Consider the following 72,089-nt stretch of genomic DNA (forward strand, 5'->3'; position numbering starts at 1 on the left):
ACGAATCGACAGCGGAGGCCGACGGCGGCACGGAAATTTACGCGCGCCCCACCGTCCCGCACCTCACCCAGTGACACGTTTGAGCGTTTCCGGGCGGGTTCCGTTCGTCCGGTTCGCTACTCATAACGTTAATTATCATTATTATTATTATTTAATCTCGTATTATCACGTCCGTTATTGGAACAGTGCACTTACCGCTTATGACGTGCAGGAACAGCACTTCTCCAGTCGGGTGGGAGGGGGTGGTGAGATCCGGATCGATCGACAACGACTGTGCTTCACGCCGTTTGTCCGTGAAAAGTGTTGCGCGGCGCTGGTGAATAATTCTCGTTGGAGATATTATGTCGTCGTAATTTGTCGGTTCGGTCAGGAGGACATAATATTATTATTCGCGTTCGTGCCGGTGGCGGCGCGGATAAAACGACCGGAATAAAAAACGCAACGCCAAAGACAAGTGTGCGGTTCCGCGGGGGGAAGGACAACGATTTACTACTGCGGCGGCGGCACACTGACGTCGGACTGTCGGAGGCGGCGTCGACTGGCCGTACGCGCAACACACTCACACACACACAGACGCACACTACGTACACTCTCAAACGGTCGCGCGCACGCACTGACACGCACACACACGCGGGCAGACAGACTCCGCAACGGTAAAGTACACCAACACACGGACGCGGACACGGACACTCGCGCACTCGCACGAGCCGACGACCGAGTTAATGACTCCAAAACACGAACCGCAAAAACAAATGGAATCCGCCACCGCCGCCGCCCGTTCGTTCGACCGGAGATACGCCCGCGCGTGCGCGCGAGTGTTTCGTTGTGTGCCGCTTGCGTGCGTGCGTGCGTGCGTGATAGTCGGCGGCGGAGAGAGTTGCGATCGTCGTCAGCCCGTCGGCGGCCGGGCGGCGGTTCCGTTCATTCGGGCGTGTGTAAGCGAGGTGGCGTCGGCGCGTCACAGCGGATCGTGGCCAGCGCGAGTTTTTACGCGTGTGGCAACACTGCGACACCCGCCGACGGCGGACGGGCGGACCGCCGCCGCGGAAATAATATCGTTATTGTAACGCTCTTGTCCACAGCTCCATTATTATCGTACGTCCGCCGCCGGAGTGGCCGGCCGTCGACACCGCACTTGTGTGTGGACTGTGGATACACAATATTATATTATTATGGTACCTACATATATGTATGTAACGGCACGTCTGCGACCACCTTACAACTTTTGTATCGTAACTCATAAAATATTATGCATGCGAAACGCGATTCGGCGATTCCCATTTCCGTTTCCGAGACGTTTTCTCCTCATCTCATTATTACATAGAATTTTATGGCTATCGCGCGTTGGTTGAGTGGGTGAGGGTGATCAATAAGCATTAAGTACCCACCTACCTAATCATACGCTTGTCGCCATATCGTAGCTACCTGTTCGGTTTTCGACAGTGTGTTTCCGAATGCTGATCTCTGCCGGCTTCCGATACATATTAAATCTTACAGGAAAGTGGAAAGAAAACAATATTAGATAAGTTTGTCGATCAGCGACCAGCGTCCCTATAGACCTCAACCACTAACCAGCATCTACCCATATGCACCTATTGTAATTTGTATTACACCATCATGAATGTAGTTATCTACTTGTAAAGTAGTAACTAATAGAACAGTGCCAGTTAGTCTTATCAAACCATTAAATTAATCAAATTTTTTATACGACTTGCCATTAGTGTATTGGTATTTCAGTCAATACGCCCAATACGGTCTGAAGTAAGTTTATTACGAGTAGATAGCGATTTCAGATGATAAAAGTTTTATTTTCATGATATCAAGATTAAAAAACCGTATTTTTAATATTATTAAGATCTAAAAAGTATATGTACTTATGCAGTGTATAAAATCGAAACTCTATACCCCATTGCCACCAGTAGTATACACACAAGGGAAGGTGATGTTATGGTATGTTTTGCTTATAGTTATAGATGTTTGCTTAATAGATGTTTAAACTAAATAAAATTTAAAAATCATAAACACATAGGTACTAATAATTTTTTCATGCAACTCATATCATTGAAAATATCTATATATGTCACAGATAACCACGTGAAGCCGCAATATAGTTAGATATAAGATGTCAGAATGATATAATATTATGATTAATTATGACTACTTATTGCAGATTCCTCTTGCAAATTATTATATACCTACGAACCTACGACATACCACTAATATGAATCATATTTTTAATTATTTTACTACCTTGTCGAATTCACTATTTATAAGTTTTGGACAACTTAATACGACTATATACTTACGTCTAAAGTAATTCCAATACCCTAAACATGTCCCTCTATAGACTTGACTCAAGTCTAGTAGTGAAATATAATTATTAATTATTCAAATTCATATATTATTATAATATTACTATTAGGTATATTTTATATAATCCTTACAGCGACCACCTTCCTCACTAACAAAATCATTACGTATTTACAGCTCTATAAAATTATAGAAATGAACTATACAAGAAATATAATATTTATTTTTTGTATCAATTTAAATTTTATGATGATTAATAATAGCGAACATTAAAAATTGTATATCATCTTGTAAAATTATTATATGACACACTTTTAGTGTCCATTTACTCTAATAGGTAAAAAATATGATAATAGGTATTTGATTTAATATTTTCTTACCAACAATTTTCTAGGAAACTGTTAGAAATTCTAAAAATATCCTTTTTAAAGGAGAGTATCTATGTCTATGTGTAATTCATTTATAATTTATAATATATATATTATATATATGTGAAATTGAATATTTGTTCTAATCAGAAAAAAAATAGGTTGGTACCTAACACTTTAACTATCCACATTAAAAAAAAAAAAAAAAACAATAATTTGTGATTCCCTCTGCAAAAAGTTCAGAAATTACTCTGTTAGTAATTTAATTCAGAACCTAAGTTATTCTATGCACTACGCAGGTATTATAAATATAAAATCGAAACTTCGTGTTATATACGTACTATAGAAATCCTAATACTTACTAATTTACTTAAAATAAAAGTTCATTATTACAATATAAAAATTAAATAATATATGATTTAAGACTACGTATTACTAGGTTTTACGGTTTAATGTGTTGTCACTAGGTATAGTCGGTTTAGGTAATATTATATGTCCATTTTTAAGACATGACATAAATGCTTTTTAGCCAGACTAGCAAGTGTTTAGTATATTTTACTAATACCTTAAAACGAATTTTGGTCATCATTCTCCTATATAGGTACACTGCAGTGACAGTATGTTATTGTATCCATACCCAGAACGTATGCTTCCCCTTATTTACACTATACATATAAAAATAGCATAACATCGTATATTGTAGTTATACTATGTGTTTGTACCGAGACATAATATTGTTCATCATTTCCGGAGTATAGAATTACATTAGGCACTAGACTCCTAGAGTGAACCCATAATGATGTCTAAGTATATATCTACTATAATCAATACATATTTAAGGAAATCCTTTCATCTGTGAATATTTGTTGACAATATTTGGTTACCTATCAATGGGTGCATATATATTAAATATATATGTGTGTGTGTGTGTGTGTGTGTGTGTGTGTGTGTGTGTGTGTGTGTGTGTGTGTGTGTGTGTGTGTGTGTGTGTGTGTGTGTGTGTGTGTGTGTGTGTGTGTGTGTGTGTGTGTGTGTGTGTGTGTGTGTGTGTGTGTGTATGCGTGTATCGTGTATAATATCTTCTTCTTTTCCTTCGCCTTCTCTCCCAACTATATTTGGTCGGCCACCCTGGTCCTAAATTTCCACATACTACAATCCTTAGCATCCCCCTCACAAACACTAGCCATTCTTATATCGCACTATATAACTTCAAACCATCTCTTTTTCGATCTTTCTCTTCCTTTTTTCTATCCACGCACATGTTCTTTGTCACTAAAACTGCCTCAGTTTTTTCTCTTCTTAAAACATGTCCTAGCCATCCAACCTATTGTCATGCAATTTGTCAACTATTGGAGCCACTCCTATACTACTTCTGAAATACTCATTTCTTATTCTGTCCTCTGCGTCACTCCACTCATCCACCTTAACATTCTCATCTCCGCAACACTCATTTTCCTCTATTTTATCCATAGCCTAACATTCCGATCCATACATCATTGCCGGCCTTACTACTGTCTTATAAAATGTACTTTTAACCTGATTGGGATTCTTCTATCGCATAAAACAACTGATGCTTCTCTCCACTTTTTCCATCCACACTTAATCCAATGCATAATATCTTCGCCAAAACCATTCTTTTGTCATACGGATCCTAAGTACTTGAAACTATCAACTTCGTCCACTACCTCACCCACCATATTCACAACATGGCAACATGCCTATTCTTATTTACTCTTTGGACTCTGTCTCCAAGATGAAAATTAAATTCGATACACACAGTTTTACTTTTACTAATTTTTAAGTATTAAACTTTTATATTATATATGTATATTGTGTAACACTATTTTTAATCATTTTATCATTAAAGACGTGTATAAGTCAAATAGCTAACAATGCTTTATAATAGGTACACTATAATTAATTCAAATCATCATCGGTTTATTACGATCCACGCATAATCCCAGCAAACGCCTAAATCTAAAATGCTTGTTGTGAATGCTGTACTACGCCTATACGTGTATTGCTATAAAACACTGTTATAGTTGTTTAAGCGAAATATTATTTTATAGTTAGTTTTATCTATGTATACTCTACCTACCTATTTTTTTTCAATATGAATATTAAACATTTTAAACTAAGACCGGTTCTTCGTAATCAGTAGATATTCATTCGAAAAATATTTCAATGTTCTATTAATTCATGTTTTTACGGGACAATATATCAATGAAAGCTAGATAAAATAATCGATGATTATTTTATTTTATTATATACAATTATTGTTTAAATCTTATTACATCCAAGATATTGAAAAATATTCAACTGTATAATATCCAACTAAATGGTTCTATATAAACTGCAGACTAGTGAACACTGAATAGAGGTAATATAATAACTGAGAAACTGAATACCTATAGGCTATAATATGTGATGCGTACAGACGTGCAGTTGTATTTGCAGTAGGTGTGCAGAACCTCCAGAACCAATACTATATACAAAGTATATAATATACCTCTATACGTAAATATTTATATATATAGGATTTATTTATACCTTCTAAAATTATAATATGACAGTTGATAAATCAATATATATACATAATATAGAAACTTAATAAATCTTAAACAACATACAATAAAAAATAAAAATTATAAAATAAAAATAGATATTATAACAACGATATTAAAAAATGTTCAATGTAAATAATGTAGGAAGACTAAACATATACCTAAGTATACAACTATAGTGTACTGTGCGTATTCACATTCGCCTCTCCTATTCATTTCAACGATACATTCATAGGATGACATCAGCTCCTCTGGCAACATGCCACTTGTTATTTTTATTACTGTTTAACAACTATGAAGGAAGTGGTAGAAAGTGCACAGTTTATAGATTTAAATGATTTAATATTACATTGTTTTCGTTGAATTAAAACAATATTTACAATTTACCCAAACATTGACCTTGAATTAATGAACTAATGTCAATATAATATGTCGTTTAAGTTCTGTATCACTGCCTAATAAGTATGTCTATGAGACCATGGCACAGCAAAATATTTAAATGCTGATTTTCAATAATAATATATGAAAAAAATTTACTTAATGTCATTCATTATTTCTTCTCGATACGCGTGTTTTGGGACATGATGCCTACTACTTCTACCTGCATTATAATCTTTTATATAAATATAATATTTATATACAAAAGAATTTACAATTTTAATACACGCTAATTTTCAAAATTGCACCGTAAGATGTTATCTATAATTATTAGAATATGAGCTGAAAAAATTAACATTATTTGATCTACATGAAAAATTAAGTTACACTGTTACTAGGTTACATTTTTTAACTTTTGATTGAATTCCAAAAACTAAAATTTAAACATTGGTTTTTTGATGTATTGTTTATAGTTTGTGTCTGTGGTAAAAAGTAGGGGTGTAAAAGAGTACCCGAACATATTTTTTAAAATGTATTATTTTTTTTCATGGAGGTCAGAAAATACTGACTAAAAATAAGATACAAATGTTATTTTAATAACTTTCTATACAAAGACTTACAGAAATTACCGATAGGTTTTATGAGAAATTAATAATAATAATATATATATTTGAACAGTAAAATTTATTACCTATTAAGTCATTCTGAACAATATATTATTATTATACTTATGAATTAAAAGTATTAAACTTTTATATTATATATTTGTGTATACTTAGTGTATATGTATAGGTAAATTAAGACTATTAAGTTATCATAGGTAAGTGCCTAAAAATTAAATCAAGGAAAAATTGATAATTATGATATACAAGTACTAAACGTTAAGTACATATTTTTTAATAAATTTGTATCCTCTTAATTTCTATCGATACACTTTGTAATATGAGGTATGTATATTAGTTTCGATTATTTTTTGTTTTATTATTATTCTTAAGTAAGTAAGAACTAAGCAATATAGGTATGATGTTGTATTTTATATTACAAAAACACTAGATTAAAATGTTCTTTTTAGAATCAATTTGAAGTTATAATGTTGTTTATCTTTAATTTAAAATTAAATAAATAAATGTCTATTGAATAAGTCAGGTAAATGTTTTGCACCAAGGAAATTAAAAAGAAAAGTGACCTATAAATTTTTACTTTAATATTGTAGATTATAATAATAATATGTTTTCATGAAAAATATTTACTTGCATAATTGTATACCGTATTAATAACAATAACGTGCATTTGTAATAATATTTATAATATAATAGTACCACTACTATTATATCCAATAGATTATATTTTAATGAATAATACGATTCTTCGATTATATATTTCTACAATACTACCATAGGTCACGCGTACTTCGAATAATCTTTTTGACCATCATAAACATTAAAGTGTAATTTTAAATAAAATAATACGAACGTATTATACATTTTACAATATTATAACCGTTCACGGTCGTATTACCTTCATTACTCATTATGTGTAGAAGTTATTGTTTCATTACCTTCATTCAAACACTGAGATCGAAATTCGGATGACTCTTGAAAAAGACAACAACATTATAATAATTATGTCAATGAAACAATAATATAACTATAAAATTTAGTATAGGTACGCCATTATAATGTGGTATTATATAGTACCCAATACCAACATTACCAACAATATATAATTATCAGTCGTATATATAATAAAATATTTTAAAAAAACGAAATAACCATAATCATTGTTACAATAATATTCCGTAGAAAATACAATTTAATGTTGTAGCCATTTTCACTATAGTTTAATAATATTATGTATAAATCCTATATACAGGCTGTCAGACTATAATGTTTTGTTTCTGTACAATAATAAAAAAAATTATGTCAGACTTCGTAGTATTTTGTGTTATATTGAATGTTTGATCTACTAATAAATATTGTTCCAAAATAACAAGTTCAAAATTGATTAGTTAATGATATTAATATGTAGGTAAGTGATGGTGATACGACATAAATCATAATAATATACCTATTAATAGTATATTTACGAAATATGATCGCGCTCTAATAGGCACACAACTAGACTAAATGAAGACAGTACCTCTCGATCATGTCCTCTCAATTCCTCATACAAAATTATTTGCATTGTGAATATTATAATAATATAACTATATTTTGAGACATATTATTATGCAAAATTAGGTACATATTATAAAAAAAAAAACATATAGGTACAATTATAATAAATTAATAATAATACGTCTTTGTCGTCGTTGCAGTCACTATAACGAAGTACATATCGGAGACTTATAACCGGGGATTGAGATGAACCCTGTATGGAATACTGTTTGATCGGGCATGGTGTTGGCCGTTAGCATCAGCAGTTTTTCCGCCGCCAGTGGATGCCAAACCCCAAATGTACAAGTCACGTCGACTTTTTCGTGATAGTAATGACACCGATGTGTCATTCTTTCAGATGGTATGAACTCGAACATGTTAACGACCGTACATCGTGGCAACAGCAATGCTAATCCTATAATTGAAATCGAAATGAATTTAATATACATAATATCATATAACATAATAAATTTCATACATAGATAGATAGGTAGCGTATGTCGGTGTAACAATACTGCACCGTGTGCATGGTTGAAATGCTATATTATTATTATTTATTATATTATAATACCTAACCGCTATCGGTAATTGCCGTAACGGTTCGCACGCATTTATTACTATATTATATATTATAATAATATATTGGGTGTAATTGAAGTGTTCGACGATTTTATACTGAAATTACATGTGCTCATACCTACTGCATAAACCTATCATATTTTCTTTATACACCCTGTATACACACAGCGCCTGCAGTGACAGGACTCAGTGATTGTGTTATATAATAAACATACTATAATTTAGTAAGATAGCTGCCTACGCAAACTATCATAAGTTTAAATATATATTTTTATTACTGCATACGTTATATCAGACTATCCGTTAGGTATCCTAGTGGTTTACTGGTATCAGAATTACCTATACATCGATCGGTATTAGGTTTTTCTTCCGACTCCCCCAGATCTGGTACTAATAAGTGTAGGTATATACAATATGTTAGAGTTCTAATCCAAATATCAGCTTGAGTGTTTAGAAATACAAATAGCAGATTTAATTAGTTCATATTTTGTATAATACCAATAATTATACTATATTTTTTACAATATAATTATAATTACAACAATAATTCTGTTGTCAAATTGTTATTATGTTGTCAAGCATAGGTTACTTTTTTTTTGAACGTAGGTGTTTGATAATAATATATTTCGAATACTTTTATTAGTATTGAGACCGTTATATATCTTATAATTATTTACCTATTGCTCGTCGTTAAACACTGTGACCAAAAAATAATAATATATGTATAAGTATACTTATCCATTATATATGTTAGCCACAAGCTAATATACTAAGTGTTATTATCATTATTTGGATGTTTTTTTTATGAATTGTTACAAATATTTGTATGAATTTAAATGAGCCAGATAATTTTAATATAATACGTATTTTAGTGGTATTTAAAATGCCTACTTTACTTTGAGAATATTCATATATAGGTAAATTAATCATAGAAAACATATTTAGAAAATTATTTTTATTTATTTTAAGTATTTGAATACTCGTATTTCGTGATTATCTAACCCAAGTATGTGTATGAAAAATTTACTTATTATTTATTTTAAATATACTATTGACTTGCCTTATTCGGTTAGAATTTTGGTTGGTTTCAAGAAATTATTTCTTTAAAAAAAAAAAAAAATACTTTGAGTAGGTACCTATTTCCTAAAATTATTACACTAACCACAGTGAAATATAAAACATATAACTGTTTAGTGTGTGTATATATACATATTATCATACAAGTACCTACTATAGTTATATACATTATACTTTATTTATATAATATATTAGTTTACATGATTACAATATGGTTTGATTATATCATATTCATACGACCATACTATATATTATATATATATATATATATATATACATATATATCAGTGAATATGACTATAATATAATGTATTATGTAAGTCTTAAATATGAGTTTATAATATTTTACCTAAAAATCCCGATGATGGGGGGTTGCGTCTTATATGAGCTGTAGTATGATCTTGTATGTAATCCCATAAACGCCATAGATACTGTGGATGAACAATATGAAAGTTTGACCTCGGATTAGATTTTCTAAATGATATGTAGTTGTCAATAAAGTTATGATCGGGGCTCGTAATCCACTAAAAGTGAATAAATTTAAATTTAAATTAAAGAAGAAATTGATTAAACGAATTAAACATAATATTATATAGTCGTTAAACTGTGATTGATTATTACTTCGTTAATTGACGATGTATAATTTGATGGATCCCACATCAAAAGTTTGAGCCGCTTGTATAATGGTGATGATACAAATTGAAATTGTGGTTTAGTAACAACTTGTGAGTTTAAAATACGTATTGTTGTCTTTGAGCCCACATCTTTTTCATATCCTTTTGTTGGAGCATTATTGAACCGTAACACCAAGTCATGTTGATCTGAAAAATGAAAATGAAACTTTTATATTCTTATCATGTACGCAACATTAAATTATGCATATATAATATGATATTAATTAAAAAACTATTTTGAAAAATAACAATAATATAATATTGAATACTTATATTATTGTATTATTTTTTTTATAATTTGTCTATTATGTTTTGTTATATGGTATAGGTACTTGGTTATATTTTTCAATATTTTTAAATAATCTCAATATTCGAATACATTTTTAATTAAACTTGATTAAAAAAAAATGGGTAAAATGTAAAAAAATTATCGTATATTTTAAGTTATCTATTTTAATTATTGTATAAGTTTATAATTTCTGTCCATATAGAAACAACTTTAAAAGTATCTTTTCGATACAATAAAATATAAACAATTTTAATCAGGGATTGATTTCACAAAGTCGATTTCAATAATAGGATATCAGGTTTATACATTATTATGGTTATTATCTATATTGGTATTCATTACGCGTAATACACTTGATTATTATTCATTCACGCAGAAGAGTGTGAATATAAATTACTGGTGACGAAACAAATTCAACGATCTATTATATTCAATGTCTATATGTATGGTTCAATAAAAAATGTGTTGAATTTTTCACCTATAAAGTATCCGAGATTTGAATTGCGAAGAGTAGCCGCATTGGATATGATTGCACAAGTGCCGAATACTTCATTATCGTCAAACAGCGGTACATCCGGAATAGTTTTGGTCAATAAATGATCAATGTCATTTTTTTCTAATGTTCTAAATTTCTCCACACTGGAAGCCATATCACACGTCCAGTCACTTTTGACGTTATTCGGTGCTTGCGGTCTATACGGAACATTGTAAGGGTTCTCGTTTTTAACGGATCCATAGTTGCTACTTTCCTTCATTATTACCTGCCTTAGACGGGCAATGATTTTGTTTTTGAAATTAGATAACCTGTAATGATATATACATATTAAGTCAGTAATTTATACGGATATAATAAATGCATACCATGTATTATAATATTATATCATAATAATTCATAGTACAAAAGTACAAGTGTACAACAACGTTTAATTACCCGATACCTACACACGCTATATGTTTGAAAATATATTATAATTTTTATATCGTCTAGACTTGAGTATATTATAGTAATATACACACCTACTTAATCTATATTATAATTTATAGTTACCTATTGTTTGTAGGTAGTCCGAGTTGTTGGACAAATGTAACATCGTATAAATAATGGGTTTAGCTAGGTATTTATTACCTACTTTAATGACAACTATTTACATTAGATTACAATTTAAACAAAAGATAATTATCTAGATAAGAAATACTGTTATATTATCTTATCCAAATAACTATTGTGTCAGTTATTTAATGGTTATAAGGTTATAACTATCTTATCATTTGACTTAAAACTCCATCAGAAAAATATTAATTTCTCATCAACAATATTTTTATTTATATAATTTAATTCTACTATTAGAAGATAATCCACAAATACCTACACATTATATACTAGAGACTAGACAATTATACAGATAAAGTTGATACTTTTAAGACGTGATTTAACGATTAGACTTTTTTCAAATATTATAACATGTTTAAGGACGTCTGGTGTACCAAGTGGAAAAACTAAATGCTGAATAATTAGCTGAAAATGGTAAAATTATGATTTCATCCAGTTTTAGATTTTTTATTTGTTTGTTATCACAATAATAATGATTAATATATAAATAGAAATTTACACCGATTAAATATAATATGTAATATATTTTAGAATTCAGATAATTAATATAAATTTTAGATTTAAAGGTTCTGCTTTTAAAATAGATAGTTTGGTATTTAGTTATTTTAAGACCTAATAATTTAATATTAAGATAGAATTACGTCACTTTAACTATACTCAAATCCTCAACAATTTGTATTGTAAAAGTTCAATACCTACATTTTGCATAATGTTTTGTCTAGAATTAGAGAAGAATTGAGTGTTGATTAATGAGTATTGAGTATTTGATATAAAACCAATTGATTAACCTTGGTAAAAATAAAATATATTTTGAATGTTAATGATGCAGTTGATAGTAAAATTGTTGTTCTTCGTTAAATAGTTTATTCGATAATATTCTGAGGTAACTATCAATACTATACCTATTCGTTAATTGAATATTTCTTATGGTAATAATTACTAGGTACTGTGTCACAGTGGAATGTTATAAAAAATATACGTATTACAATTCAAATGGGAATTTATACTGTTTAAAATAAAAGTCATTAAAAATTCTATTTGGTTAAAGTTTTCAAAATTTTTGTAAAATTACCTATTGCGCTTCACATCTACTACCACATCCTGAAATATTTAAATACTAAAATTTCGTGTGAATAGATGTATATAATTATGTTCATTCAGAATAGTTAATTTTGTAATGCTACTGCTGCACCCTTTTAATTAAAAACTATAATTTAAATTCAAACATTTAAATGTATATTAAATTGAAAACTTATAAAAATTGATTACCATTTACCGTTTTAGTAATTCGTTTAATATATTTCGATTAAATTTCAATATGCACATGTCGCCTACACACACAATTTAATTTTTCAGTAAAATCGATTAACATTAATAGTAAATACATACAATATATATATATATATATATATATGTACCTATAGAGTATAGAAATTATAATAAAACAGCATTTGCTTTATTGTTTTCTCGTACATCATAATTCATAATATGATATATTTTTTGTTATCTACGTCGACCACGTGTATAGTTACTACAGAAACATAATAACATATTATAATATAAATATATTATGTAATATATATATATAGGCGTGTTAATATCATGTCTAAACATTCAAGCCGAGGTCAGTCAGCGAATTCAAATTAACATGTGACGTCTTTTTGGATTTTTTTTATGTAGTGAAGGAACCGATTTTAATATCAGTATATTATATCTCACAAACGTTTTATTATCCTTTAACAGACCTGCGAAATACTTCTAACTTCTAAATACACGTCTATGTATACCATAATATTTCATATATAATTATTAATTTATGTTACCTGCCTGATTCTTTCCGTCTTGTCTAGTAGCGCTTCACTAATCCGCATTAATGGATTTCCGTTTCTCTGATGAGAAGTTGTAAAATCGCCTTCGTCATAATACTCAACATAGGGCTGCTGTTGTGTGTAAGTCAATTCTTGAGTTTGTTGGTTTTTGACACTTATGTGACGCCAATATTGTAGCCAAAGTAGATAAATGTATCCGCACATTCCCAATAGTACGACGTTTAAGAAAAACCATACTGTCAATGCAACCGAGCGCATTTTGATCAAATATTTGTGGTGCGTTTAACTGAAATAGGTATAATTGAAAAATATATATTAAGACTGGTTATAGTGGATAGGGACAGATCCAATGTAAAGATCTGTGGAGGTCGTCATTCATTTATATGTACTCAACACAAAAAATATTTATCTTGTACATTTTTATGTACTAGATAGATGGAATCAAATCTATCATTTTCACTTATTGTTGGATTATCATTTAAAGACGATATAATATACATATAATATATAATATGGATATACAATAAACAACCAAATAAAAAAAAATAAAACGGGGAAAGTAGGTAGGTAACCGCTTTGCTGCGTAAAGCAGGAGTCGAATGTACCTCGTCAGCGAGTAGGTCACTGTAATAGACGAGTTAAATTTGAATTCGATGATAAATTATTGCTCACGAAAAATGACTACCATGAGCGTATAGATGGTAACCTAACGTTAGTTTATTATATTGTAAATATATTGGTATCTATATTATAACTTCATGAATTATAAAATATATGGAATATCATACAGTTAATCTAAATATATTGAAAATGTAATTTTGGATATAAAATGTTAAAATATAGGTAATAATATACATAAAACTGTTAAAGTCTTAAATCTCCACGGTAAGTGTTTTTAAATTAGATACAATTAAATATATAAAACAATTATTCATTATTCTATAATTTTAAACAGATATTAAATTGAGACATTGAGTTGAAAATCTGAATTCGATCTCTATAATAAAGTTATGGTTACAGTAGGTATACAAATCGTATGAGCTACTTATGAGTTATGAAGCTTTGTATAACATTTCCTAGCCTTAACTACAAAAATTGAATATTCTATACATTTTCAAATAAGGACAATATAATTTGCAAATGTTCGTGATTTTTGAAAAATTTGAAAAAATTTGAACTTCAATAATCAATAAAAAACTTATTTAAAAATAAAAATCGGGCTTATAAATCATTATTTTATTTTGTATTGCTATACTTCTATAAATAATTAATTCAAAATTTCACAGATTGAAGTGCAATAAATGCTTGTAGGTATATAGATTTCATTATTTTTACATAGGTACAGTTTAGATTCTGAATGAAGAGATGGAGTAATGGATTAATGGATGTATTGGTTTTACAAATAATATATGTGTTTTTATTTTTATTTTTTGCGTCTCAAAACAGGAGAGGGCATTTTGAAAAGACAAAGAATGGACACTTTGACCTTTCACTTTGAAGAAGGTGTTTGGTAGAAAATTAGATCAAGTATGTTATCTTTGGAGCTCAAAAATAGAAATTCCTTAGTACTTTAATAAATAATTTATATGTGTGGGGGAGGGGGGGAGAAGTTACCAACATTTTTAAAAATGCAAATATTATTATTAAAATAATTGCTTGATATTTATGTATTATGTTTACCAAAACGTTAACTTAACCGTTTCTGCATACAATTTTTTTATCGTATATAATAATTTAAAATTGAATTCAATAATTCAAATTTAACACGCCTGTCGCCTAATACAGATACATACTTAATATGCTCGATACCAATTTTAAAGCATAGCTGATAACCCGTTTTTAAATTAGTTTTACCAATAATTAAAATACTAGATTAAATATTTTAAAAACATGTAGAATTGCTTATGGCGAGTTTAATACTTTAATGTGAACTATGACAGGAGGGGGCATAATAGCCACGATTGCATTGGTCCCTGTTAGACTATTATTATAGTTAATGGTACACTGGTACTAGTACTTTTGTCCTTAGTGTGATCATGAAAATAACAAAGTAGTATTATAGATATTGTATATGGTATTTTGTCTTCATTTTCAATGTATTAATATCTAAATTGGCTTATATATACCGTTGTAATAGTATAATTAGGTAAAATATATAGTTAAATATATAATGAGTTATTGATTATAATATGTTATACAACAAAAATACTTGTATATTATGTCGTAATAGAATAGTTGCACACTTGTACCTTACTTACTACAATTTTTTTTTTGCCACAAAAACTTATTTATAATATTATGTATAGGTAGGCATATTATATTATATTATAAATAAGACTTATGTTTTTTTTTTTATAAAAAAATATAAAATTTTATGCTGAAATCGGTAAAATGAATAAACATATACAGTATATCCTTAGCGTTTAGTTATGATTCGAAAAAACGGACCTTACAAATTGAAAAAAAGTATACAATACGTGTTAAATAGTTAATTGAATTCATATAAACGCTGTTTAGTGATCTTTTATTTATGTATAATAGTTTGAGTGATATGTATAAAATACAATAATGCTTATTGCATACCTATTAATTATTATAATTATCAGTACAGCAGTCAATATGTAGTGATGTCTTGGTGCTGCAATGTCAATTAATTTCTTAATCGATCATATTTGTTATATGGAAATAGTTAAGGAACATTTGGTTAACTCATGACGAAAATAATCTAACAAAAATACAAAATGTATCTACAATCTACATAGAACACATTTTTAACATATCAATATGAATGTAATAATATATTTATTATTGTATATTTATAGCCATACCATTCTAAAAATAATTTTCTTTTAATCTAATCATGCTAAATACTTGATTGCGGTTAACTTATAATAAAATAGACGTGTTTTTAGAGTAATAATAAATTGCATGAATCTTTCTGGGCACTTGGGCACCTGGGCACCTGCAGACTACCAATATTTATCGATGATATAAGGTAAGAAATTTAGTATTTATCTACTATAGAATAGATTGTAAATTCAAGACAGGAAATTAATTATTTGGTATCTATAAGTTGTTATACTTATGGATTGATGGACATTTCAAATGTATGAGTATAAAATTATAGTACAGGAACGGATCCATGTTTTTAAGAAATTTATTTCAGAGGGAATATTCAGATAAAATGTATATTGAGCAGTTTACTCTGAACTACGGTTTTACGTACCTACGTACTTACGGCCACACAAAATAAACGTAGAATTCCAATTAGTTTTTCTAATAATTACATTTATCATACGGCACGTGTACATGGTAATTTTATTGTATTATAATCTCGGAGTTATTAATATTATATAGACAAGACAAGTGTTAATAGTTTGATTACACCTACCTCATGTACCATGCACATTAATGTAGGGGCATATAAATCACACGCGAATTAATTGGCAATTAATCGCTTATGTATATAACGCACGAACGAAGTAACTATAATATTATGATATAGGTATATTGATATTATCGAATCCACACATTTTCATTCGATCTTAAATAATAATTCCACGTCGGTTTATATTGTACGGTACTTAACCACTGCACACGGATGCGGTAGTCGTGCGTATGATAACCCGAAAAACGCTTTCCATCGTGGTAGGGTTGCAGCACAGCATCAGTGTATGCAGGATCAATATAAACCGTACTTGCGCCATCCGAAATGCGCATCTGACTTTACATGCAATAGCGACCTGAACGCACGCGCCAGTACGTAATATTATAGGGGAGAAGAAATAATAATAAATTTATTAGTTATTCATGTCACAGTTACGACGCCATTATATTAATAGTATACATGTGCCTATAATATACTAACACCGGTATAATATACTACTGCAACCACGCTTCGTATTTTAATATTTACATATTAATATTATATAGGCACGGAAATGCTGCACTGAACAAAAGTATGCAGTAGGTATATGGCAGTTGTTAATATACGTTATTAATTATAGGTACTTACGCCAAAATCATTTAAAATCGATTAATGTCAAACAGCAATCATCACAAATGTCATTTCAATCAAAATTACGATATCTTTTATTATTTTTAAAGGCGTTTAAAATTGTTTTCTAGTAAAATAAATCGTTTTAAAAATAATAATTATATTACCCCGCTTATTATTTTTTCTATTATCTTGAATGCATGTTTACCCTAAAATTATAATCGTGATACTCTGATCCTACTAAATTGTTATGATCAAGATATTTTACAACTATTTTGCAATATTTTTTATCGTAGAAAAAGTCAGTGAGATGCACTGAGATTAAACATGAATACTCTTAAAAATTGTTTTTACTTTTGTTATTATTTAAACTAAACTCAGCAAAGTAAAAAGGTTTTATATCAATGTTGTTACCTATAGAGTAAAATTTATTTACCTAACTTAACCTATAGAGTAATTTTGGTTTTTGATGTAATTTTCAAACAAATCACCATAGATACATGAAATTTTCACCGAATCTTTATATAAGTATATTCTATCCAACATGCAATTTTCAAAAATTTTTGACTTAAGTTGAAATATTTATAGACATTTGAAATTTTCGATCATTATTAGTTTTTTTTAAATTAATATTGATAAAAATTTATTTGTTAGGCAGAAAAGCTTGAAAATTTAATACAAGGCTCTTAACATATTTTTACAATAGCAGTTGAAAAATAAAATAAATTCATAGACAAAATTCTTTTTTATAAGCATTCAAAGATTTAATTTTGACAAAATACGTAAAAATCACGAAAATTCACAAATTATTTTAAGATAGAAATTCATAAAAAATTTTCCTTTTATATCTAAGATTTGAAAATTTAATACAAGATTCCTTACAAGTTTTTCAATCTTTATCACAAATAAAAAGTCCACCGGAAATTCAAATTAAATTTTTATGAGCATTTGAAATTTAAAATTTTACAACATTGAATTTTGACTTTTATCGATTTCTTTATTTTGGTGTAACTCTAAAAAAATTGACCGCAGATATTTGAAAATTTCACTGAATGTTTATATAGACATTTTCTATATTTGATAACATTTTCAAAATATTTAGATTTGTTTTGAGCTGTTTACTGACATTTTAATTTTTCAACTTTTTTAGTTTTTTTTTTCTATAAATATCGATAAAAAATTATTTGTTCGGTAGAAAAGCTTGAAAATTTAATACAAGGCTTCTAACACATTATAACAATAGCAGTTAAAAAATATTAAAAATTCGTAGGTACGATTTTTTTTTATAAGCATTTAAATTTCAAATTTTGACTAAATACGTAAAAATTACGGCAATGTTCAAATTATCTTAGATAGAAATTCATAAAAGTTTTTCTTTTTAATTCTAATATTTGAAAATTTAATACAAGGCTTCTAACTCATTTTAACAATAGCAGTTGAAAAATAAAATAAATTCATGGTCACAATTTTTTTTACAAGGGTTCAAAGTTTGAATTTTGACAACATACGTAAAAATCACGAAAATTCATAAATTATTTTATGCTAGAAATTCATAAAAAATGTTCCTTTTATATCTAAGATTTGAAAATTTAATGCATAGCTCCTATCATATTTTTATAATAGCAATTGAAAAATGTTTATTTACAAGCATTCAAAGTTTGAATTTTGACAACATAATATGTTGTAATATTATATTACTATATTACATATTATTTACATATTATGTAAAAATCACGAAAATCACAAAAATTCGCAAATTATTTCAAACTAGAAATTCATAAAAAAATTTCTTTTTAAATCTAAGATTTGAAAATTTTTAATAATTTATAATATATCCTAGACAGATAAACCGTCTTCGATCAGAATTCCATCCATTTCAGTAACCCACTTGTAACCTATACAGTACAGCAGAGCGACATGCACGACTTACCCGCCTTCTTTTTTTTTGTGTCTGTGTACAGCATAACTAGTCGAACTAATGCTTGAATTTCAAACTTTGGGGGTGATTTCCTATGTAAAATTGAATATCCTTGGTGCATTATTATAGTGGTCAAAAGTTAATATTTTCCAACAGTTTTCAAAAAAATCGATTTTTTATATGCTTGTAATTCGAAAACTGATCACTGTAAATACTTGAAATTTTTACCAAATGGTTATGTTAGTATTATCTATATACAGTTTAATTTTTAAAATGTTTTGACTTTTTTTGAGTTATTTATAGACCACTGAAAATTTGCAAATTATTTTTAAGCTAGAAATTCATAATTCATTTTCTCTTTAAATCTCAGATTTGAAAATTTTTAATAATCTATAATATATCCTAGACAGATATACAGTCTCCGTTCAGAATCGTTTTCGTATACAATGATACCTATCATTGCATTCAAATTTGACCTACCCTAGTCAGAGGTCCACCCCACCCCCTAATGTACAGCAGAGCGATACCCACTTACCTGCTTCTTTTTTTTTATGTTATTGATTTTTTTAAATTAATAAATATTTATATTTATAGGTATTGTAAAAATATTATGTTCAATTTTAATTACTATATAATATATATGTAATAATGATTTATATTTGCTATGTAATCAATGCACATTACTCCTGCGTGGCTAATAAATCAATCCATCATAATTATGTAGGTATGAGCTTATACCTACGTATTCAAATCATATATATCTATTCAAATATCTGTATAATTATTTTTTCAGTGGTACTCAGTTTATCGAATGTGACGTTCTATAATATTTCCCTATTTATATTTTAATTAACTTTTTGGAATAAAAAATATCAATGATTTTACATTCAACGGTGTTTACATACACGGCCAAGTTAAACGAATATATTATCTACACTTTATTTGTCCAAGATGGATTGTTAGTAAATTTAAACTAATGATGTTGCGCATATATTGAAACAAGAAATCAAAGTGAATAATTATTATAGAAACAAATAATAAGTAAATCTGTATTAATGGTTCAAATATATAATAGCTGGGCATACATCTGGTTTTAGGAACCATTGATATTGTACAGATTGGAAAGTGATGTGAAATTCATAAATAAATGGGGTCAAAGAAGATATGGATTTTGACAAGCCAATTGGAGCAAAAACAGATGTAGCTCGAAAACAAAATATTAATAATTATTTGCGGTCATTATAATATGAAAATTAATTGGGATTCTCGCGTGAGATAAAACAAAAATAACGCGGAGATGGCAGGACTGACAGGAGTACTAAAAAAAAAACACGAACGAACCTAATATTGCCAATAATATTGATTACCTAGGTATACCTTTTACAATAATGTTATATGTAACGACAAAATATCCTATTTTCCTTCCATTATTACCCACCCACCCATCCACTCATATTAAAAGTGAATATTACATCGAGTAAAGGAGGACCTGAACAAGTTAGGGATATTAAAATGTCCAAAGAGAGAGCGCACGGTAGAAAGGAGTGGAACTTATATAAAAGGCAGTGCCGGCAGGAACTTTTAAATCGTGATTTTAGGAAGTATGAAATGAAGTGGAATATTGTGTATGTATAGGTACACCACCAAATATATCATTATTTATCCCATCTTGTAGTATGGTAAAGTGATACATTTCGATATGTTATTTTTAGTTGGCCATTGTTGCGTAATTGTTTGTTCTTTTGACCACTGGGCACTGACAATACTTGTGTGACATAAGTATGACCATTAACCAAGTTTAAATAATAAAAGTAAAAGGCGGTCTGGCGCTGAACTACTTGTAGTGCGCGACGTGCAACACGCCCCACCAACTATCTAAATTATATTTTAATGAAAAATCAATGATACATTTTAACGTCAGTACTTACCTAATATACCAGATACCTATATGGCTATTTAAAAGTTTTTTTGTTTGAATTCTACACAACAGTATGGTATATGTACATTAATATTTACATCACATTACCACACATTTAATTTATGCACGTGTTTTTTAATCGTATATCATAAAAATATTTTTTATACTTAGATTGTACATAATATATTATACTACTATGTACTTATCTGCAGTTATCAGGTACATACTACATACTACATAAACTATTAGTGTATTTCTATACATCCGACTGTTGTTATAATAAGTGCGATTCATAATTGAACTAAATGCAACACCTATAATTTTTCGAGAGAAAAACGGAAGTTGGTTGAACGGAGCATAAGTACAGGTGGAACAGGTGTATTTAAATTTGGGTTAAATTTCTGTCTGAGCTTGCTTTACTGAAAAATCATTACATTATTATATTTAAATAATGTTATAATGTTAATATTTAATCTGGTTCACGCAATTACCTATATTCATGCCATCATAGTTGTCGTCAAACTCATTGATGCATCGTAATTACCACCTGCACCATGATCTAATTAGATATACAAAGCGTAACTGATAGAACTGACTTTTGGAATAACTTTTGTTCATACTAATATTTTTAATTTTTTTTTTTTTTATTATGTGACCCAATTATGTATAATAATTTTTTTTATGTTTATTTTTAGTATTGAAAATAAAAAAATTAATTTAATATAAATTTTTTGGATAATTTCAAAATAGACTATTTGTAAATCTGATTATAAGAACGATTTCGATGGTAAAAAGATTTATCTAAGTCAAGTAGTTTATTTTTTAGAATTTTTTTAAAACTCAATATTTTTATTGGTTAAATTAATTTGGAACGAAATGACTTTTTAAAAATATGATTTTTGAGAATTTGCTGACATGAGTATATTTCTTAAATTATTTACTTATCATATTATAATATTAACAATTTTGTCATACGTTTAATTAACATATTTTTTCAGGTTTTCTGTTATTTACACCCTATATGCTGAATATTTTTTTCAGTGACATTGTACTTATGTACTTATTAAAATATTTATGAGTATAAGTTAGATGCGATCATTAGGTATACTTATCATTATCATTATATGTATGACAATTTGTATAGGACTATAGGTATATATTTGGAAATAGATACGTTATTGCACGTGATCTACTGGATAAATAAATACAAATGGCATAATTTAATTTGGTCTGACACTTTATTATTATATATATAAAGAAAACACGATTAATATATTTATTTATTATTATAAAACAGTCTTAATCAACAAAATGTTCTGATGCTCAATGGTGGTGTAAATGATGAGCAATAAAATGCATGCATACGCATAATAATATTATTATTAAATAATATAATTTAAATATAATATATTATATAGGTATAAGAAAATATTTATATATAGTGTTATTTATATTATAAACCACGTTTAATAAGTTGCAAAGTCGATTGTTTACTGTAGGTATGTTTCGTCATCAAATGTATATATAATATGATAATATACATGTATCGGTTATTTTAGGTAATATCATTAATAATATTATAATTTAAGGTTGTTCATTTTTGCATATTATGATTTGTTTATTGTTTTGGTTTATTTTTGCGTTCACGTACGAACAAAATCGATTATGATCTAGTTTTATCGGTGGCCCATTTCGATTACGAATTGGTATATATATATATATATATTATATAATTATGTGTATATTATATAGATAAAGCAGCTATATATGCCTAGGTATATGTGATTTCTTTTTATGATTAATATCTTTTTGAATTAGACCACCGAAATGTAAATCTTTGAACTTTAAAGTGTTTTATATTTTAAGGTATTATAACTGTTAACACTGAGGTATGGTCTGTGTTGTATAATATTTATAATGGTGACGTATTGATGAAGTAATTTTGATCTCAATTAAATTATGTTTGCGGAGAAAAAAAAATGAAAAAGCGTAATTTATCAAGCGTTAGTTATAAATCACGAAGCTAATAATGCACGTTATTCTTCTTCCGCTTCGTTTTGATAGGTAATATAACGCACCGATGATTTTTCTCCAGTGACCAATGACTGAAAAATATATAAAATCACATGCAATTAGTAAATCATGTTATATATATTATATTGTGACTGCAGCATGTTAAATGTAAATGTGGTTTTTAAAAATAATATTAGTGCTAACCGAGTGATTATTTTTCTCGCGTTTGTATATTTTTAGTTAAAGTTTAAATATAAATATTTATAATTTATGATATAAATAAGTTTAAAATAAAACAGTACGTATAGTGTTAGTATTTTGGAAAAAACGCTATTTTAATCACTGAGGCTGAAAGTATTAATTATGTCTAAATGTAAATTGCACTTAGTTATCTAAAAAATGCAAATTAATATAGTTTTTATAATATTTTTACTCACAAATTCACTTACAAAAGTTATTAAATAACCGATAGGAGGTTTTATTAGTTTTTGATTATAGAATAACTTAGTTATACTTTTGTTGATTAAAAGCATTTTAAAACTTTAATTTAAAAAATATGTTTTACTGTATCAACATAATAGTAAGTAACCCAAAGAAGCCATCCAAAGAATATTATGCATTGTTAGTAGTTAAAAGCGTTTAAAGGTTTATTACTATTGTTTTTAGTTTTTTTTTAAGTTTTGAAAAAAAATTGTTTGACTTACCCGTGATCATTAGAAAAATATTTAATTATGTATTTCTAGCTACTAAATAAAAATAGTTTAACAAAATATATTTTATTTTTACTCTTATATGAATTATATTACGTATGATACCTAAAATAATACATTTTATATTTTTATCATACATTTTGAAACATATAATCCATATCGATGATGAACTCCTAAATGAAAAATTGTATATTACACATTAAAAAAAATGTCCGAATTACGTATATTTATCCTTGTTTTGCGTAGGAGTGTTATCAAAATAAAAACATTTTATAATCTTAATATTTCCTGAAGACTTCAAATAATGGTCATTTGGTTGGTAAATTATCTTCTATGTTTCCTAGAGTCTGTGTATCTTAACTCTTAGTGTTCAAAGTTCAAATCACTATTTGTACTTACACATGTAGTTAAAAAAGTAATCTTACATAGAGACAAAACAATTTCTTGTATATATCTAATAATTATAAATCTACAATTAATATTCTCGGGAAGTTTTATCTATTAAAAATACATACATGTTATCTTGTAAAGAATCGAACATATAATATTGCGATTAAAGCATAGGTATGTACAATGTACATTTTACATATATAACCATAGTCTATATGTTTTGTTTTTGGCAATTAAAAATTTAATATTATTCGTTCATTTAATTATCTGAAATTTCAAAACACTTTACTTTTTTTTCTTCTTTTGTCGGTGGGCTGCGCAGGAAGTAGAGGAGTGGTGCATACAAGAAATTCAGCATGGCCGTTCCAAATAACATCCATTCAAATCCAATTGTGTTCACCAAAGTTCCACTTAAAGCCGGTCCTAGCGAAAACAGATTGAATTTTCATGAATGAATTTTTCAAATTAAATATTATCAACTAATTTAATAGTAAACACACACAAACATGATGTATTATTCATGTATATTATAATAAAGTGGTTTTTATTAAACACGGCATAGTGTGCTCTTCAAAATATTTCCAAGTCACACTTTGTCTTTTTCAAATTAATTTTTCGTCCCAAATTAAATAAACAAAATATAAAATATGCTTTTAATTTAGATTATATTGTTTAATTGAATGTGTGCTTGATGGGATATATACGTATATATAACAGATATATGACGATTGAACGCATTATATTAATTTTATTAATTTTAATATTACAATTCAATACAACTTAGCACCCAGATTGAAAACCATTGATATAATAGCTATAATATAGTGGCATTTTATTTATTTTTTTTAATCAATATTGCAGATATTTTAAATTTATATATATTTGAGACGGAGGTGTGAAAAAATAGTAGATAAGTAGTTTATATTTTAAAAACACGAAATACGATGCTGTTGTAGTAAATAACCTGCAATGCCGAAAAAATTGATCCAAAAATACTGTAAGAGCTATGGTCAGTGGCCAATGGTATTATTATAATGGAAGGAAAGCATCGAGGTCATAGTTATCGAGAGACAACGCAAGGATTCAAAGGGTGTATTGTGTTTGAAAATTGCAAACATCAACTGAAGAACGACGAACAAGGACAATAGAGAGAAGAAATAAGATATAACAATGAACAATAAGGGTTGGCAACCGATTATGTCCGATTTAATCCTAGTGAATTACGGTATTCTATAAAGACGGAATTTCATATAAAAAAAACTATGAAAACCCGTGTTTGTTGAATGTATATGTTGAAAAATATATAATATTTTATAAAAAGCACTGAAGCTGAGTTTTCTTATTTGTCTTTATTTGATTTCAGAAATTAATACATTTTTTTTCTTTAGATAACTCAAACAGTTAAACAGTCATACATGCCATTAGATAATTTCACCGTATAGGTACTCGCAATATCAGTTTGTGTTGAATAATTTTAAAACTAGTCACTATAATAATGTAGTACCTATTATTGTTTTTAAATAATATATTAATCAGAATAATAGGTAGGTAATTTATTAGTTTTGATTTTTATATAATATCTATTTATTCTTCCACACACTATTCTCTATAAATTATTAAGTAGGCATGAGATATCATTTTTATAACATTTTATACTGTTATGATTACAATATGCTTATTTTATGAGGCGTAGGTACATTCGTGATGAGTTTGTTAATGCGTGTTTATGAAAAAAATTATAAATGATATTGACATTACAATTGTTTTGTAATCTCAAATCATGTAACCTGTTAGACGTATATATCCGTATATTGATTATTGGTTAATTACCAGGAAATGTATAAGAAATAATCGTTGTCTAAATGTTTACTTAAGATGAAGTACCTACAATATCTTATTATGTAATAAAAATAGATAACTTATAAACAAAAAATTGCATTCCAATAGGACATGTTTCGTGTTTATCCTCTTAAAATTTAAATAGGTATGTATAATATTACTATTAATTAAAACTATTATTGTGTCAAAGAAACGTGTTTAATGGGTTTTAATTATTTTTCGGCGATGGATAGGTACCTACCTAAATTTGAACTTAAAATAAAATTAATACCTGAAAACTAATATATCTGATGTAGGTATCTACACTATGAAGTTACAAAAGATAATTTTATCTTAAAAATTGAATAATTCATTGCCATTTTTAATCATTTAGTGTAATATTTCACCTAATGCAAATCTTTACAAACACATACATATACATTGGAACTATGTGTGCAAAGAAGTGCCCTATATAATTAATAATAGACGTATAGTGTGTAAATGTTCGTCGATAATCGTAAGATGATTATGTATATAAATGAAATTTAGGCATGCATTCTTAAAAATATGTATCCCATTTGACTTGAATATTAAATTATTTCGCAATACTTACCAATTGTATAGCCCAGACAAAACGCCACGTCTCCAATCGCATAAACACTACCATATACAGCTGTATGACGTATATCAACCAAATAGCCAAGCTCGGGCATCATTGACGAATCCACCATACCAATAGCAAAACCAAGACCAGCGTTCGGTACAATCAAGTGATTTATGTCTCTCGCCGTTGGTATCTGTTCGGAATAATAATAACGGTACACCGTTTCAGAATAAAATATATAAGTAAAGGTGCAATATATTTTTTATAGATTAGAAAAAATCAAAATTGTATCTTACTATCATCAAACAAATCCCAATAACGATTAATCCAATCATTGCAGCTAACCATCTGTAAATGCAGTCGTTACAGACATCGTCATGGTCAATTTATTGCGATTAAATCGCATCATAACTATAAATACCTTCCCATACGGTGTCCGAGAGGTCCAAACAAATTTGTTCCGATCAAATAAGAAATACTAGCCGGTAAAAAAGTTACTCCTTGTTTCCATCTTCCGGCACCCATAGTATCCATCATCCATATAGGTAAAGAAGGCTCAAGCATTGCGATTCCGGTATTAGCGAAAGTAATAGCGCCTTAGAAAAATAATTTTTTTTTGATGACATTTTTAAAAAAAAATAAATTATAAGTTTTTTATATTACCTGCAGCTATTATTATATAGGGGTCCATGACTAAAGATTTTAAGGAAGGAGGATCGGCATCAGTTGTGACTACTCCTGGTTGTAAAAGCAGTAGTTGTAACACTATAGAATAATTAATCAGACGTTTAAATACATTTATAATCATTATAATATATTATATAAGTTTTCTAAACATTTTTTATTAAAGAATTAAATACAATGTCTAGACGAAATTTAAAAAAAAAAATTAATGAAATAAATTTGTGCAAATATGGAATACAAACCAGTATTATATAAGACCGATAAAGACAATATGTACCTATATTATAAGTTATATTTAGGTACACCAAAATACTAATTAGTAATGGGTTTAATATTTCTGTTATATGTATACTTAATATACCACCAAATAAAACATCTAATATAAATAATAATAAAAGTATTTCTAAGCAACATTTTTCTCAGCGTGATAAGACGACTATCACGTAATTTTCTATTCAATCAAAATTAATTGTATTGATATTTTTTCTTAATTTATGTTTAAAGGTGCTTATTGAAGTAGGTATAAAATTAAATTCTATTTTACATTGAATTATTTCAATTGCTTAGAAACATTGACTTATTTGTAGAAAAATAAAATGTAAATACTCTATATTTTAAGATAAACAGTGTCATAGTGATATTAATTTACAGTTTAACTACTAAAAAAAAGTACCTATCAGGTAGGTATTAAGTTGATTAAGTGCTATTACATAAATTCTATATCTTAAATACCTACACAAACAGTGCAGTGTTAAGCACATCTATTTAAATTGTTTATATAATCCATGACCAAATAATTAAACATTTTGTTTAATTTTTTGTTCATATAAAAAATTAAGTAATGTCAAAATTATATACATGCAATCATAAATTGATAACTATATATATCTTCTATAATACTGCCGACTATAATGTTATATTGAAGCCAATAGTAATAATAATAATAATGATTGGTACCAATTTATATTAATAGCATATGATTATCTTACTTTAATTACATTATTATGAAAAAATTTATAAAGTATTAAGAAGTGTGAACCAACCAAGTAAATCTCGAACAACTTATCTATTACAGTTTTGTTATTTCAAATTTAGGATATTTAGATTTATATTTGTTCTTTGAAAGTCGTATTATAAAGTTTTTTGTATATTATGTAGTTGGTAAGTGGCAAATTTTTAGATTTTGATTACAGTTAATCAATTTAAAACATCAAATTATTTTCACCAGTCTATTTTTATGATAAAAACCAAGCTTTTAATAATTCCCCTGAAAACATAATCATTTGAATTTTTGATGATAGTAAATTTATAATTATTTTACCCCACGAAAATATTAGGTATAATACTGGAAATATAGGGTTCTCGGAATAAGCTCCAATATGCCACCCATCAAACAGCACTCCGTATTATCGTATTATAATTATATGCGTATAGAGACGTTATACAAAAATTATTATCAGAATTCAAATTATTTTTTTTTTCAAATATTCCTTTGAAAATTGTAATTAATGTTTATTCAAAAGAAAGATAAACCAATTATGTTTTCAAAACGCATAGTATAAAGGAATTAAATTTAAATAATTTGATTCTCTTCACTGTTAATTAGATTTTCCAAAAAAAGAAAACATAAAATGCGTTTTAAGATCAATATTAGTTATTAATTATTTTATAATTCCATCGATACTTATTTTTTTAAATAAACGCGCGTTAATCACAAACACAACTTTGTTTTAATTTCCATACAAAATGGGTAGTAGCTAGGTTTACTATCAATTAACTTTATTATATAGGTACTAATAAAATAATGTTCAACAATGTTATCAACAAATTTGTACATTGTTCTTTCACTGGTGTAACATGTAGATATGGTTATATTGACCTAGATGTATAATCTATAGATGATTATGCATACCTACTTTAATTATGTTTGGTTGTGGTCCAGTATTATATATCTACTATAAACAATAGACATAATATAAAGGTGCCCATTTTCATAAATAATTATGAATAAAGTACGTGACCAATTTGTTTTGTTTGAGATTTTTGGCTGGTAAATGTAAGACGTGTTTAAACATAGATATATTGTTAACAGTAGGTATAAAGCATAATATATTTTTCCATTTTCCATTTTCGATATGTTATTATTGTATTACTTATTTTTATCACCTATTGAATGATGCTGTCGATACTGAGTTGTGGAAATAATGTGTTGGAACTTAATGATACGAAAATAGATGGAGCTATTCAGCTTCACTAAATGCGATTAAAATTTAAATGGCAGAAATCACCTAACCGAAGTCTGCATATGGTATATAGAAGTCGTAGGTGGTTGTCCTGAGTAACGCCTGTAATTATATTTTTAAATGCTAATTAAGGACAACAAAAATGTTGTTATAGCTAGGATACCGCAGACACTATATTTTTGGCACTCGTCTCGCTTGATTCACCTCGGTGAAAGTCACAATATTATAATTTTCGATTGTATATCACTATAGCGAATAGTGATAGTATTATATTATTTTACTAAAATAACAATTTTGGATGGAGACCTGTTTGTCAGAAAATCTTGGCTATAACGGCATCAAAAACTCAAATAGAACCGAAATCAAAAATATTTTGTTATACCTACTCGTCCACCTTAAAAATGTTTCATTAAAATAATAAAAATCAATCATGGGCAATTATATAAATAATTTTATACATTCCGATATAATATAATGTAATAGTGTAAAATACTCATCTGGGGTAGTGAGGCCTTCATTTGAGATTCATGTTTGGTGCTATTGGCAAAAGTTATGTTTAAAAAAAAGATGCTTTTACATTAATACATTATTACATTCAACTTTTATCGCAATTTATTGTTTATCGAATTACTGTTTTTAAATATCACTTTTAGCCTGAAGGTATTCACTTTCAAATCGATGTATTATATATTATTGTGTACAACAAATTTAGGCCACTCTTACTATCTCAAAAAATGTCTGAAATACACCATTATTCATAAGACTAAAATAGTTCATCGCTTAGCTCAGAATTAGATATAGAACATCGACTGCAAAATAAAAAAATAAGTATTATACCTAGAATAATCCCAATTCAATCTGAAAATAATAATAAAATTTAAAATTACTTACTCAACACTAATACAGGCTAATTCTGATTAGTTCTGATACAGATTTAGATTTTAGATTTCATAACTACTAAAAAAATAATAAAGTATGAATATTTAAATAAAAAAAAATATATCAGTTTAAGTCGTTAATTTATCGTTTGAATAGGCCACGCGTACTTTAATATAATAATATAAGTACCTACTGGTCATAGATGTATTAGGTACTTGATAACATTCACGTGTTTTAATACGAAACAATAAGTATTAAATCGTTAGATTAGTGAATCATTTTTTATTAAACAATATCGCTTAATAAAATGATAAACTATAGTACCTATACTAAGTATACTGTCTCCAACGGTCTCATACAATGCTCAATCCAACTGTGATTTATATACGACCAAACGTATGCAAAGTGTGTTATTTGGTTTAATTACTTACTCGAATACCTTTATAGTTTAAGATCATAAACCGCAAATCATCACCCTTAGACATGATTTTAATTAAATTTTTTTTTTTAAACTTAGTATTCAATTTTTCGTACATCCATCTCCTAGTGCCAAAGCTGAGAGTATCAAAAATGGAGCAGTTTTCCCCACAAACTCGTACATAATTCCGCCAAACGGTGGACCGATTAATACGCCCAAAGCTAATCCACCCAATGCAATACCCATTGCGTTTCCTCGTTCTTTATCGTCTGGGTACCGTTCAGCTAGCATTCCCATTCCTATAAAAAAAAATGTCCATACAGGTAAATGAGCGTTTGTACAAATTAACAGAGTTAGATAAAGGCTATATAAAAAAAAAAAAAATAATTTGCAAGAATTTTTTTTTATCGTCATGATTAGGTACAATATTAATTTACTATCATATCTTGTCGTTATGTATGTGTAATATGCCAATGTATATTCATTTACCAGAAACAGTCGAACAAGACGATCCGATCCCTTGTAGTGCTCTAGCTAAAAACAGTACCCCATAACTCCGTCCAAAAGCAAATACTAAAAAAAGTAAGCACATAATATAATACATATAATATATAATAAACATAAATACATAATATATGCGTAGGCGCAAATAAGATAGAGAATATTATAGGCACTGAGTATTTACCTAACAAATATATCAAATGTATATGTCTAACGATCAGGCACGCATTTTTAAAAACAAAATTGTAAAAAACAATTTGTTCACAGTTCACATAATTTAAAACATTTACTCTGCTACGTATGAACTATTCATAGTGAATATATCTTGTACGGTGTATAGAAACGAATACTCATTATACAATCATTGTGCGCCATGTCTAATTTAAAACGAAGATTATGTCTACAATAGCGTTGTAAAACCAATTTAATGCTAGTTATTAGGTATACCGGATACCTACTTAATGTTCAAAAATATATAATTATTGAGGTCAGTTTTATTTTCAGTATCTGAAAATTGACAAGAATGTCAATTTAACATAAATTAATCATAAACAACAATCATAATCATTTTCTAGAAAGCTTATTGTAAAACTATAAAATCATTATTCTGAATAAACTGTGAGTGTGTGAGTGGCAAGCTATAGCTATCTACCCACGTAGGATTTCCGTTAAAAAAAATGTATAGGGCTCAAGTTGATTTAATTCGTTATTTGCGCCTATGGGTGCGTGTCAGACACAATCTCAAACACGACCTGACGCTAAATGGGGTATTTACTTATGGTCGATATGAACATGATGATAAATCCAGTGAACATTGGTATGCTATAACCGATTCTGTGGGTGAGAGGTCCGACAATGGGGTTAACCATTAGCTGAACGACCGCTTTGGATGCAAACATCATACCGACTGCAACCGTTTCGTGAACCAGATCGTCATGCCTTTCCTTTTTGAGAGTCGCTTCTCGTTGTTCCCAAGTCGGCACCGTTCCGTTTGCTAAGGTTTGTTTATAAGACAATAGTAATTATTATATACATTATACTACACACGTGTTTTGGCTTTGTATAGATTCCTCAGAACTGCAATTATCGCGAGTATTGTTTATAAGGGAAAAACATTATGTCATGTATTATATAATATATTACAAGATAGGATTCTGCTTTAATGATTGATCTTATATGTTTTACTTCAATACTGTTTAGCTTATCTTAAATAGGTAATATTACATAGGTATTACAAGTAATAATAATTATATGTCTAACAAATAGATACTAAAAAGGTACACAAAAATAACCAAAATATAAACAAAAAGAGCGGCTAAGTAAGTGGTTGTCGCTCTGCTGTACAGTAGGTTAAAAGTGAGTTACTGACTACTGTAATGGATGGAATTCAATTTGAATTCAATAATATAATATCATTGTATACGAAAAACGATTTTGACTGGAGACGGTTTATCAGTCTAGGATATGTTATACAATATTAGTTATATTATTATTAAAAAAAAAAAAAAAATGGAGAAACCTATAAAATAAATTCCAAATTAATCAAATCAGATTCATTATGTACCCAACAACCCAACTCACTCAGTCATTCATAGTTCATAGTAGGTATATACAATTTATTGTAAAATATTAATATAAATCATTAACGACATTATCTATTAATATTAGAATTTAGAATATAAAGTATACTCTAGAAATTTAGGTACCCACAAATAATATTTTTAAATTACAACTATAACTGAAATTGTTATTCTTAATTATTTAATATATAATTTCATCTAAATTTGAACTTAAAATAATTATTAAAAAAACCCGTGTTTTAATAGTTTTTAGATTTTTTTTGCAACAGAATTATCTACTTACGAAGAACCTTTTTTAAATTTTTTATCTTTAACTATAAAATTTAAACGTTTTATAAATTTTTAACAACTAAAGAATTTGTGCATTTTCAATTAAATACATTTTATCAACATTTTAACTTTAAATGGTTATAAAAAAAAAAGTTGTCTAGGTATGTATTTTTAATATTTTTGCTATTTACCTTTATTACATTTTAAAACTTTTAGACCCAACAAATAATATTTATTGTCATTTATTGAATAAATACTAAAAATGAAAATGAAAATGACAATATTTATAAATAACTTTAAGAAGTTGATGTAGTTTGAACATTTTATCAAGTATAGGAATTGATAAAATAAGCATAATATGGTATTAAATTTCAAGTTTCTACAATTATTCGTTTTTTAATAAAAACAAAATAAAAATATGGATACAAAAGAAATCGAGTAAATATCCAATGTTGTAAAAATTTAAAATTTAAATGCTCATAAGAATTGTATTCGACTTTCCGGTAGACCTTTTTATATTTGTTACAATTAGAAAAATTCTTAAAGAATCTTGTATTGAATTTTCAAATCTTAGAAATAAAAAGATACATTTTTATGAATTTCCAACTCAAAATAAATTGCGAATTTTCGTGAATTTCACGTTTTTGTCAAAATTCGAACTTTCTATACTAATCAAAAAACAATTGTGATAATAATGTTTTAATTTTTTTTAACTACCATTGTGACAATATATTAGGAGCCTTGTATCAAATGTTGAAGCTTTTTTACCAAACGAATAAGATTTTACTGTCATTTATAAAAAAAAAACTAAAAAGGTTGAAAATTTCAATGTCTATAAATAACTTAAAAAGATTCGAAAATTTTGAAAATTTTATCATGTATAGAAAATGTCAATATAAACATTTAGTGAAAATTTCATGTGTATACGGTAATTTGTTATAGTGTTACACTAATATATAAAATCGATTTTCTCTAAAATTGATTTTGCGTAAAATGTATCCTTAATTTTTGGGTTTTCCCGGTGCTTTTGAAAACTATTGGCAATTTAAACTTATTGTGTACACTGTACACAGTCACACAACATTGAAAAATCAAAACATTCATCGCTCCATTCGCTCCGCTCAGAATCTAAAATATCTGAATAGGTACATGTATGGATATTATTATATACCTACAAAATGATACATCAATGATAGGTTAGGTAATAATAGATACTCATCACTTAGGTTAGGTCTACCGGAAAACATAATTTATGATAGCACAATAAATTGATAAGCCAATTATAGTTTTTCTTTTTGGTCTGCTGCTGAACTCTCCCAAATTTATTTGCGCCTCATTATTTATGTCATACTATCATAGATCTATGCATACCATTATTTGTACTTCCACCATATTAGTCAAATATAAAGTATGCCACCTGTGTCCTATATCAATATATTGATATATCGTTTAAATTCAATGACATACTACACGTTCTTAGTAGATAAAAATAAAAAGTCTGTTAACACATTATTAAGATGAAACATCATCATTCATCATTATAATATAATTGTAAATACCTATTATCATCACTATATTCGTATCGAGAAAAAAATATTTTTTACTGGCCAATTGTTCGTTGATTAGTGATTTTAAACTATTTTGATGATATAGATCATTAAAAATATAGCTTCTCAAGAGTCTTAAAATTAAATTAATTATTTATATATATATATATATAGGTGTACTACATAGTATATAGTACCTAATATACTTATAGAGAAAAACATGAATCTGTTATGTAACTAATCTAACCTAGATTAATTTAGTATCAAATTTTCAACTCGATAATAATTATTCCTAGTTTTAGATAATGATATTTTGATTGATCATTATTTATACACTTGGTATATGTTTATGCAAACAATTCGCAGAGTGATCCGCGTTCGTTAAATGTTAATTATTTTGCCTCGGCGCGCTAATGGTGTAAACATTATAATACAGTGTTATAATATTTAAGGTTCTCTTGCTTCCATCAATTTAGTGTAGTGAACCTTAGTTGGACACCCTCCATCATAATAATAGAATGACATACGTTACTTACATAAATTGTGTAATAATATAACACGACATGCTACTATATATAAGATATAACTGTATCATTTAGGTTAGGTACCCATTTACTTGCGTTGTACATAATACTACGATTTTCATCCATGTACGATCGCGACACAGCGCTATATGTAGTTATTACGGCAACGATTTATACATTGAATATATGATATAATAATTATACAATTATCAACGTACTTAAATTACCTGTCATGGCTCCATGCGGCACTGGATATTCATTCGGCGGGACTGATGAAATGGTAGCAGTTAGTGGTTGGTCGGGGTGCTGGATGTCGTAAAGGAACTCCGGTATAATTGGGACTAAAAAGATATTTGTTATTGAAATGTAGATTTATAATAGGTCGGGTTACTTATTGTAAACCTACGTTCTACCTATACGGCTATACTAAGTAGTTATATATTTTGGATTAGCAACATGTCCTTATTAGACAGTAGTAATTATATACTAATCACTGATATCGAATTATATTTAAATACAGTTTAATGTAAACAAGTATATTATATAGGATTGATAGGGAAACTGGAAACATGAGTGCAGCTACCTGTGGTTGATCGATACGGAGATACTCGCTTATTAATAGTTAGTTAGTTAAAATAATATGTAATCTATTTTATAGTATACGGTTGAGATTAGAGGAAGTATAACGAGTATGGAATTTAAGGTCAAGAACTGAATAAATATTTATGAATCAGAATATTAATCTAATTTAATATTTTAAGACGTAAAATCCGTAGGTTTTGGCTGATAAATGTACCTATTTTATAGGGTTAATAATTATTAAAATAATGTAGAAATATTATATCATAAAAAAATTTCATTATAGGTTTTTGATTTAGGTGAAGTCAATAAAATATCTATAGGCACTCAATAATTCAGTATCTTATATTATTACTTTACAAATATAATATGACTGTGTATTTAATATTTATCATGAGGATATACACGTATTATTATAAAATTGCTTATGAAAATTTGATCTCTTATCATAGGAAGCCTATTCAATGATACTGGACTGTTACCTACTTTAACATAAACAATTCAATTAAAATATTGCATCAAATACACTTATTTGTTCATATAATATTATGGTTTAGTACGCAGATATATGTATAATGGGTTTTGATAAATACTTAAAAGTTGTTATTAAAATAATAACTGGTAGGTGTCTATAAAAAAAAATAAAGGCGTCTCAGTTACAATGGCTCTGGTACATTCCTGACTATTATAGTATTATAGTATTACTCCAACTAAGCCATTATGAATTTTATTAATTGAATTACTTACCGACGGTAGTAAGAAGCATATTGTCCAGGAGTAAAGCTATAGCTACGATCACCACTACGAGTTGGCGAGATTCGCGACATCGTTTGAGCCATTCTTCAAACATTCCTCTCACAAGGACCATATAGCACCTAAATCTATAAATTGATTAATTTTTATTCATTGATTATAGTTCCAATATATATTATAGTGTTTAATTTATAACATAAAGGACAGTGGCATAGTCAGGAGGGCTAGAGGAGCTCTCCAGTCGTATTTTTTTTATTTTTTTTTTTTTTTAATATTGATTTTATATCAGTAGTTCCATACTCCACGGACAAGTATTATTTATTGCTCTTTCCCTTTTATAAATCTTGGCTACGCCATTGATAAAGGACTTTTGAAAGTCATCTCACACTTCATTATAAATTTATAAAGACGTACTCACCCTCGTGGTATAATAGTTTATATAATAACATCACTCGTCAACTGAAATACAAACTTTTATTATCACAGTATAATTGGCATATTATGTGTTTTAAAACAAGATGAATAATATTATCGATTTAAATAAAATATACTCCCATTGTGTGATTTAAAATATTTAAGTAGGTAAATAAAGTGTTAACATAACACAGTGAGTAAACATATTATATATTATATAAATAGCTATACAAAGGCTCGAAAACCTAACAATACATTTGAAACGATACTGAGCACAATGGATTTAAAAAAGAACGCTTTAGAATCAAAGATGAAAGGTACATTTTTAGACTTGGAACAAACAATTAGAATAAAATACACTCGAATTTGAAGGTATTTACAGAAAGAATATTGCAACAATAGTAAGTATTATTATAAATCACCCATGCATAATTTATATTTAATTTAAGTTAAAATGTGTTGTCATTAGGTGACTGAACTTCTTCATGTATATCAAGTCAAATGTCACATCACATTATGATAGATTGCAGTCTGCACGTATGTTTATTCAAATAATAAATTTACAGATTGCGTAGTACAAACAGAACTAACAAATAAAGAAAAATGATTATATATATATATATATAAAGAAATATTTGTTTTGTTATTCATGTGCTAGAAATTCCGAAATATAATAATCTTTTATATTTTCAAACATGTCACCGGATCTAGTAAATTGCAATACGGTTGGAAATAAATTAAAAGCTTGGTAAATAAAAAGTTTAATATTAATAAATTATAATTTAATTCTGTTCTCAACAATACATGTTTTTAACACCTATTATTTAAAATTATTGTTTTTATAAAAATAGATACTAATTAAAAACTGTCGTCTATAGCAGTCCATATAATTAAATTTACCACTTTATAAATAATAGATTATTAAAAATTGTTTATTTATAAAAATATGTGAAGATACACGATGAATAGTAAGTACTGTCATATTCCAATAATCACTGCTTTCGGGCTTAATAAATATTTAGATATTGTCATCACCTTTTTTTTTTACTCCAAATTATATATTATGATTCATTACACTAAAATAATGTAATTCCTAAGAATAGCATACAGTTAAGATTAAAAATATAAAAGTAAGGTGAGACATTTTTTGTTTTTATACAAGAAAATATAAAAGAATACAAATATTAAAAACTTTTGTCTATCAATCCAGGCTTAAAGAACTTTTTAGATCAAAGAATATCAAAAATTTAGAGCGTCCTTTTCAATTCTCAAACTTTTACCCATCTCACTTCAAAAAAAAAAAAATAATAATGTAACATTACATTATTTTTACATTTGCTTAAAATTGTTTAAATTTACCGTCCTTCAAAATGTAAAGCTTTACGAAGGTACCTATAGTGCCTGCATAAAATATGCCACCGATTATAATACACACCTTTATAAATTATTGAAAGATGTCGCAACTTAATATCGTTGTTAATGATACCTTTGTGTTATTACTTTATTAGTTATAACTTAATATAGGACATATCATTTTTTTTTTAAATGAAATGTGAGGCATAATTGAATTCCAATAATATATTATTATTATTAAACAAACCTAAACTGAAGTTGTCCGGTCTAATAATCCACGTTTTGAAATGATTCTGTTGTCTGCATACTATATATGATTACTTTTATCCAAAAGCATTAAACTAAAACAATAATAAATTGAAAAATTACTAACCATTTGATATCATATTAAAACAATAAATAATTATCTCCAAAAATATTTACAAAATACCTATTGTAATATTATATATGTGTCAAAATTGAATCATAAATATTATGCTTATGGTTAGTTTAACATCATAGATATTATTTACGTATTTTTTACCTTCAATGATGCTGAATGTTATATCAGAACGGTGGATAATTTATCAATACAAAATTGGTTATTATTTTAAATATTTAAATAATGATCAGAATAGATATGATTATAAAAATAATTCGACGTTGTTATTTAATTGTGTATTTCAGATAGGTACATATGGATATCTGCACGGTCACATTTTCTGATGTTAACTAGCTATAAACAGTCGTGAAAAATCAATAGGTTGCAGGAGATTTAATGAAATACCAGTTTTAAAGCTTAGCTAATAACTGCTAAACTGCCTATTATTTTTAGTATTTAGTCGAAGTAATGAGTATCATTGTTCTTGTCACATAATATAATTATAATAAGATACGTCATAATTATCACATCAATGAATAAAAACAATGAAACATTATCTTCAAACAATTATGGAGTATTGTTAGAACTTAAAAGGAGTTGTGCTAATAATCATTATGGGACAATGCGATGACAGGGATTTTCGTAATAAAAGTGATTTTATGGTTTAAAAGAATCCTATGAAAATCATAATATTATTAGGTTTAACTATAAAAATATAGGTATGCTAATAACAGTATACCATAATTTTTTGTTTAGAATATGCCAAATGTATTAAAAGATAAATAAAGTTTTGGGCAACACAATGAAATATAAAATTAAATCTATAAAAAAATATATTAAATACCTATAGTGATGTATATCTACATAATATTTATGGGTTAACACATTTTAATAGAAAGTGTAAGTAGAAACTAAAACCAAAATAAAGAGAGGTGCTAAATGTCCGTTTTAAATAAATAATATTTTGGTTTTTGAAAAATAAATAAATTAAAAATACGAATTGAGAGATGCTTCAAAGTAATAATAAGCATTGACGTCCTTCTAATGAAGACAAAAAACACCCATTACACTCAAAATATTATATTTGCCAATTTTTAAACCACATATAAATAATATTAATTATACATAGATAAAGAATATATAAATTTCAGCCGGGGTCTCTAACATGCGGCCTGTGAACGCTTTCGATGTATCCTACAATAGTTCAAAAATGTTAATACAATTATAGTTTTTTTTTAACATCAATCATTACCAATAGAATAATATTATTTGACATTTGTATAATGTTTTATATTTAAAATGTTATGTACATTTTTTGATTTAATTCAATTTGTGATTCATCATGTAAATACTTTACTAACACAATGGTACTATAGTATATCTTTACTAATATCTATTCTTAGCAGATATAAGGTACACGCTGCAAAGTAAAAGAAAAAAAGATTTTATTGTCTCGATTCACTCTGTGAAAAAAAGAAAAAGCAATAAAAACCATTGCAATTAAAAAATGAGTCTGAATGGAACTCAGTTAAGACCACACTTGCGGCTTAGGTTCATTTCATCGATATTTTTATTACCTAGGTCGAGAATAAAGTATTTTCTTACGCTATTACAATCATTAAATGATTACCTATTTAAAGCTCCAACTAAATAACTATTCTATTTGTAAAGGTGACATGAAATTTGAGAAGGTTTTTATCATACGATCCTAAAAAGGTGTTGCAGGTACACGAAAACAAGTATAGGATTTCAGACGGTTTCACTCTGAACTAAAATTGAATATAATTAATATCAATAAAATTATTTACGGTAGAAATTTGCGTGATTAAATTCCAAGTAGCCAGTAGGTAACTTATACAATACTATATGAATTGCTAACTGCAGAAAGGGAACAAGTCCACTTTTCCTAATTTTTCAGGAATGATGAAAAACTAAACAACTTAATGTAATGTTAATGTAAAAATTTAGAAATTTTTGACTCTATATTTAATTAAACCACTTAAAAATTTCATTTAATTTGTAAAAAAAAAGTTTTATAACTTTTTTTTAATTATTAAATTTAGGTTATGGACATGTCTCCTTTTTGCAGAAAACATTGTTTTCATATCTTATTAATTGATGTAGGGAGAGAAACACTATCAGAATATGCAAAATATTGTTTTTATTCATCAATTTTTTTACCAAAATATATAACTTATGTTATTATTAAATATAAATATAAAATTATTTTTGACGTTTTAAAATTTTTATTTATTTTTTTTTTTTGAACTACAACTTATAATTAAAATACATTGATGATATTATTTTTAATACCTACATTTTTGTCATGATATTTTTAGTCTAATACATTTTCATCAGATTTTGAAGGCCATTCACTTATTGGTTTCTAAAATCCAATATAATTCTCCGAGGTAAATTTCAATATATTTTTGATATCTTTCAACTTAAAATACGACCAGAAAGATTTATAAGAAACTTTGTAATAAGTTTATTTTCCTTAAAACATTTCGTACATTTTTTTGACAGACAATTTTACATCCAAATATTTGATTTCCTTTTCAATGTAGTGAAATAATTTCACTGGAAAAGGTTCTAAATAACCATGAATATCAGTCATAATTTCACCACCCAATGTATTACCACTTACATTTTTTCCTCGCATATCCCGTAGACTTAGATTATTTTTAGATAAAAAAAATTAGACGTTCACAGCATTTTTTTGTTATACCGAAAACACTCAAAAAAGCACTTTTATACATACTGTTTGTTTTTTGTTTGATACGTAATGAAATATTTTATCGAAACCGATTTAGGCTTGGCTTGTTAACACTATATTTAGCGTTTGGGTAGTCGGATTTGACTGCTTTCTACAGTAAACGATGTATTTACCCGCGCTTAACGAAAAATGATAATAAAATCAAAATTGATAAAAATGGTCTTGTCCCGTTTTTGCAGTTAGCGATTCATATATGTTTGTTATTTAGAACGGAAGTTTTAGCGTAAGATATTGCTTAATATTCATTAAAGTTATTATTTATCCTTTTTGATTAATATTCAACAACCAAAGAATGATACTATTTGTATCGTTCATGAAGTAAACAATTTAGTACGGGTAGATCATACCTTAAAAAGCCCAAAAATGGATTTAATAATTTTTTTTTATAATAATCAGTTAACTTTAGTTTAGTACCTATCATGGAAACCCGGAGCAATAATATTATCAATTAATAATAATTCTACGATGATACACACAAATGATGTTTTTGTCACACTGTTCAATCAAATTTAATTTATTGGACTAGACAATGTTTTCGATATTCGCATGATTTTTATACTTATGTAATTATGTAAAGAACAGTTGTATAATAATTATCAAAAACAAACGTACATTAAACACACGTTTTTACCTCCTAAATTTGTTGTAACTTAATTTCGATTTAATGCAATAATATATTAAAATAATACGTCCTCTATATGTAAAATATTTTTTATATAACCTGACAAAATATATTTTCTAAATTATTCATTTTGTAATCTTTGAAATTGAAGAACTTATATATATATATAAATTCTTCTTTCTATATATATATATATACATTATATGCATTACAAAAATCTCGAAAGTCTTTACTAAAAATTATTTTATAAGTAGATACTTTTATACTAGGTACATATAAGTATAACTAAACTTACTGAACAAAAACGGCTTAAACGCAATGGTAAGTTAAGCTCCACTGGGAATAGTTTCTCAAATACGATTATACAGTAGCTTTCAAATTGAATTGAAAACACACGCCCCCGTGCTCCGCCCTAATCAGTGTCTTACCCCGCTACCCCAAACGGCTGCCCGTCAAGACGAAGGATGTACGAGTATATTATTTATGTTTTCTTCATTGAAATCGAGATCTTAAGTTATAACATTGCATTGTTGCCGACTAAGCTAGCAGAATTTAAAACTTCCGTTTATGTATCGAAAGAAGCAATATTAAAATATAGCAGATACCTATAACTGTTATTTATGGCGCAAAAAATATGAAATATCTTACGAAAAAAAAATCTCGCTTAATATAATAATAACTATAATATGTACCTATAACGCAAAGTGTCTTTAGCAGTCTCATAATAAGTACGTCCAAGACATAGAATAAATAATAAACATATATTCTCGTATTATATTAATGGTATATAATAATAATCAGTGTTCGGAACGTTCGCTAAAAAAATTAGTTCGTTCACGTTCACGGTCAGTCCTTAAAAAAGGAATACGTTCATGTTTTTTTCAAACGAACGCATTCGCGTTCTTTGAAAAAATAAACGCACTCATTAGGGCGTTCATCTAATTTTTTGTTTATGAATAGTTTACCAGCGGTTTATTAAAAACCCATAAACATATAGGACTTAACCCACAATGAAAATACAATTTAGACTTTAGAGCATATACATTTTCTAAAGTAGGTATCTAAAATATATACATATGCCTATTTACTAAACATTAAATAAATTGAGCGTCTTAGAAATCACTTAAATTCATTAAAAATATAAACGTCATTCACGTTCACGTTCTATTTGAAAAAAAAAGGGTGACGTTCGCATATCGTTCTCTAACTATAAACGTGCATTCACGAACGACGTTCTTTCCAAATACTGATAATAATAATAATAATAATAATAATAATAATAATAATAATTAGAACATAGGTGTAGGTACGCGAATTTATTATGAAAATATTTTAATGTTCGTTTAAATATCATTATAGTATACATAACGCAGTGTATTCAAAACATGCGAAAATGACTTAATTAATCATCAAAACGTATTATTATTAAAATACCAACCGGCGCAGTATATAGGCAATATTTTAATAGCATCGTGGCATGTCGCCGTGGGTACCGACTTACATGGTCGCCTTACTGATATTTCGTGCACCTGTTTATATTTTAAGGGCAAAGTTTATTCAAAATTTAGTCGTACCAATATATTATTATAATGGCCAATATCATGATACGGTTGTGTTAAAATGAATACAAAACCGAAAAAGTCACTGCTGTATATTAGGTTTTAAGTATAACTTATTATTGAAGTGGTCACCGTAATCGATGTGTTAAATTTGAATTAAATTATAAATCGCTGTTTTTAAATCTCTATTTTAAGGATATTTTATAATTAATTTATATTAGGTACATATATTTAAACTCCCAATAAACATCAAAAAAATAACTAAGATATTTGATAAATCTTATGCTTAGAAAATTTTTAATATAAAATAATTGATTCAATTTTTTTTTGAAATTCCTATAACAAAAACACGACATTGGTTTTGTCAAAGACAAGCTTTTGCGTAAATATTAATCTTCTATTATTTTTTCTTTATCAATTATTTTTGAAAAATGCTGGGAACTTTGCAGGAGCACCTCCAAGGAGGGTCGAAAGGGGTATATTAATGTATAGTAATCTCTCGTTATCCGCAGTTGAGTCTGTAATAACATTTTATCGTTATTATAAAAACTCTGTAGATAATTTATTTTAGAAAATTGAAAATAATTGTTGTTATATCGTTGGGTATAACATATAATTATAGAACTATGTTTATAATATGTACTAAATGCACAGATAAGCATTACATTATGACTTATTTTATTTTCTTATATCATAAATTTGTTCAGTGATTTTTTTGTTATTCATAATGTACAGTGTCGTATTTTTTTTTTTTTTTTTTTTTGGGGGGGGGGGTGTCCTCCATGTCATGACACCCCCCGACATTTAAAAAAAAGTCCTAATATATTGGACATTAGTGTTGTCACTTATTTTATAGTATACTATTTTTATCAAATGTAAAACTTCTTGTCAATTCCTAACATATTAATTTGTTAAAAAATTAATTCAATGTCTTTTTACATTATTAAATAATACTAAAAATTTTGTTTTTGAGGTTCAATAAATGTTGACACCCCCCGAGAAATCAACCAAAATACGCCACTGATAATGTATGTATGATGGATAATTAATAAACCAAATATAATAAAATAATAATTAATAAAATACATAATCGTAAAAAATATTAACCTTATTGTGATTTTAAATTAAATATAATGCAGATTTTTACATTGCTTTATGGTCTCGTTATTCGCGGTTTTGATTTCCACGTAACTTTGCTGGAACGTAACCCCCGTGGATAACAAGGGATTACTATATACAAATTATACCCTTATTGCAATAACATTTTTTTTTTGTTTTGCTTATTTGTAATGTAGTTTCATTATAAAACAAATTTAGTCAGTAAATTGACTTAAGTTTCCCCTGACTTTTGAGAAATATGCCTATTTAGTAATTTTTGATTTAAAAAATAGGTTCATCACCCTTTAAAACTGTTTAGAAATTCCCACTGAATATTATACTTTTGATTTTTGTATCTAAAAAATACAATTTATTACCAAAAACTACCTATTTTTCATGATCATTTTTCGTATTTACTACTCCAAAAGATAGATAATGGTACACACAAAAAAAACCACATACACTTCATTGTAAAATAAATTAAAATGTATTGCTCTGCAAAATCTAAAAATACTTAAATACATTATTGATAGTGGTTTTAATATATACCTACTCCAAAATATCGCACAACAAATAGTGAGGAAATAAAAATGGTTTCTTTTTTTGGAATCCCAAATCACTGAAGTAAGAACGATGGATGCATAAAAGAGAAACGAACGACTGACGGTGACAAATCGTGATGCAAAACCAACAGTTTTTATTCCACGTTACGTCAAACACCAGTAATATATTATAACTCGACATGTAATAAAATAATATTTTGTAATAAAGAGGTATAATAATATTATGTGATACAATTGAACACAATCATAATAATATTATATTATAATATAAAGCCGAAAAATGTACAAATCGAATACGCGTAGGATAAACAGTTAACACCTATTACATTTACACATATATAATTGTGAATAGCTTTAAAATATTAGATAATATATTATTAAAATTTAATATAATTCTTAATCAGAAGTAAGTTTATTTTACGAAACGTGTTATACCTTATATTATACACACAATATAATAATATCATAAAAGGTTTTTGTGAAAGCGCGTGGAAATTCAAAAATATTATTATTATCACACGACCGAGACGCGCAACGGCGCAACAAGTATACATAGTATATGGATACATATATAATAATATTAAACGATACAGAAATAGTATGAAAAGTATCGGTCCACGACGAAGGAAAGAGCGCAACAGGGCAGTAAAAAAAATTCGAGATGACAGATAAAAAAAATAAAATAAAAAATATACTTGATGATAATAAAAAAAAAATTTACACACGACTGAGTACGTATGACAATGTATAATATTATTATTGTATAGGTACATTATACTCACCGTAGTGTAACAGAGACGGCAGGTGGTGGTGGTGGTGGTTGCGGTGGTTGCGGCGGTTGCGGCGGTGGCGACGGCAGCGACGTGCGTCTCTGACGGAGTCGCCCGACGGTGTGCAGTGCGCGTATACTGCTGTAGCTACACAGGGATGTATTATGCCGTCGTAAAAAAAGAAAAAAGGCGGACGATATGGTTTACGTGCGTCGGGTGTGAGCGGACACGTACATGTATATATACAATATTATGATGTATTAGGTCCGCGAGCGCGCGCGCGTGCGCGTGTGTGGGTGTGTGGGTGTGTGGGTGTGTGTGGGTGTGTGGGTGTACAATAAAGTGCGTGTGTTGTGCGCATGGGAGCCGGTGAACGCACAGTGACGCGACTTTGCGGGGGTGTCTCTGCCAGTAGTCGACAGACGGGTGCAGAGCCCGGGGACCGTGCGCGTACGTCTGACTTCGTGCTTAAACGCAGCCAAGCCGGACGATCATTGAGGGCACTGTATAAAGCTGGCACGGTGTACGGCTATACGCTGTAGGTATATATAGCGATTTAATGCCACGCGCACCGAACACTTTGCCCGCCACCCCACCACCCCGACGACCGTGGCGCTCTGCCGAAAACGGCGGCCGCCCATCAACAGTCGGCATATAACAGTCGTATACAGTCCGTATAGTCGTCACCGCCGATCCCATCCCTCATTCATTCCCATCCCTTATCCATTCCCATCCCTCATTCTGTCTCTCTCACACACACACATATATATAATGCATGACGTGAGTACCTAGCTCGACTCTCGGCGCACATCACTTTTCTTCCTTTCAACTTTTTCCGCGTCTTCTTCGTCCACCTTGTCTCACCCCCCCCCCCCCCCCCACTCTTGTGCTCCACCGTCGTCGGTACAGCAGCGGCGCTCTTTGCGTCCATTATAATATATTATTTTCCCTCCAACGCCATAGCCAGTTATCCACGGTGGCATAGTCCATTTTCATCAAGTCCTACCGCCACCACCACCGCTCTCTGTATATATAACTTGTTGAATAGACAATTAATTAAAAACTGCCGTTCAAAAGTCCGTCGGATGTTCGTTTAATATATATATATACACGTACGTACGTATGTCTGTATATAATATGTTATGTATACATAGTGTATATAGGTATATAGTTAGTGTATTCGGTAAATACCTATATATACGTTCAAAGTAAACATCATAGTCCACACAGTGGCGGAGATGAGTCTCATTTCGTCTCCCACACACCACTTGTAGTCCGAACGCACCTTATATTTTATCCCTCCGCGACTCGCCATCTCTTCTATTCGACCATTTCATAAGCCACTTTATACTCCTCCCCCCCATCCATCCTATCAACAATCATCGTCTTCGGTTATTTTCTGGGTATGCCGGAGATGGTGTGACGCGTTTAGACCGTTGGTCGCAGCTATGTAGGTGTAGAGAGGGCTGCTGAATCGAAAGCACTTCGTATTCTCTACCCCCTCCCCCCTCGCCATCCGAAAATGCATATACAAGTATACTACTGTGAAGAGAAAAAAAGCAATTGGCGTACCATGACAGCTAATTTTACGACTTCCTTTCAATTTTTATTTTCCCTTTTTTTAGATTTTTTTTCTTGATTTTTATAGCAAATTTCGAGTGTTTTTTTTTTTTTTACTTTGTTGGATAGTCGAAGAGAAAAAAATTACTTTACTAAATAAATCCTCCTGCAAATGTCGAAGATAGGAATAATATATATATATAATATATGTACCAACTGCAGCGTATAATCAATGGTTGTTCGACCAATTGATTTATTGCGAATAGCGCGAGAGACGAATTCGTATTTCACCGATTCGATATTTCATTCGAGCCTAGAACTCAACGCGCAGACGTCCTCCAAACCATTACGTACATTATATTATTATACATACGATGAACGGCCACGTAAGTTCATTCACACACTCACACGCGTGCGTGCGCCGACATATGAAATGCGTCTTATTATATTTTATAAATAAGAAATGATATATTTTTACATTATGTGTAAAACTGTATAGACTGTCAATGTATATCAACACGAGATAAAATCGTGTAGAACGCTTTGACGATTTTTTTCTCGCCGATTTTCGATTCGTAGATTTTCATTAAAATGTATAGATACAAATAAATGGGATTAGGACTCAGGAGTTTGGAAAGTTTTACGCATTCACGAACAATAGTATGCAGCCTGTGAAATATAAATATGTCAACGATTATTCGAGAAATGTCACGACTAGAAAAGCAGAAAATGGTAACACGCTGTTTCATAAATTGCCGATTGCAAGTATTTTACGAATCACGCACGAATTATTTTAGCAATACGGTGTCTATTCGTCGACTATCAACGCCATTGTCATCTGCAAACTACAGAAAAAAATATGCTACGATCAGATCAACTTGTGTTTTTTTTTTTTTCATAAAAATATTTAAAATTGAATAATCCTATAAAACTAATCAAGTTTGTATAATCGTATTTAAAAAAAAAATAAAAATATTAAAACATAAGATTTTATAAATATTGTAATTTGTATCAAAAACAGTGCACAGAAACATTTTCAGAATAATGATTTTTGAAACAAATAAATTATTTGATACGTGAAAGTGAAACCTAAATCATATTATAATCTCACCTGGGTAACGATACTTAATTTTAGTAAAAAATAAATTCAATACCATCTCCAACTAAAAATTAAAAACATTTTCACCAAGCAAAAAAAAAAAAACAATTAAAAAGCTGACTTTTTTTAAAATTAATTTTACATTATTTCACAATTTTTAATATAATTAAAAAAATAAAATTTGAATAGCTATAGTATTGATTAGGTATATTTAAATACTACTGACAATGTGACAAAAGCATATTATGATAATTATAATACTATACCAAAATATTAAAGCAATGAATATTTCACTATATATTACCTTATTCATATTTTCCTTCTAAAATTAATAAATTGATTAGACCATGTATATTTGTGATTTGAAAAATAAGTTTCGTTCAAATTACAAACATAGTAAAATTTTGATTGAAATATCACACAAGTACCTAATAACTATCTACTTATTATTATAACTAATTATATATTATTATAACTACTTATTATTAATTATTTTAATTTCTATAATACCTAACTTCATAATTTATTATTTATATTTTATGTTTTAGTGATATGAAATAGTATTTAAATATTTCAAGTTTGAATGTTGACACAATTGAATATTTAAGCAAAAACTAAGAATTAAAGAAATTTTATTGTAATTAAAAATAATATTATAAGTAGATGCTCTTGATATTTCTTGTTATCACCTATTATTTAAAATACATAGGTAATTAAATAAGCCAAATATTTAGATTAATTTTAAGCTACTAAACATTTACGAAATGTTTAACACAGAAAAAGGATAAGTATATTAAAGCGGTGAATTAAATTGGCTCAACATCGTACCTGTAATTTTATTCTAATACAATCAGTTTATATATTATAGCGACCCATTTAGCTGAATCAATTTGATTTCAGTTACTAAGGGGATTGCTAGTGCCCATTTGTAAGCACCTCCATTTGAATTACAATATATTAACGGTACCCAGATCGGTATATACATTAACATATAACAATTTAACTAATTCGCCAAATTCGGAGACATTTCACGTATAATATATACTACACACCCATATATAGGACATAAGTTAGTTTAATGAATAATATAATAATACATTTGAGAAAGAGAAAAATGAATAATAGTGACTATAGTGAGTATACTATAGGTACGTAGAGAATTATTAATTCGCAATTTCCATACTACTCTTCCCTCATCAAATGTTTATTTATTTATCCTTACTTAATTGTAATAAACAATTTATATATTATATATCTACCTAACTTAAAAGAATAAAATAATTAAAAATTAGTTATATATAAATTAGGTAAAGTTTAAAGTAATAAAAATGAACTTTTCTGATAGTTTTTAGAAAATAAGCCAGAGCCATAATGTTATACAACAAAGGTTAAATAATTGTTATACATAATTTTATATTGTATTTATAATGATAATTACTATAACAGCAGAAGTGCAATATCTATTACTGAGAATTAGTGTTAACACTAAGTAAGTACATTAGTGAGTAAAATAATTCCACCTACCTGCCTTAGGGAATGACCGCACAAAAGGCATAACAGTTGGGCCGCAGCGGTTGAACCGCCTAACAAATTCTAATTGTTTGATTTTAAATGCAACCGCCTGATACGCGTTCACACTTACGCGGCTAGCCGCAGAAACGGTCGCGGCTGAAAAACCGACCGCTATATGTGTAGACCTACCCTTGCGAACTTGTATTTATTATTATTTTCTCTAAAGAATGTTCTATACATTTCGCAGTTTTTTTTACTTATTAATTATTATGATATTAAGCATCTATCAAGAAATAATTAACGGACATTAAACGACATAATAAAACACGTTTAGCGTTCAGTTAAATTTTTATAAGGTATTAGTTTGTTCGTTAAAAATATTAATTATGACAGGAAAACAGAATAATATCTATGTATTTATATGTATATATATACCTATATAGATAGATAGATAGGTAAAATTGCACAAATTAAATCATAAAATACACGTAAAACAAATAACAAATATCAGTTGTTCATGATTGATAATTATTATTATTACAAGACTGAAGAACGCATTAATAGTAATTGGTTGTCAAACCCCATTCTACTTTAACCGAATGCACACAAATCACGACTTGACAATGGAATAATAAATTAAAGCTTCAGCATTATATAGTGTGATTCACTAATCAATGCGCTCTTCCTTTTTTTATCTTTAAATACAACATTTAATAAAAATTTGATTTTTAAATTCTTACGTATAGTTCTGTTGCGAAACACTCTAAATTTTTCTTAAAATTTTTTATTGTTTATTTTTAAGCAGATAACTTTTGTAAAGCTTGTTGTAGCTTCAACAATAATTTAGATAAATCGAAATTTGTACTAGTAGTTATTTAATTATTTAACACACTTGATGGTTTGTAAGTACTCGTTTTCAAACAACGGGTAATGCTGCAATGTAAGAGAAGACACAATATGTAAAGTGAAATATTTCATAGTGGCTCTTAGTAAGTCCATTTACAGTTTATAATTTTAAGTCGTTATGGAGTCGTTATCACATTTGTTATGTAGATCTGTAGGACACCTGTAAAATTTGAAAGCCATACGATTATACTGGTCTAATGATTGATTTGTATATAAGTAAGTAGGTAGTTGATTTGTTTATAAGTCGAAGTAAATGAGAGTTGAGTTGTTTGCACCGTTTTTGTTTAGTGTGGTTTGAGTGTTTGACCACGTTAACCTTTTATCCAGATTGATAATTACCTACCTGTGGCTACCTATATAGATATTTAGTTGATTGACATACGATCGTTACAAAATTAAATACATTCGCACACATAACGAGTACATTATTAACTCGTATAATATACGTATTTACTCAGAGTTTTTCGCTCGTTATTTTATTACAATGCATATTCCCAAGAAAAAGTCAATTTGTGTGATGTCAATTTGTGTGATGTCAATTTGTGTGATGTCAATTATTAACTACCTACTTAAAGCCAATTTTCGTTATTCATTACGTCGAGCCGTCATTGCAATTGGATACGACTCTATTAATTGTTTTCGAACACTTTAGATATATTTTTTGAAATTGAATAGATCATTTGCGCATACAATTTAAAAAAATGTCAGGAGACGTTTGTGTAAATTAAAAATTGAACAATGGACATTTGGATCAATCACAACGATTTCATTGAAATATTTCAGTTGAATTATTCAAAGAGTTTCAATATTTCAAATAGAAACCTTTATGCAACCAATAAATTGTCTTTGAGCAGCCACGCGCCATGCTGTTTACGTTTACGAATATTTAGCATATTATGTATAGGGTTATGAATATAAAATATTTCACTTGAAACTTTTACCCTTCTTGAAATATTTTCATGAAATATTGAAAAATATATTTTAATTTTGTATTTTTTTATAAATCATCACTCTATGATAGTTTGACTGATTTCATACTTAATTCTTGATCATGATTTAAAGAAGATATGTATATATGAATATAAGATAAATATTTTTAAAGGCATAGAAAAAGTACATAGTATAATATGAAGTGAACATTTTATGAACAAACGGGTTATAAAGTAATAGATGCAATACTGTGATAAGTAAGTTTTCTAACACTGTAAAAAAAATAGAAAGATTAATAAGTTCCCCCTCCCCAAATATGTTTTTTTCTGGCTATGGCATGTCGTTATGTTATGTCAATAATTATATATCATTTGGTTCTTGGTATAACGAAATATTCTGGTCAAAGTGTAGCAGTAGTGCACCAAAGGAGGTGAACTCTAGGTACTAACTGAACAGAAGCCCTTCCTCCAAGAGCGTGTCAAGCATTAAATTAATCAAAACTCGAAATTTTGATTTTTTTAAATTATATTTTTTAAATAGTTGTAAATTTAGTGTAATAGTTTATATTAATTTCTAAAGCGACTATTTAGCTATATGCATTATATTTTAAACTCTATTTGATCAATAATGCGTATAGAATATGGGTAGCTTTTTTTGTTATATTATGATAATAATAGATTTGTAGTCTTTTGTGCTTGGATTCTCCTCCTTTTAATTAGAATTTGCATTCTTACGAACCATTGCCTGACCAGAATAATTAAGTTATTCACCAATAGCTGATGTTTTGAAATATTGTTTTTATGCGTGCAAATGGTTATTATGTTTGTCACGCAGCAATTATTTTAAATCGAGAACAAACGTGCATGACCTTTTTAAAAATGTGTGTGCAAATCGTTTATCAAATTTCAGGTAAAATGTCCAAATTATGTGCAAACTGCAGTTGTCACTTGTCAATTGTAACCTTTCAATGCCGTCGTTGGTCATCAATATAATAATATAAAAACCTAATACACTTTATATGTGTTAATATGGTTTGGAATTATTTCATAAAACGCGATATGAGTACCTATGTACATGATATGTATATGAGTAGCTACCTATATGACACTTACCACGCACACACACATGGATAATATGTACAGAGTGATACTTTTAAGTGGGTACACTAATTATCTCGAAAAGTATTGACTTTTTTAAAATTTTTTTTTTTAACTTTTAAGTTTATGTTTTTTTAAAACCATATAATATTTTGATTTTTTCACGCTTATATTTATTGATGAAACCGCTATCAACTTTTGATTTTCAAATTGTAAAATATAATAAAAAACATCATGAATTAATAAAATAATTTTTTTCATGAAGTTAAGTGTTAAAATTTTTATTTTTCGTTGATTGGTTTGTGATACACAGCTTCTCAAAGTATTGATGGTTTTTACTATTTTTCCGGTAATTGTAAAAACCAAGAGTTAGTGTTAAATTTGATATCGCTGAATCCAATGTAACAAAATAAATCTAAGTAGTCCAATTAGTCGATAAGTTAATAAATGACTATAGTTCAAAGAATACAATAGTAATCATTAATTAATTTTTATTTATATTATCACCTTGGATTCAGTGAGATCGAATTTATCACTATTTCTTGATCTTCTCAATTATTGGAAAAACAGTAAAAACCACCAATACTTTAAGGAGCTGTATCTCACAAACCAATCAACGAAAAATATAAATGTTATCACGTAAATTCATGAAAAAAATGGTTTTATTAATTTATGATATAGTAATTATCTGTTACCATTTGAAAATCAAAAGCTGATAGTAGTTTCACCAATAAATATAAGGGTGAAAAAAAATTAAAACATTATACGGTTTTAGAAAAACATAAACCTAAAAGTTAAAAAAAGCTGATACTTTTCGAGATAATTAGATTACCCACTTAAATGGATCACCCTGTATATGCGTTTATTATTTTACGTCAAAAACAGAATATCGCGTAAACCTTGTCACTCGCGTATAGCGTATAGGTTATTATATAAATATGCATATACATATACATATATATATATATGTCTCCTGGCGGCTGTCGTCTCTCGTCTGTAGGGAGGGCTTACTATATAATATATATATTATATATATCACCGGGGCTCCTGCCCTGGGTTTTCTCCCGTTGACTATCCTCACTGCCTTCCCCTCCACACACTACACACCAACAAAATCCTCACGCCGTTTGTCTGCTTAAAAAACAATATGCCGCCAGCCCGGAGGGAGCCATTTTTGTCGTCCAAAGTCACGTATACAGTGTACGATATACTCGCGGGGTGAACAATATAATATGCCCTCGCAAGTACACCCACACACACACACACACACATGTACGCACACAAATATATATATATATAAATTATGTTTTCGCAATTAATCACTCGCTGTGCTGCGGCGGCGGCGGCGATTGTCGTCGGAAAAGTTCTGCGGACGCCCCATCAATCAACAGAAAAAAACCACCCTCGAAACCCTGTGGTGCGCGACCCTGCAGTAAAGCGAGCATGGATATCATCTATGTTACAAGCTATATTATTATTATTGGTTTGCATGTGACGTTTTAATAATAGTTGTATTGTTGTAATAATAATAATAACAATATGTGATGTCATCAAGACGACTTTCATGCAAGAACCATAGTATTGTGGAAAATTATACAACTGCAGGTATACCTACGTATCTTTAGCAGACACACTACGTTTCTTTAAACTAAGTAGCCGTGATGGTGGCTATAATTAAGTACCAGTGAAATTATATCAAGTAAAAATAAAAATCGAATTGTCATAACAAAATAATTTATGATAAAATGATTTGCTAACTGCTATTAAAATAATAATAATCTTTAGACGAAAAATAATTGGATTTGAAATCAGATGGACAGAATAAGATTTTTCATTAAAAGGTTGATATTTTCTTATCAGTTGTTAAAAACACGATGCATCATATTATAACCGTCTGTTGGTATTATTCAATGATAATGTTATATACCATAAGAATATTAATTGTAGTCTGTCAACATATAGAACTCTTAATACTATATAATATCTATTATATACCTACTTATTATTTTAAGTACGGAACGAACGAACGTGCGTTAAAAAAAATTTGTATAAAATTATTTTTAAATTGCTATTTTTATACATAATATATTAATATGTGCAAATAGTATTTTAGGAAATACCAAATTTTGAAACGACTAAACTCAAATTGGATGGAAACTGCATTATACACTAATATTATACATTATACTGTGGCTATATACTATATATACTATATTCTATAGTTAGTTTATACAGTATAATTGTGTAGTCTTATAGATAACTATCAACTTTATATACCTACGTGTATACTGATTTAGTTTATAATAAACATTGTTAATTTTATTATTGACTGTGTCTGTAAGGTCGGTTCCCTCTCAGTATTCAATTTGAGAATTAAGTTACATATTATTAATATACATATAATATAATATATCTTCTCAATACGCGTAATTGCAAGTGTATAGAACTAAATAATTGAATTGATTAAATTTAAAAATCAATTTGTGCTCGGTGATATATTTTTTTAGGTCACACGTTGGTGTGGGCAATACAAATCGTAGAATTATATCAAAGTTGTGAATGTGAACAACATATTCATATATCTATAACGAGAATGAAATAAAATATAACGAGCAAGTGCAGAAGATCATTATTTTGTTTTTTGAGTTTTGAAGACAATGATCGTCCCCTATTATTATATAGAACAAAAAATAATGCCAATAATACATTATATATAATATTATGTAATATAAATATATCCTCAGTAGTACTCTGTTGGACATGCATTTGTGTAGTTACCATGGTTATACGTTGTTCGTATTATCGACTGTAGAGAAATGATGACAAAAACATGTCAAAATTTAATAAAATCAATTATTTTAAACCATTGTTCTAATAAATTTCTATAACAAAACCACAATTGAAAACTATAGACACAGATACTCGGAAAACTAATGATGAAAAACAGATAGACAATTAAAATTATTGTTTTGAATATATTGTGAATTGTGAATATAAAATTTTGCAACTATGAATAAAATATTATATTAGTGGCTCCATAACTATGATGACGCATGACATTGTTGAAAAATAAATACATTTTTTCATACGTATTCGTATATAACTTGTCAAACTCAAAGTCTAAAACTCTAAAGCTGTATAAGTCTTTAATCTTCATAGTTTGAGATTTATTTTTGTACAAAATTAATTTATTTATCATAATTCAAAAACAGATTTCGGCTAAACCCATATTTTCTTTAATAATAATAAAAATTTAAAATGCCTGTACAATACTTGGATTAAATTAAGAAAAATAATCATAAGATCTACATTATTTACGATTATTACGAAAATCGCATTATAATCAGTTCAAAAGGAATTAATCGATATACATACATATATTTTAACTATATTAACTATTACTATTGTAATGCTTATGTTAACTTACAATCCTAAAGACGGCAATAATATTTAATAATTTTAAAATAAACTAAAAATAAAATCATTTATTCAGAAACGTACAAAAATTAATTTTACTTTTCAGATGAATTAGCAGCAAAAAAAACTGCAATTTATACCGCGGATGTCAATAATTCTCAACACCTGCACGTCATTAAATCAAATCGAAGAAACGAAAACAATTAGATTGAACAACAAAATATGAATAACAAAAATTGTGATCAAGTATAAAATCAATTATATTATAATTATATTTATATTTAAATTAATAAATTAATTAAAATACGTGAAAAAGTTTTGTATTAGAGTATCAATAATGTATACCAAGATTAGCATTTATATTTGTACTTACTTGAGTTTATTTAATAGTAAATAAACCCAACGGCCATTATCCAATAATTATTTACAAACGTTTTTGACATATTATTAAAATTCACGAGCATTAAATTATTATGCTGTTGCTGTGTAAAATGTAATTTGGTAAGTAAATCCTAAACTATAACTTACCCACTGCGATTTACTATTTAAGCATGCCACTTTGTGACTAACTTTGAAAAATACATACAAAGCTACTACAACAATTGAGATAGTTTTCAACTTTAAACTTCCATAACTTTTATAGTAACTAAGCTAATTTAGTGTCAAAAGTTTGGTTTTAATACATTAATTATTGACAATAAGTTTTTAGTATGTGCATTGCGCTAGCCGCACCCATTAAAAAATTTTGGAAAATTTTTATTAATTTTACTCTTGGGTTGGTAATTTTTTTTTTATCCCAAATCGTATGATATTAAAACTTATTATATACTACTTTGAATACCTTACTATTTTTTCCTAACAATGTATTGTACAAATCTATATTAAAATTTACAAGATGGAACAAAAATATAATTAAATATAATAATAAAATAAATATAAAAAAAATAAAATTTTTTTTATAATAAAAAAAGAAAAAAAAGCAATTTTGATGAAAAATTTTAAAAAGCATTTATTAGAAAAATCAACAAAATTAACTTAAATACCTTTTATATAATTTATTAATTTATTTTTCTTTCAATTGCCTCTAAAAAAATAATTTTAATTAGTTACCTAATACCTACCTATACTAACAAAACTACACGAGGCTAGGTAAATTGGGTTCGTAATATTTTGGATACATTTTGAAAGCGGTAAGTTGATTCCCAGATAAAAAAGAGTTGTAGGTAAGTATTGGGTCCCGGCTAAAAAACGCAGAAAAAGTAAACCCAAGGATCGAAACTATACAATATTTAATAGGTTCTATTAAGCTGGTGTAGATGAATTAAGATTATGCCATAAGTCTGAAATATTGTAAAATAAAAATAATGTAGGTGATATTTAAACAATAAAATAGCTAAAACGCGGTGAAATCTGCAGTGGATATAGTAGCTAAACATAACGTAAAATTATTAGACTATGCAAAAAAGTAAGTTAATAGTAAGTTTAAGATGAGGAATTTCATCTTAAGGTCTTTAATTTGCTGAATTTCGTCTTTGACTGTAGTAACCCGGATTGGTTTTATTTCCAATATGGTTATTAATAATTATATGTTTTTCGAAAAATATATAAATTTTCTTTTTAAATTAACTTTTGGAAATAATGGTTTATTATTAAAATAAGATTATCACATAATATTACGAGTACTTACGTACCTATGTAAGCTGTTAAAAATAAATTAAACTATATTAATAATTTTAGTTTCTGAACGGAGTGATGAATGTATTGATTTTACAATGATGTGTGTTTTTTTTTTTGTGTCTGTGTACAGCATAACTAGTCAAAATAATGCTTCAATTTTAAACTTTGGGGGTGGTTTCAGATGGAAAATTGAATATTCTTGGTGCATTATAGAAGTCAAAAGTAAACATTTTCCAACAGTTTTCAAAAAAATCGAGTAAAAAAAAAAAATGTGACAGAAAAACGGGAATTTTTACGCAAAACCAGTTTTGACCGAATCGATTTTTATATGGTTGTATTTCAAAAAATAATCACTGTATATACTTGAAATTTTCACCAAATGCTTATGTTAGTTTTATCTATATACAGTTTAATTTTCAAAATTGTTTGACTTTTTTGAGTTATTTATAAACCACTGAAATTTTCAATTTTTATGAGAATATATTTTTGAAGTTTCGGTAAAATTTAATACAAGTTTTCTTATGAGTTGTTCTTATTAAGCTAAAAAAAATTAAAAATCGTTAATCACAACTTTTTTTTATAGTTTATAGTTCAAATTTTTACGAAATCTATCGAAAACGCGAAAATTTGCAAGTAATTTTGAAGTTGAAAAATCATAAAAATGTTTGGTCGTGGATGTCGCTCTGCTGTACAGTAGGTTACTGTAATGGATGGGATTAAATTTGAATGCAATGATAGGTATCATTGTATACGAAAAACGATTCTGAACGGAGATGATTTGTCAGTCTAGGATATATTATATTTAAATATTGTCATATATTCCATTTAGAAACAAATATTTTATTTTTCAATTAAGACGCATTTTGCATATGGCATGGTTAATCAATTAGTGTAGTTATCATGTAGTTATCATAATTCATAATACCTTACATTATCATAGATATACGAATACCTGGTTTGAGGATAAATCGTTATCATTACTCGATTTCATAAAAATTAAAAACTCAAACGCTCAAAACATTTTTCCTATAATGACGCTTCAAATTTTCTCTATAGCTATTTGAAGCAAAACTTATGGAAGACTTGGTGTTAAATTTTATAACCTTAGATATAAATACAAACAATATTATGAATTTTGAACTACAAAATAATTTGCAAATATTCATAGTTTTGACGAATTTTTGTCAATATTTGAAATTCAAATACTAATAAAAATTTAATTTAAATTTCCGGTGGACATTTTTTTTATGATAAAGATTGAAAAATTTGTAAGGAATCTTGTATTAAATTTTAAAATCTTAGATTTAAAAAGAAAATTTTTTATCAATTTCTAGCTTATAATAATTTGCAAATTTTCGTGATTTTTACGTATGTTGTCAAAATTAAAATTTGAATGCATGTAAAAAAAAATGTGGCTATATATTTCTTTTATTTTTCAACTGCTATTGCAAAACTATATTATGAGCCTTGTATTAAATTCTCAAATCTTAAAATTAAAAAGAAAAACTTTTATGAATTTCGATCTAAGATAATTTGAACATTGCCGTAATTTTTATGTATTTAGTCAAAATTTGAATTGTAAATGTTTATAAAAAAAATGTGTGACTATATATTTCTTTTATTTTTCAAATTCTATTGTAAAAATATTTTAGGGGCCTTGTATTACATTTTCAAATCTTAGGTATAAAAGGGAAAATTTTTCATGAATTTCTAGGATAAAATAATTTACAAATTTTTGTGATTTTTCGTATGTTGTCAAAATTAAAATTTGAATACATGTAAAAAAAAGTTTTGGCTATACATTTATTTTATTTTTCAACTGCTATTGTAAAAATATATTATGAGCCTTGTATTAAATTCTCAAATCTTAGAATTAAAAAGAAAAACTTTTATGAATTTCGATCTAAGATAATTTGAAAATTGCCGTAATTTTTACGTATTAAGTCAATATTTGAACTTAAAATTCTAATTAAAAAAAATCGTGCATATGTATTTTTACAATTTTTTAATCTCTATAAGAATAACTTATGAGGAACTTTGTATTAAAATTTCAAGTATTTTGATAGGGCCATAAAAATTTTATAGACACTTCAAAAAAAATTTTCAGAAAAATTGAAAATTTCAGTTGTTTATAAATACCTAAAAAAAAAGTCAAAATATTTTGAAAATTAAATCATGTAAAGAAAATGCCAATCTAAACAACTGGTAAAATTTTTCAAGTATCTATGACTTATACTTTTTGAATCATAACAAATGTTTAAAATCATTTGAGGATAAGTCGTTATCGTTACGCTATTTCGTAAAAATTTAAAATTCGAACGCACTTAAAATTTTTCCTATTTTAATTAGCTTCGAGTTTTCTCTATAGCTACTTGAAGGAAAACTTATGGAAAACTTAGTTTTGTATTTTTAATCCTTAGTTATAAACGCAAAAAATTTTATGGTTTTTCAACTTCAAAATTACCTACTTGCAAATTTTCGCGTTTTCGACAGATTTCGTAAAATTTTGAACTGTAAACGCTTATTAAAAAAAATTGTGACTTACGATTTTTAATTTTTTTTAACTGCAATAAGAACAACTCATAAGGAACCGTGTATTAAATTTTCAAATTTTTTTGGTTGTCCAACATTTTTTTATCGACACTTAAAAAAAAATTAATTTCAGTGGTCTATAAATAACTCAAAAAAAGTCGAAAATTTTTGAAAATTAAACTGTATATAGATATCACTAACATTAACATTTGGTGAAAATTTCAAGTATTTACAGTGATTAGTTTTTGAATTACAACCATATAAAAATATCGATTTGGTCGAAAACTGGTTTTGCGTAAAAATTCCCGTTTTTCTGTCATTTTTTTTTTGTTTTTCTCTATTTTTTTGAAAACTGTTGGAAAATTTTTACTTTTGTCCGCTACAATGTACCAAGGATCTTCGATTTTACATCAGAAACCACCCCCAAAATTTGAAATCGAAGCATTATTTCGACTAGTTATGCTGTACACAGACACAAAAAAAAAAAAAAAAAACACACATCATTGTAAAATCGATACATTCATCACTTCGTTCAGAATCTAAAATACAACACTAAGTTTTCCATTAGTTTTCCTTCAAGTAGCTAAACTCGAAGCATCATTATTGGAAAAAATTTAAGTGATTTTGAATTTTAAATTTTATGAAATAGCGTAACGATAACGATTTATCCTTAAACGATTTAAATATTTGTTATCATTCAAAAAATACAAGTCGTAGATACTTGAAAATTTCACAAGTTATTTAGATTGGCATTTTATTTTCAAAATATTTGTGATATATTTTTTGAAATATTTATAGACAACTGAAATTTTCAATGTTTTTGAAAATTTTTTTTGAAGTGTTGATTTTTTGGCCCTATCAAAATACTTGAAAATTTCATACAAAGTTCCTCATAAGTTATTCGTATAGTGATTAAAAAATTATAAGAATACATAAGCACAATTTTTTTTTTTATTAGCATTTGAAGTTCAAATATTGACAAAAATTCGTCAAGATCATGAATATTTGCAGCTATTTTGTAGTTAAACATTTATAAAATTGTTTGTATTTATATCTAAAGTTTAAAAATTCAACACTAAGTTTTCCATAAGTTTTGCTTCAAGTAGCTATACAGAAAATTTGAAGTATCATTATAGGAAAAATGTTTTAAGTGTTTGAGTTTTAAATTTTTATGATATCGCGTAACGATAACGATTTATCCTCAAACCAGGTATATGTATATCTATGATAATATAAGGTATTATGAATTATGATAACTACGTGCAATTTTTTGAAAAAATTGATTAACCATGCCTTATGCAAATTACGTCCTAATTGAAAAATAAAATATTTGTTTCAAAATAGAATATATGACAATATTTAAATATAATATATCCTAGACTGACAAATCATCTCAGTTCAGAATCGTTTTTCGTATACAATGATACTTATCATTGCATTCAAATCTAACCTACCCTAGTCAGAGTGACATCCACTTAACCGCTTTTTTTCATTTTATTGGCCAGGTGAAATTGCATATAGTATAACTTAGGTTAATAATATATAGGAAATTATACTTGAATATTTAAAATGTAGAAGGTGTAATGATCTTAAGAATATTATGCAAAATATAATACCGACACTTTTTGATCAAAAACGTTCTTCGGTGACCTAAGACATTTTAAATTATGAGAGCAGTATATATTATATAAGATCGGAATTCCCGTAATTCTATAGACTCGATAACAGCTTCTCAGTTAATGACGTAAGGTGATATAATATTCTATTATATATAACACGTACTTAAACTCTTAGCTATAAATATAAATATGAAAGGGTAGTTTTGATAATCCTCAAGAAAATCCACTGAAAATGTGGGTTAGGGGTAGGTGTCGTTTCTTTCCGACAGAACTATATATAATATATATATATATAGGCATTATATACATTTACGATGGGAAGTGTGAGTATATACGTTTAATGACTGAACTACACACACACACACAAACATACATATATACGGTTTATTAGATTCTCGACATTTCAATGGACGCGCCATGGTTCGGGCTGGCTATGCCACGGCGATGTTATGAAATATTCATCTTTCTCGTCGCATTCCACCCCAGTTTCATTTGGAGGAGTAGATTACGGGCATTCCAGAAATTATACGTGACTTCCGCCGTTTATAAAGGCGCGCGTGCGTTGAAGAGTCTCATCACTGCCCATCCACCATACACCCTCGAGCAACCTCTGCACCCACACACCCTTCAAGAGTTGTTTAATATACGACGGCGATAAAACCACGACGTAGTTCGTACAAATTATATTTTATAAAATTATTCGCAGTGCATTCTTTGGGGTTTTCGGGAGTAAAAAAAAATCTTACAAATATAATATAGCCTGCAGATGCGAATATTCGTCGGTCGGTAATTAAAATTGTTCCCGACGTTATATAATATAAAATATTATAAATATCATACACCTATTATTTGTGAACTGGTATACCTACGACTAGAATAGAAGTCTCTCACGATTCACGAATGGCGTAATAACTTTTCGGCAAAAATTGAATTCTTGCGTATATACTTTAAAAACCTATATATTTATTAAAGTCGTTAATAATACATAACATAAGCAATATTATACCATTTATTGATATATATAGCTTTGATAGGAGCCATATGACGTAATATTGTATACCTATATAGGTACAGCACTACAGCTGCATTTCGAAGCCTCGAAGGTATTGGTAAACGACACGTCTACTACAGGTTGATTATGTTAACTGCAGTAATCACTCGCGATTTAGAAAAGTATGAATGTTTTTTGGAATATTTAAAAAAAAATAATTTTAAGTAATTATAAAAATTCAAAAAAAAAATACATTATTTTTTTAACGACTGGTTAAACGACATTTAATTTAATTTTCCAAAGCAAAATGTTTTAAAATATAGAAATATCAATTTCCAAACAAGTAATTAATTATTTATTTAATAATTTATAAGTATTTAAGTGTCATTTATAGTTCATCATATATTATATAATATAAATGAATAAAGCTAATTCGCTTCGGAATCTCCATATATATATATATATAAATACAAATAGACAATAATAAAGCCCAATGAGCGACGGTCTAGAATTCTGATCACTGTATTACTGTGTATAAGTAAATATCTAATAAAAAATGTCCAAACGCTGGAAAACCATTCAAAGTAGGTACATAGAAAAGCACTTTAATACGTTCAAGAAATTTTACACAAGTGAGGAGGCATGCCTTTCTGTAGTCAGTGAATATTTGCAATTAAATGTATGTATATAAATAGTTGAAAAATACAAAAGTCCCTACTTTTGGTATTATTATTTAAGAAAAATTAAAATCCATATTTAAAAAGCTCTTGGTGTATAGGTACCTACCAAGTAAATTAAAAAAAAAATCTTTTAAACACCAAAAGTCCGCATGCCTTAAAACTGATATACATTTTAAGTACAATAACCATTATATTTATTTTCTTTATACATTCTTTAATTAGTAGTAGCAAATTATTATTATTATTATTATTATTATTTTGAAACCTATTTTATTCCGACAACCTATGCGTCTGTTATAAATGTATTTATTGTTATTATTTTAATACTTATTACTTATAAGGTTCATCTTATATGTTCATTAATGATATATATGTTAGTGATACATAATCTAAATTAGACTGTTTAAGCCGTTTCCAGTATTGCCTACTATTCTAAGATATTATCTTTATTTAACACATCGACGGACAGTTTTCATTTATCTAAATTCCCATAACCTACTTTTAAAACGCACTTATAATTTATACATATTTTATCGTATTTAATATTAATAAATAGCAATAATAACATCTATAACAGATACCTATTATGTGTTATAATATATAAATATCGAGTGCGGAGTTGAGGTGTTAAAAAAAGACCTTGTATGCATAGTTAAGTTGATATATAATACAAAATGGCCAAGATCCGTTAGGTTAGGTTGCACCAAATTTATAATAATGTGTCCAGACGAATGTAAATATTGAATAGGTACTTATCAAACATTGACAATAAAATATATGTACTTTTTTCATGTGCCACTATTTGGGTGTCAGTTAAAATCGCGAAAAAATAATCGCGAAAGTCAAAATCGCGAAAAAAAAACAGCGAAAATAAAAATCGCGAACGGTTTTAACAGCGAAAACAATAATAGCGAAAATTAAAATATTCTTTTAAATATATTTTTCACAAAAACCTTACAATACGTCAAAATACTATAAAAAAATACAATTTAAATTTGATATTTTTCCTAAAATTATAATGTGTAAGTATATGAATTTAAAATATTTGAAAAATTGAATAAATAAATAATAAGAAATACAATAAATAATTATTAAATTTGATACTTTAAATTATAGGCAACACCCCTTAGGTATTCTAGTCTGTCTCTATTGTCGTAGTCATTAACTAATTCTTTAAGTGTATCCCTTTTGCGTTTTCTGGATGGTTCAACAGTACCCGCTATGTTCTGATTTATTTTCATTTCATTTAGGCTTTGTTCCTTTTGAATTGCTTCAATAAATTTCCATATTGTTGGATGACATGAACTCAATAAGTTATTAAAGCCTCTATGCCATCCTTCAACATAATTATTTGTTCTTGGTAAACCAGATATAGTAGACCTAAAGCAGTTCCACAGTGAAATAGGGAATCTGGGATTTCTCCTTCTACGTCTATTTGGACGACCAATCCATGTATCCTCAAAATAGGAAATAAGTGGTTCTAACACGTCTTCATTATTAGTGTAATACGTACTTTCACACAATGTTTCAAATGCGTCAATTACGTCATTTTCCGGAACAAAAGCCAAGGCAGACAAGTAACGGACTTGCAATGAAAACTCTGAGTCTGCTTTATACTTGTCTACCATTCCAGAAATAGTTTGGATTTTTCGCCAAACACATTGTGTTTGATGAAAAAAACAGCCGTTTTGTTCAGTATTTGGAAATTGTATTTTAAATGCGTTTAATGAGCTTTGTTCAAAATCAGTCATTATTGTTTTTGGATTTAAATTAATATTATGTGTTTTGATTGCCGAAAATAACCTTTCATATGAACTTTGCGTTTTATCTGGCATTAAAGCGAAAACTACTGGTATTACCAAATTATGCTTTATAACATGTATTGTGTATACTTGTGTAAATAATGGAGGACAAGACTTAAAAGTTCCATCTGCAAACCAATGATCAGATTTAGACAGTAAATCTAAATTTTCTTTCGTAGCAAACACTAAAATCCGACTTTCAACTGGTTCAATGTCATTAATTAAAAATGTACGACCATCAATAGTTTGGGAATATTTATCGGGTATTGTTATATCTGTGATAGTAAATGGGTTAGACGGAGCAGAACTATTAATTTGTCGTATGCGACACAAAGTGCGTTTAATATAACTTACTGGAGGGAGAGCTCCGTGAACGGCTTGTGAACACAATGTTGAGGCTTCTGAAACGATCTGATGTGGATTATCTTGAGATGACAGAGCTCGAGTTTTCATTTCGTCTATACAAACACGTATTTCAAATTCTAAATTTGAAATAGTATGGTTATGTTCACTAGGTCCTTTTACAATTTCGTCGTTTCTTAAATTAAGGCGCGATTTACATAGTTCTTCAGTACATCTCCAATACACGGTATTTTTATATTTTTTGTCTAACCTATATAAATAACCATTATATTTAAGTAAATTTTTGTTTTTTTGACTTTTTATAAACTCCATTGCGAAATTGTTACGAGTGAATAATACTGTACGAATATGGCAACGGCGAACGGACGAAATGCGGACTGGTGTGACTGATGATTTGTACAAAGTACAAAATGACATTGATTATCTATTGGTATCATTATTATTATTATTTACTATGACAAAGCTTGACAGTTTTTAGGTTTAACTTCGGCATATCTTTATTACGTGATCCAAAACGCAAGATTACAAAATTACATTATTGATTATCTATATTACTATTATTATAAAGGTATACCCACTAACGAAAATAATTTCTTACTTGTCGCTATTATTGTTTTCGCTGTTAAAACCTTTCGCGATTTTTATTTTCGCTGTTTGTTTTTCGCGATTTTGACTTTCGCGATTTTTTTTTCGCGATTTTCACATGGACTCCCACTATTTACCTGTTTATTTGTAGTTTTGTAATTTGTATACGGGATGTCGAGAAACGTCTTCTCATTATTCAAATGTAAAATGTGTTATTATGTGTATCTTACGTTAAATCTATCAGTTTGTGTCTTCAAATATATTATATGGGTATTCGGTAGCTTAAATATAATATTTTAATATTAAAAATTTATACATAAATACCAAATACCACTCACTCATTCACTCACTAATAGTTAAACATCTCAAGACCAACAAAACGTACGAACTTAAAATAATATGTTCTAATGGTTTGTTTAATGATCTGGGTGCGCCATGACAAAGGATTTTCCAATTGTGCAATTTAATTTTAAAGAGATATAGTCCAACAGGGATCTTGAGATTCACGATGGAAATTTTTGAAATTTTTTTTTGTTTATAAAAAGTTGTCGTTGGTTACATTAATAGATAAGGTAAAAGTATGAATTACATTTTCTGATTTCGACAAAAATTTCAGAGATTATTTTTAAAGTTATCAAAAAAGTTTCGAGAGTAATCTGAACCTCATACATCTGACAGCGTTAATAGTTTAGTACTAATTATATACTGCTCGCAAACTAGTCTCATTTCCTACTAATTTCCTGTTTGGCATGGGCTGGGCAGAATTTAGAACAGATGGCCGCCCTAGGACCTTTTAAATATGCCATTTCTTCCCTCGGGATAAAAGTAATATGTTTTACAAATACATTTATTTCATTACAAACAAATTAGGTAATTATAGTAATATTAAGACAAAACGACTAATTAGTAATTATAAATTCTAATAAACAATGAGACATTTTTAATCTTAAGATCAATGTAAAATTTTATATTATCCATAACAATTTATGGAGAACTTTTTTGATGAAAACTGTCGATTATATCATCAGATTTTTACCACAAAGCATTTCAAATTCAGAATCTGTATGTATCTGTAGTATTGATGTCGCATTTAATCTATTTGACTATTTCAACGAAGATGCGATTTTATACTCTTTTTAAAGTTGTAACTGAACTAAATTATTAATCAAACTAACTGCACAAATTATTCACAGCAATCCATGCAGATAGTACCAACATACGCTGTACCAACAAGATTTAGAAAATGTACTGAGTAAGGGACATAAATGACAAACGAAATAACATTAAATATCTTTAAATCTGGTTTGAATGCCAGTGTATGTCCCAGGCATGTTACTGGCATTATTGCAGTGTTTGGAAAGAACGTCATTCATGAACATGCGTTCACACGTTCACGTTCATATAGTTAGTGAACGATACGCGAACGTCGCTCGTTTTTTTTTACAATAGAACGTGAAAGTGAATGACATTTATATTTTTAATTAATTTGAACGATTTTAAAGACGCTCAATTTATTTACTATTTAATAAACACAATATGTATATAATTTAGATTTTTTAGAAAATGTATATGCTCTAAAGTCTAAATTGTTTTTATTTTTGGGTTGACACCTATAATATGTTTATGGATTTTTATACAAACTTCTGGTAAACTATTTATAAACAAAAAATTAGATGAACAACCATATGAACGCGTTCATTTTTTCAAAGAACGTGAACGTGAACGCGTTCGTTTGAAAAAACATGAACGTGAACGAGTTCCTTTTTTAAGGACTGAACGTGAACGTGAACGAATTCGTTTTTTTGTGAACCTTCCGAACACTGCATTATTGTGAGATTGATATCGGAAATTTGTAATATTCAAATTTTTAAGTGTACACAAATTGCATCAGCAAGTTGCAGTTCAGATTTATGCCAAGTATTGACAGTACACTTTAAAACCCGTTTTACAAGAGTCCCATCTCTTGAAAGGTATATATTTTATGAATTATGATAAAGGACAGCTAATCAATATGGGATATGCCAGGCATTAAATCAACACTTATCAAAACATTATTTTTAAACTTTGGCTGTTTTGTAATTTGTGTAAACTATCCGTTTGTCCTGTGAAGACAAATACGACGTGATATCGCTACCAATTTATCGTAATGGCAAGTTACCTCCTATAGAAAGGGATCAAATTCTGCTAAAAGCTCTAATGACATAATAAAATGTCTACTACAATACGACAAAAATTTTTCTTTACTGCCTTTTAGTGGTAACTTACGAATTACTAAAGAACATATATTAGCAACTATTCTTTTTAAAATATTTTTTGAATATTTTGTGTCTTGATCTAATTGCAAAACAATTTTTTTGGATTTTTACACCTGCAGTTATCCCCTTTTCAATTAATCCAACCGTTGATGTTTTATATAGGAGAACTTTCGTGCTCATTTACTGTTCGTACAGCATTTTTCCAATCGTTAAAACCAATAGTTAATAATGTTGATCTATTCGTTCTTCCAAAGAATCGATATGGTGCACAAAACACTATACCTACAGTAGATTTCGAAAACACTAGTTATGGTCGTGACTGTATTTCATAATTTATACGCATTCTAATAAATAGTGATTTATTTAAAATCTATTTTCATCAGGGACTATAGATTACTCTGATAACTTACGCAGTTACATAATTGCATAAAATATTAATTTTTTTAATTTCTTAACAACATTTACCGTTCATAAAAATTTTCCGGCCTAGGTGTAAATCCGGCTCTGAGCTTGAACAACACTAGACGGAATAGCTAAATATTATTATATAATCGGACGTGTCTTGACTGACTCATCGACTGATGAACGTAGAGTCTAATAACAGCTTAAGACATAAAACGTCTACGGTACTTTACATACCACCGTTATGCAAGTGACAATTGCTCACTTGAAAGTTGAAAGAATTTTCCAAATCTGCATTTTAAAATGGTATTTGCAAAAGTGTTTTGGGATTCACGATTGTCGATGGAAATTTAAAATTGTTTTATTTTGTTTATAAATAAATGTTATTATTAATTACAGATTATAAAAGGAATAACTGAACATTTTCAAGTTTTGTACACCACTACAGTATGTAAGGTAATATGTGTAGTATGAAATAACAAATTGAACAAATGTTGAATCATATAAATACAGTGTAATTTTCAACGGGAAACAAAGGTTTGCAAGATGCAAAGGTTCAGTAATCCTATATAGTGTAACTGAAGTTCAGTTACACTATATAGGATTTGCAGCAAAAAAACTGCATACTGGTGGAGCTGGATTATTCAGATAGTAACTACATTTTATACTATATACTTACCAATATAGTATATATAATAATATTATTTGCGTACTGTATAGTGTATATAGTATATTATAGACTTATAGGTGCCTATGTATTGACTGTTATAATATATGTCATGAATAGCAAAATATTTAAAAATGTAATGATAAATACGTTACACTATTTTATTACAGTCAACAGTACATAATCATCATCATATTATACACAGATGAGTATAGCTTTTTTTAAACCGTTTTTAATTTTCAAAATTTTAACGATAATTTCTGTTTGTAAAAAAATTAATATTCTCAATAACCAAACTAGGCAATTATCAAAACATTTGTCTAACTGGTATTATGTCGTATTTATCTTTACATCTTTGAACTTTATAGCACTACATTATAATTCATTACCTGTAGTCAGGGATCGAAACCGTTTCATATTTTAACGGTTTCGGTTTCGGTTTTTGGGAACGGTTTTCTAAATTTTCTGGTTTTGGTTTAGGTTTTAAGATCGGTTTTTCAAACTTTTTGGTTTTGGATTCGGTTTCAAAAAAGGTTTTTAAAAAAATTTATCGGTTTCAAGAACGGTTTTTGAAAATGTTTGGTTTTGGTTTTTGGAACGGTGTTTTAACGGTGATCTTAATTTCGGCATAAATGGCGTACCGAGGAGAAGAATTTGGTCAATATGAATCTGCCTTACTCTAAATTTTCAAAATATATCGGACCATGGCTCGATCTTAACACAGGGTTCGGCTCCACTGTATATTTAGTATGTTTACGTATCACGAACGATATAAGCCAATACTTGGGAGCGTACAGTGATCAAAAATTTAAAAATCGTTTGTTAGGTGATATTATCTGCCTATCAAATTATCACTTATTTTTAGAAAATGTATAATGGATGTTAAACTTTTTTGTCTGTTGTATTTATATACTTTTAAGGAACCTTGTATTAAATATAATATATAAGCTTTTATAACATTTTGCAATTGACAATTATAACAGATCAGCTTTCAAAAAAGATATCGATAATTTAAACTTCTATAGATAAGTCGATCAAATAGAGCTGTATTTTTTTTTTTTTAGATTACCTTTTACCTACTTAATCAAGAAAATTTTAGACAATAAAAATATGACAATTTGTTCCCCAATGTTATCCAGAAAAGTTTTTTTTTACTTCTGACCATTATACAACGTAGTAGTAACTAAATTCACTTTTAAACTAAAAAAGATGCTTAGCATAAAATTCTCCAACTATATAAAAACACACACGCACACACACATACACATCATTGGAAAGTTAATTATTACTCCGCTCAAAATCTAAAAATCAACGTTCTATGATATCGAATGTATTTGTTTATAAAAATAAATAATACAGTCTGTATACAACTGTTTATTTAGATTATTTTGAACCAACATAACGTATTTCCGCTTGATGAATGATATGTGTTTATGATAAGTGTGGAAATGTTAGCAAACGTAGCTTTACAACAATAGGTCATAGGATATAACATAGGTACCTATTGTAAAGCTACGACCCTATTATAACTTATGAGTTTATAACACGATAAATCTTGACTATTTATCTTGTAAAACCCGTGGACATCTATAGGAAAATAATCTAATAACACGCAGTTTACAAGTTTACTTGATCATTGATGATGATAAGTTTAAAACTTCAGCGGACTTTTCGGACGTGCGCCTCTGGAAGTTGACTGTTTGTTATTATTTATTGTGAAAACTTGTTTTCTAAAAGCCTGCAACTGTTTATGAGTTAATAATAATGGCACATACTACACGAGGAACAAGCTTTTTTT

General features: G+C 28.1%; 4 protein-coding genes across 11 annotated transcripts in view; all 4 read right to left on the reverse strand.

Moving 5' to 3' along the window:
* Positions 1-635, reverse strand: part of hts (adducin 1-like protein hts) — an 18,073-nt gene extending 17,438 nt beyond the window's left edge. Inside the window, exon 1 of one of the 3 annotated variants that reach the window (XM_089230727.1) lies at positions 196-635. The gene's annotated coding sequence lies outside the window, so the exon portion shown is untranslated. The remainder of the gene's footprint in view (positions 1-195) is intronic. The other 2 variants (XM_089230719.1, XM_015523633.2) reach the window with 2 other exon arrangements.
* A 7,175-nt stretch (positions 636-7,810) lies between these two features.
* SiaT (beta-galactoside-a-2,6-sialyltransferase) lies at positions 7,811-16,965 on the reverse strand. 2 transcript variants are annotated; one of them, XM_089217288.1, is made up of 6 exons: positions 16,727-16,965; positions 13,334-13,621; positions 10,874-11,199; positions 10,054-10,253; positions 9,782-9,956; positions 7,811-8,191 (listed from the first exon to the last, which is right to left on the reverse strand). In XM_089217288.1, exons 2-6 carry the CDS (start codon positions 13,591-13,593, stop codon positions 7,941-7,943), a joined length of 1,212 nt encoding a protein of 403 aa, XP_089073414.1. In that variant the 5' UTR covers positions 13,594-13,621; positions 16,727-16,965; the 3' UTR covers positions 7,811-7,940. The 2 variants fall into 2 exon arrangements, with proteins under 2 accessions (XP_089073414.1, XP_089073415.1); XM_089217289.1 differs by lacking the exon at positions 16,727-16,965 and adding an exon at positions 16,562-16,688.
* Positions 16,966-22,387: 5,422 nt separating this feature from the next.
* On the reverse strand, positions 22,388-46,669 carry Vmat (Vesicular monoamine transporter). 5 transcript variants are annotated; one of them, XM_089215818.1, is made up of 13 exons: positions 46,210-46,669; positions 38,696-38,789; positions 36,676-36,803; positions 35,568-35,690; positions 32,204-32,422; positions 31,417-31,500; positions 31,044-31,226; positions 27,367-27,468; positions 27,125-27,299; positions 27,000-27,051; positions 26,713-26,896; positions 24,571-24,704; positions 22,388-23,273 (listed from the first exon to the last, which is right to left on the reverse strand). In XM_089215818.1, exons 3-13 carry the CDS (start codon positions 36,794-36,796, stop codon positions 23,205-23,207), a joined length of 1,446 nt encoding a protein of 481 aa, XP_089071944.1. In that variant the 5' UTR covers positions 36,797-36,803; positions 38,696-38,789; positions 46,210-46,669; the 3' UTR covers positions 22,388-23,204. The 5 variants fall into 5 exon arrangements, with proteins under 5 accessions (XP_089071944.1, XP_089071942.1, XP_089071946.1 ...); XM_089215816.1 differs by having other exon boundaries at positions 36,676-36,809; XM_089215820.1 differs by having other exon boundaries at positions 35,577-35,690; positions 36,676-36,809; positions 46,210-46,668.
* An 18,639-nt stretch (positions 46,670-65,308) lies between these two features.
* LOC149060582 (uncharacterized) lies at positions 65,309-66,472 on the reverse strand. Its single transcript, XM_089229671.1, has one exon. The coding sequence runs from the start codon at positions 66,470-66,472 to the stop codon at positions 65,309-65,311; it is 1,164 nt and encodes a 387-aa protein (XP_089085797.1).
* Positions 66,473-72,089: the final 5,617 nt, after the last annotated feature.

The sequence above is a fragment of the Diuraphis noxia genome, unplaced genomic scaffold (assembly GCF_037042655.1).
Source record: "Diuraphis noxia isolate RWA-SAM2 unplaced genomic scaffold, SU_Dnox_SAM2 contig0001, whole genome shotgun sequence".
Lineage (NCBI taxonomy): Eukaryota > Metazoa > Arthropoda > Insecta > Hemiptera > Aphididae > Diuraphis > Diuraphis noxia.

Coding starts and splice junctions, on each gene's coding strand:
- LOC149060582 (XM_089229671.1), bottom strand. CDS start 66,472: ATGAAAACTCGAGCTCTGTCATCTCAAGATAATCCACATCAGATCGTT.
- SiaT (XM_089217288.1), bottom strand. CDS start 13,593: ATGCGCTCGGTTGCATTGACAGTATGGTTTTTCTTAAACGTCGTACTA. Junction 10,254..10,873: donor AAATCTCGGATACTTTATAG/GTGAAAAATTCA, acceptor TTCATTTTTCAG/ATCAACATGACTTGGTGTTA. Junction 9,957..10,053: donor ATACATCGTCAATTAACGAA/GTAATAATCAAT, acceptor ATTCACTTTTAG/TGGATTACGAGCCCCGATCA.
- Vmat (XM_089215819.1), bottom strand. CDS start 36,796: ATGGTCCTTGTGAGAGGAATGTTTGAAGAATGGCTCAAACGATGTCGC. Junction 31,227..31,416: donor GTCTTGTTCGACTGTTTCTG/GTAAATGAATAT, acceptor TTTTTTTTATAG/GAATGGGAATGCTAGCTGAA. Junction 24,705..26,712: donor TTGTCTGGGCTATACAATTG/GTAAGTATTGCG, acceptor TGTTTTCGCTAG/GACCGGCTTTAAGTGGAACT.